At 37.2% G+C, this 72089-nt stretch overlaps 2 protein-coding genes across 2 annotated transcripts; both read right to left on the bottom strand.

The window, feature by feature from the left end:
- Positions 1 to 2166: 2166 nt before the first annotated feature.
- REELD1 (reeler domain containing 1) lies at positions 2167 to 14544 on the bottom strand. The gene is made up of 7 exons (XM_016422805.2): positions 14331 to 14544; positions 11269 to 11491; positions 10180 to 10428; positions 7340 to 7428; positions 5599 to 5944; positions 3955 to 4018; positions 2167 to 3081 (listed from the first exon to the last, which is right to left on the bottom strand). The coding sequence occupies exons 1-7, from the start codon at positions 14536 to 14538 to the stop codon at positions 2449 to 2451; spliced, it is 1812 nt and encodes a 603-aa protein (XP_016278291.2). The 5' UTR covers positions 14539 to 14544; the 3' UTR covers positions 2167 to 2448.
- Positions 14545 to 42250: 27706 nt separating this feature from the next.
- LSM6 (LSM6 homolog, U6 small nuclear RNA and mRNA degradation associated) lies at positions 42251 to 65744 on the bottom strand. Its single transcript, XM_001376885.5, has 4 exons — positions 65492 to 65744; positions 56818 to 56921; positions 53958 to 54071; positions 42251 to 43001 (listed from the first exon to the last, which is right to left on the bottom strand). Exons 2-4 carry the CDS (start codon positions 56909 to 56911, stop codon positions 42967 to 42969), a joined length of 243 nt encoding a protein of 80 aa, XP_001376922.3. The 5' UTR covers positions 56912 to 56921; positions 65492 to 65744; the 3' UTR covers positions 42251 to 42966.
- Between the last annotated feature and the right edge of the window lie 6345 nt (positions 65745 to 72089).

The following is a 72089-nucleotide window of genomic DNA, read 5'->3' as shown; positions in this document are numbered from 1 at the left end:
TCACATAGCTAGGAAGAGTCTGAGGCTGTATTTGAACTCAGGAAGATGAGTCTTCCTGATTTTAAGCCCAGTACTCTATCTATTGTCAGAAGGAGAAAACAAAGCTCAGAGAGATCAAAGGAGTGGCATCACCCCAAATGCATATCTTTATAGTTCTCTGAGTACCACCCAAAGACAGTCGGTGGGCATAGTCAGTGTTCAAATCTAGACTCTGACACTTGCTTGTAGTATGACCTTGGGTAAGTCACTTGGCCTCCATTTGTTTACCTCCATTTCCTCAACTGGAAAATGAAGCTAATAGTTACTACTTCTCAAGGTTGTTGTGAGACTCAAATGAGATCATATTTGTATAGCCTTTAGCACAGTGCCTGGCATACAGTGTTTCCTTTCCTTTCCTTCCTAAATCTTTTTTTTTCTCTCTTGATCCCTCTTATGCCCTCCCAACTTGAATACTAAGTATTCTTTCCCCACTGACACTGAATTTGGCTCAATGAATGATGCCTTTGAAGGATACAGGCAAGTAATAATCTCAGTATCCTATGGCTGGCATTCAAAGCTCTCCACAATCTGCTGCCAGCCTACCTTTCCAAATTTATGTCACCTCATTCCCTTTTCCATAAGCTGTCCCCTGGCCATCTTGGACAGCTCTGATCCTTATGTATATACTCCCTTCTAGTGCCTTCATTCACAGTGATCTCTCTGGCTTATAGAATTTCTTCTGTGTATTCTTACTCATTGAATTTTTTCTCTAAAACAGAGCTTCCTAATTCTCTATGTGTGTCTGTGTGTTCTGTGTGTATTTGTATATATGCACAAACACATTTGTGATGAACCCCTTTGGCAACCTGGAGAAGTCTCTGGACTGATTCTCAGAATATTTTTTTAATGTGTAGAACAAAATATATGGAATTACAAAGGATACCAATTATGTCAAGATGCTTGGCAAAATGTATTTAAATAAACTAGGTTCTAAACCTTAAATTTAGAATTCTTGCTGTCAAACCAACTCAGATTCTAGATCCTCTAGCAAACTTCCATTGATTGTCCCTGGCAGAGATGAACTTCCCCTCCTAGAACTTACATCTCTTTGTCCCTCTCCAATGTCACTTTTATGTAATATTGGGTGTGCTTTATGACCAACTGGGGTTGGATCTTCTGATCTTCTCTCCTACTGAACTATAATTTTCATGAGGCCAGGAATCACAATTTATCTAAATATTGAATTCCCCTCACCCTTTTCCATCACAGCATTATGAAAATAATAGGTTCTTAATAAATATTTCATGGTAGTAGAGGGGTATTTCTTTCCATCTTGAACATGAGGAAAGCTTATTGATAGGGTCCCGTTCTGCAACCCCATTAAGTTTTTACTTTGGACGAGCCATATATTGCCCAGTGTGCCCTCTTTCTCAAACCTTCAAGTGGTTCTCATTGGATGGACCTTTGTTGAATAACAAAAGGACTGTCAGTTATTAAGAATCAACATGTATATATCTCTTATAGCGATTTTCTGAATATTCACATATGTATATATTATTTCTCCTGATAAACACCTCGTGGGCAAGAACCATTTCACTTCTGTGAAACAAATGAAAAAATTGGCCAACTGTCTTTAGTCATGCAAAGAGAGAAAGAAGCTCACAATCTGATGAGACTGACAATGTGTGCATAATAGCAAGGCTTAGCCTTCTGTAGACCTCTGAATTTGCCTCTTTTGAAGGGTTGATGCCAGGGATGGGGAGATTCTGTTCACACTGGAAGAGTATCTCTAATGGCCATGGCCACCGCCATGTTGTTTTTCCACATCCTAGCTATCCCTCTTCTAGTTGGCAGAAAAAGGACTATCTGCTTTCACCTATCAAACAGAATCTGAATGGTAGCCATTTAAAAAAGAAAACTTCCCTTTGGGTATTTGCAGTCCGGTGGGGTGGAGTACCAGGAAAGGGGTTTTATCCAAGCTGAGGCTGCAGGTCAGAGGTCAGCTGCTCTTTTTCCTGAGAGAGACAAACAGCCCCAGAAACTTTTTCTTCTTCTCTAAGAGCAATAGGAGATGACTCTGACACGAGGAGAAGGGACAACATTTCTATTGCTGCTGTGTCCTTAAGGCAACAGAGGAAGCTCAGCGGCCACAGGAGTCTAGTTAATGAGCAGGTTATACAATATTCATTGTGTTAGGTTTAATTCTTCAAACAGAGCCATCTAATTGCAAAAAGGGGGTGGGGAAAGAGCTAAATTACAGATGTTAAGAAAACAAGTGTCTGAAAGAACTCCCTCTGTTGATAAAGCTAATGCCACTTATTCCACTCGGCAACCATTTCTCTGTACGGAATCCTTTGCTCAATAACCTTCCCTGTGATTCCCAGGGCTGATCAGCCAGCATTCTTAGGAGCAGGGCTCTAGCTAATAAACACTATGGAGCAGAGAGAAAGCCTCGGCAGGCTTGTGTTTTCAGACTACAGTTCTCTTAGTTCCACTATTGGGGGCGATCCAGTTGTATTGGGCTTGAACCAACAAGACACTGTTCTCGCGTGTCTTTCGGAAGTGCATTCTTTCTCCGCTGTCTCTCACTGCAATAATGTCACTGTGGGGCTCACGCTCCCCAAAAGACACCTCGGACCGCTGGCGGCAGTACTGGGCATGGAGGCAACGCAGGCCAGCAGCCAAAGCCATCCCCAGAGCAGCCGAAAGGCAAAGGAGGATGCCCAGCTGGGTGGTCACAATGCCAGCCCTGGGAGGAGCGCCTTCTTCCTTTCTCCCAGGACCTGCAGCCTCAAACTCTGGGTGGGTGAGAGGAGGGTGTCCAGTGCTCTCTTCGCCATCACCTTCTTCTCTAGGATTCATGTTCTCCGACTGAGTCAAAAAGCTGGCAGAAGATTTGGGGAGCACAGATATTCTTAGGGCCAACCGCCTCAAGGCAGCGGAAGCTTTGAAGCCAATGCGGGAGTTGGTGGCCCCGTCATCATCCACAGTCTTTGTTCTAGCCGCCATGATGGCAGGGGGATAGGAGAGATGAACGGTGAAAGGAGTTCCCATGGAGGAGGGAGGTCTGCTCAGAGTCAGGTTGTAAGCCTCAGGCCTCACCTTGGAAAAAAGAGCAAGCCAGGAAGAAATAGAAAGGAAAAGGCAAATGGAACCAGTCAGCTCCTGATCCTGGCCTGGAAGCTTTCACTGCCATTTTCAACAAACTCACATTATGTTGCTCTTCCATCCCAAGCTCATACTGTTCTGAGCACTCCCCACTGAAAGACAGCCACTGAGAAGCCCAGTCTCCCACTCAGCTCTGCAAGAGCTCCTAGCAAAGTGCATGGGGAGACAGATGCACACTTGTTATTGATAGCGATGCTGTGGCTAATGGTAGCCCCACTGAGGCTTTGGAGGTCAGAATGAGGTCTAAAGTTGGGGGTTCTTTAAGAGCCTTCCAAACAAACATGGCCTGCTCAAAGCCGTTTGAAAGCTTTTAGCATGCCTTTCCATGCCAGGACCCCATGCAAAAGGGACCATTTAATCTTACTGTAGTTTCTGATAAATTTGAGTGAGAATATTATATCATGCTTTATTTTATGCTACTTCAAAGACTTCAAAGGAATAGTAAATCAGTGGGCATGTATATTTTATATTGTCCATTGATCTAACCTCTGGGACCGTATGTGGTTTTTTGAGGCCAGTGTTATGAAGAGTGGCTGAGTGGAGAAATTACTAACTGAGGCTAAGTGGGAAAACAAATCACTAAACCCATCAATTTCCACAATTGCCGATAACTTCAGAGACACTCCATGTAATGGAGAGGCTGGTATTGATTGGGAGAAATACTGTATGGGTTCATTGTCCTCCCCCCCTTCTCTCTGACTTTGGTTGCCAGTCTGATGACTACCCTTCCCCTTTCCTTCATCACCTCCCCCAACTGAGCATCCCTTACCCTGTGGTACCCAGAATATGAGAAGCCCCACCTCTTACCTGCTCATCTTCATCACAGAGAAAACAGGGTTCTCCAGTGCCTGAATTTGAGCCGACATGCGTCCTAAACAGGAGATGAAAAGAGTTGGAAGGTCTCTGGAACAATAGGCCTACCATTCCTACCATGGCCTGGCGCCTTTTTAAAAACTGATTTCTCAGGATTGGTCCTCATAACATTCTGTGATTAAGGCAATAGAGAGAGAAGGAGATAGAGGATTGACCCTAGGAAGGAAAGACCTGGGGCAGCTAAGTGGTACAGCAGTTAGGGCACCGGGCTTGGAATCAGTAATAGATTCATGGAATCAGTTGGAATTGATGAATCTTGGAATCTTAGAATCTTCATGAGTCCAAATCTGGCCTCAGACATTTACTAGCTATGTGATCTCAGCCAAGTCACTTGACTCTGCTTGCTTGAGTTTCCTCATTTGTAAAATGAGCTGGAGAAGGAAATGGACAGCTACTCCAGTACCTTTGCCAAGAAAACCCCAAATGGGGTCGTGAGGAATTTTGACATGACTGAAAATGAGTCAACAGCATTGAGAAAGGGAAGACTTGGGTTCAAGCCTTGACCTGGGCAGATTAACTATGGGACTGTGGACATACTTCTCCAGAAAATGGCTCAGGGAACAAGTTGCAGAAATGCATGGGTAAAGAGAAATTCTTCAGTGGGAGATCTCTAAATTGAAGAAACCAAACACCAAACCAAAGCAATGGTTATTGAAATCAGCTAAATACCACCTCTCTATCTGGGAAATAGATTCAGTGTGCAGCAGTACATAGTTCCCCACAGTGGTTGCTATGCTGGTCAGCTCTCCATCATATTTCTTCACTTGAAAAATGAAAGACTTTGATTGGGGGTTATGATCTAATCATATCATCATACATCTCAAAGCTGGAAGAGAGAGACCTTAGAGATGATCTAATCCAACCCTCTCACTTTAGAGACAAGGAAACCAAAGCACAGGGAAATTGAGGAACCTGACCAAGGTTAGAGAGGCAATAGTGAATCAATGAGACTGAATTTGAACTCAGACCTTCTAATTCCAAAGGTACCTTCTACTCCAAATACCATATACCCTGGATCTTAATGCTTTGTGTGTTTATGTGTATGCTTGTGTCTTGATCCCCATTGCTGATTTGGTAAAGCCTACTGATCCCCTCTCTAGAATAATGTTTTTTAAATAATTGAAGAGAATGCAAAATTTCAGTTAGAGTCTAGTGAAAATAAAGATATACTTTTTTGCCCTATCCAAGTTCACACCTGAGCTAGATCCTGTTTGGCACTTTTGAACAATATACTAGTGGGGGTTGGGGGAGCAGTGCATTAAATGTGGAATAGGAAGTTCTTGGTTTGAATATTGCTTGTCTCCTTATTACTTTGGAGGCCTTGAGTAAATCATGTAAATGGTTTGAGCCTCATTTTCCTTATCTGTACAATGAGGGGCTTGGATTAGATCATTTTTATGATCCTTTCCAGTTTCATATCCTATGGTAATCCATTTTATACTCAGGCAGTATATTAATGAAGGAACAGAACAACTGGAGTTCTTTTTGCTTCCATTCTGAGGAAACTTCCTCAGCTTCATGACCTCTGGGATTGCCCTGATCTCTACTCTGAGGTCCCACTCCCTGATACCCCGATACCTATTATGTGTGTTGCGACCGGAGGCATAATCCTCGAATTTCAAGCTTCCCAATGTCAAAGCTCTCTCCAGTCCTCGGACATCAAGTGATGGCTCTAAAGTTTGGTCACTGCCTGTGCCTCCACTGTCCCAGTCTGGCTGCCCTCTTTGGTCACCGCTGAAGGCCACTGCTGAAGTGTCATGGAGAGGAGAAGGTTTCAAAAGATGCACTTCATCTCCAAGAACCTCTGTAGTGGGGCCACCCAGAACAGGGTCCAAGCTGTCCGTTACTGATGTTCCAATTGGGCTGACAATAGCAAACTCTGCCTTTTGTGTTTGCTGAGGGAAAGAGCTTTGGGACCTGGATGCTAAGGAAATAGAGACCCAAAAACACAACAAAGAAAAAGCAAGGGGTTTTTTGTCATCCTGAGCAGCACCAAACAGCTTACAATTAACAAGCATGGTTCAGAGTTTTAAATAAAAGTTCTGGAATTAGCAGATCTGAATTCAAATCTTAGCTTTAACTCTTTTGTCATTGTGCTTGTTGTTGAACTTTACCTTCTTATTTTTAGACCTGACTATCCATCTGAGCCACTAGCTGCTCCTAACTCTTTTATTTATTTATTCAGCCCCTCCTTGACCTGCTCACACCATAGAAGGCATCACCCAGAAAATATATTATGTCTATCCTGCTTCCATATTCTCTGGAAGTGAACATTCACAAGCTCTTCTTCAAATATCAAATCTGTAGCTGTATGTTATGTTTTCTTAGTTCTACTCATTGCATTCTTCATTATCCCATGTAGTTCTTTCCAAGTAAAAAAAATCAATGTGTTCATCACTTCTTATGGCACATGACCCCAGCTCTTAAGAGTCATTGCAACTACACCAAGTCAGGCACAGCACAGGGGAAATTCCTGGGAGAACTTGAAATAATTATCTAGTTCATTCCTAACAAAAACCACAATCTGTTCAATGATCTCTGTCAGGTGGAAATGCCCCCTCCCCCTAGTATTATTGCTCAGTTTTGTACTTCATGCTGCTAGAGGAATAATGAGAGCTAGCATTCACTGAGGGCTTTATGATTTGCTCTTTTACAAATGTTTTCTCACTTGATCCTCCTACCAGTCCAGTGGTGTGGACACTAAAGCTTATTATAATCTTCATATCTTTTCACAGAGAAGGAACCTGAGGTTCAGAGAGTTTAAGAAGCTTGCCCCAGGTATGCAGCTAGCAAATAAGAGAGGTGGGATTCAAAATTAAGTTCAACAATTTCTTCACTCTACTTGGCACAAACCAGAGCCATGTTCAAAGACGCCATCTATGTTGGGAGGAGAGTGATTTGCAAACCATAAGGCACTAGAAAAATATAATTTTGCTATTATTATTCTAATTGGTTGTTACTGAAACCAAGGATAAATATTGGGTCTTCCTAATAAGCCTAAAGGAAAAGCCATTACTTGTAGGCTACTCCAATTTGTCCGCATCAAAAACTGATCTATCCATTAATACGAGGTCCAATGCAAGCAATGAAGAGATTGGTTTCTTATGTTTCTTTAAGGCTGAATGCCTGGCATCATTCAGATTGTGTTACTCCTCATGAGTGCAAATCAGTGCAAACAGAAACCAAAGTGGTCACCTAGCTCTCTCTGTCCCTCTCAGGACTGGAAACTACATTGATTCTGATTTGGAAAAACAAAACAAAGACCCAAAGATCCCAGATGAAGATGGAGTTTCTGTTGCCATATAATTTGCAGTTACACCAGCCATAGCAAGAATAGTGAACTGGACATATGTTCCAGCCAAGTACTTGTTTGCTACCCAAATGGGCTCTAACCAGAATTTCTTCAATCTGGTTAACAGGACCAAGCAGTGCATAGAGAAAATGGGAATTATGAGTTTGTGTTAAGTAGTATGTGTTTGGCTGAAATCTGATTGCCTGTATCTCCATGTTCTTTAATTTAAAAAATAAGCTATGATAATGGAGAGAAATAGGTCATTAGAATAAATGTAGCCCAAAGAAGCAAGATAAACACATGGAATACCATTGAAAGGGTACCTACTGGATAAGGCTGCTCTGGACTCTGGCCAGTCAAATATGACTTGCTCTGCCTAAGCAAATAAATGAATAAGGTTATCTCTATGCTATGATTTGCTGAATTGACCAACTAGACTACGTTGGGCAATGAACCAAAACGTGGCCTCATGAAATATATTGGTGACTTTTTGCAGATTCATGTCAAAGTAAGAATGAGAGGAAATAGTTTTCAAAATATTAATAGTGGGGGCAGCTGGGTGGCTCAGTGGATTGAGAGCCAGGCCTAGAGACGGGAGGTCCAAATCTGGCCTCAGACACTTCCCAGCTGTGTGACCCTGGGCAAGTCACTCAACCCCCATTGCCTTGCCCTTACCACTCTTCTGCCTTGGAGCCAATACACAGTATTGGTTCCAAGAGGGAAAGTAAAGGTTTAAAAAAATATTAATAGTGTCACTTTTTGTAGTAACAAAAATTTAAGTAGTATGGGAAACTTGTAATATGTCAGTGGAATGGAAAGAAAAGATGAATATGAAGAACACAGAGAAGAATGAGAAGACTTATATAAACTGATGCAAAATGAAGTAAACAGAGTCAGGTAGGAAAATGTACCTAATGATTGAAATAATGCAAATGGAAAGAACAAAAGAAAAAATCAGAACCAAGCTCTGGATAATTATAATGATCAAGCTTGATCACAAAGAAGAGAGAGGAAAATTTATCCTTTAGAGAAGTAAGGAAATACAAGTATAAAATACTGCAAATAAGACATGATTTGGTATTTATGTGGCTTAGTTTTGTTAGGGTAGTTTCATTTAAAAAAAGAGAAAGTAAATGGTGTTGAATGTATTACATCAAATGTAATTATGAGGTTAAGAGTCAAATTTATCTGTGTAAAAAAATAATAACAGCAAGTGTTGATAATGTGCTTTCCAGTATGTTGAAAAGAGCTTGAGACTTGGAAGCAGAGGACTTGGGTCCAAATCTTGACTTTTACTTATTACCTGTGTAACTTCTATGGGTCTCAGTTTCCTCATCTATAGATAAGACTAGAAGACCTCTAAATTTCCTTCTTTCTGGCTCTACAAGCCCGTGAAGATATAACCCGAGGGATTTTGTTTTCACATGCAACCACAGCAAAGAATAATTTGGCAAAATCCATTTGCAATTTATGGCAAGTAGCTTTGAACTAGAAAATTTGGGGGTGAAGGTGGCAATGTTGAATAGAAGACAAGCTAGTGTAGAGAAGAAACCCTAGTGCTAAAGTCAGAAGACCTAGGATCTAGAACTGGCTCTTCCATTTACCACCTCTATGATCTTGGGCAAATCGCTAAAACTCTGAGCCTCGGTTTCCTCATTTGCAAAATGAGGGGTCTAGTCCAACTAGAGTATGTCTATGTCAATATCTATATATACATATCTATATACATACAAATACAGTAAACATACACATACACACAAAGTTTTTCTAACTCCAAATCTGTGGTCTATGTTATCAGTGTTTTTTAGGGGGAGGATTTTAAAAATAACTTTTAAAAAATTAACAAAATCTAACAAATTCTTAAAAATCTATTTTATTTCCCTCTTATCTCATGCGCTGAAGAAGAGGTAAGGGAAAAAAAAGAAAACCTTTGCACCAAATATGCATAGTCAAGCAAAACAAATTCTCATATTGGCCATATCCAAAAATACATCTCAGTTTTCATCCTGAAGTTTTTACCTCTTGGTCAGGAGGTGGATTATATAATTTATCTTTAATCCTCTGGAACTATGGTTGGTCGTCATGTTGATGAGAATCCTTAAGCCTTACAAATTTCTTTGATCTTTCGATGTTGCCAGTATTTTATAAACTGTTCTGCTGTTACCTGTGATTTTTTAGCAAGTCATGTTTCCTCTATTTTTTTCCAGAGGCTCTAAAAAGGCTTAAAGCCACCCAATGAACTTTAATACCAGCTTGCTTTGGTTCAACCCAATAAAAATCTATTATGAATTATCTGACCCTAGCTGGATGTTGTATCTCCAGCTCTCCCCCATTGTTGGTAGACTGTACACTTCTCCAGTGCATGGATTGTTTGTTTGTTTGTTTGTTTTCTAAATTGATTTTTATTTTATTTTATTTTAAAAATTTATTTTGAAATTAAATTTTTAATTAAAATTAAAAATTTTAAATTAATTTAATTTAATTAATCCCAGCATCTAGAAAAGTTTCTTCTTCTTTACATATAGTCAATGATCAGTTGCCTATATGGAAAAAATAAAAAGCAAATCTATTGGATGAGGGAGAAGAGCTCTTTCCTTTATTTTTACTCCCTGTGAAGCTTCAGGGACCTAAGAGAACTGACCGATGTCTTTCGTACATGGTTTAGAGGTAGAAGCTTTTTTTACAAGGCTGCTCTGACGCTCTAGTCTAGATCCTGACTGGAAATTTGTTTGGCAGAACCAGACAAATCATGTTTGCAGTGACACAGGCCAATCAGGGAATTGTCTTTGTTCTCTTCTCAGTTTGCAGGCTATAACTTTCCTAAGCCAGTGGGCTATAAACTCAGCTTCTCCCTGTCCTATGCTTGCTCTGCCAATGTAGGATACTGGTGGCAGTAACTTAAGTGAAAATAAGACGAAAGATGAGGATGACAATGGATAAATACATAGAGGGGATTAGCTGTACCTGTGGTTGTGACTTCTGGGTCATTTGGTTTCTGCAGACTTGTAGTTGGCTCCACATTGCCATCAGAAAGGATTCTGTTTTGTATCTGCTGAGATACGATGGTTGATTCAATCCTCTCCCAGTAAATGAAATATGACTGGACTACTGATAAACTGTTTGGGAAGAGGAAATCACTCTATAATTCTCATGAATAAAGCTAGAAACCATTCTAATAGAAAGGGAGAGTAGCGATGGGGAAGGGAAGAAAATTAGAAGATTAAATAAAATACAAGAACTCAAAGGATACTATTTTATTATACTTTGAAATCCTTAAAATGAAAAACTAAAAGAAAACAGGCAAATCCCATGCTGTATGGCAGAAAGCTCACTTGCTCTGAAGTCAGAGGTCCTGAATTCGAAACTGGCCCCTGTCATTGATGAAATGTGGGTGTTGTATTAGATGTTTTTGTAAGGTCCCTGACAACTCTAAATCTGTGAATCTTTGGCCAAGAACGTAAGGTAGCAATAATTGTTCAGTTTAAATTGATTCCACAGACATTCATTGAGTACCTGCTATAGCCCCAGCAAAATGCTAGATGCTGAGGGTAAATACAATGACCAAGAAATCCCTAAACAATTCCTTTTTAACCTTAAGGGTCTTATATTCTTTTAGGGGGAGATGTAGTCATGAAATTGAGTACAATTTGATCTTCCCAGGTGTGATCTGGGGCACTATTATGGGAAGAAGAAAAGAAGTAAACTCTAGGGATGGGATAGCCCAAAGCTGTCTGCAGCCCATTCCTGTGATTGCTCCTGGATCTCTAAATCTGGAAAACACACACAGACGACCATCACTCTAAACCAAAGCTTTAAGGCCAAGGTGGCCACCCCAAAGGGAAATATGGGGCATCATTGGCTACTTAGTACAAGAGACAATAGGGACAGCCATTCTATTTGTGCCTGATGTAGAAAGCCCATGCAGCAAGACAAACATCTCTATTTTTCCAGCTTACAAGAATTTGATGTCCCCGATGGGTTGAGGTGGTGCCTTCCACACAAAAGATAGATTTCTCTTCAGGGATTTGTCTGAGTGGGTGACTGAATTGGCCTCTTCAAAACAAGTCATCAGTTTGGAACCAGAAGGGATGAAAATGAAGGTGCCAGCAATTTGGTCATTAGAAACTCTTCGAGCCTGAAGCAAGAATCCCATGAAATCTCTCCGGCTCCTCACAGTCACTGTAACATGAAACAGTGAGTCATTTATCCACACCAGCTTGCGTGATTTACAGTACTACTTGCAAAACCATTGCTGGATTGGTTTCTCTTAGTCAACACCATATCTCCCCCACTTTTCTCAAGTCAGAAAAAAAGACGTAGGTTTTCAATACTGGAAATACCGAGTTCTTCATCACAGGAAGCCTTTGAACAATGTGGATTTCCACTTTTAAAGGATATTGTACAGGGGGAGGGAATCCCTATTCAGGCTGGACCACAGATCTTCGGAGGTCATTTCCAACTCTCAGTTTCCATATTTTCAATGTATTTTGCAATTTTGGAGGTTGTGAATGTCTTTGGGCAGCCAAAGTCATTACCGACAAAGAATAGCACAAGAAAAATAGCAAGAAGAATATTATCAGAGATGAATGACCAGAAAAAAAGGGAGTCTGGTAATGAAATGAGAGAAAATGTTAAAGAGATGGATAGTTCACATATTCTATTAGTATCGGCACAAGCAAGAGGAGATTCCCAGCATGTTGAGTGGACTCCTGATACACAGGACTTTTTTTTTGCTCTAAAGCAAAATATGGACATGAGTTCCACTGGGTGTCAGTGAAATCCCCATCAAAGTATTGACATTGAATGGTCTTCAGTGGTTCTCTAAACTTGGGGAAGGCTCATTCCAGACTGGAGAGCACTTAGGTGAATAGTTAGTCGACCTCAATTCAAATCCTACCTCAGACATTTAACCATATGCATGAAATTAGGTAACTCCTTTAACCTTTATCTGTTCAGCTTCTTGTAAAACAGGGATACAGACACTATTTTATTGTACTTCTTTGTTATGCTTCACAAACATTGCAATTTTTTTCTTACAAGTTGAAGATTTATGGTAATCCTGAGTCAAACATCTCTATCAGTGTCATTTTCCCAACAGCATGTTCTCACATTGTGTTTCTATGTCATATTTTGATAGTTCTCACAATATTTCAGACTTTTTCATTATTGTTATATCTGTTATGATGATCTGTGATCAAAGATCTTTGATGTTACTATTGTAAAAGTTTTGGGGTGCCACAAATCACACTCATAGAAGACAGCAAACTTAATAAATCTCCACTGTCCAACCATTCCTCTACCTTTATCTCTCTCTCTCTTTTGGCCTCTCTATTCCCTGAGATAAAGCAATATTGAAGAATAGTACATAAACTTCGGTGATAAAGCAGCATGAGGGTTTGAGAGTATTGACTCAAAATTTTAAATTCTAATGTTGATAAAATGCTATCAAATTGTATTATGTTCAATAGAGAAATCTTTCATGAAAGGAGGAGCCAATTGATGTGGCAAACTTTTGTTGTCCTATTTTAAGAAATTGTCCCAGCCACCCCAACCTTCAGCAACAACCACCCTGATCACTAAAAAGCCATCAACCTCAAGTCAAGAGACTCTCTACCAGCAGAAAAAATTATGACTTACTGAAAGCAATGATGTTTAGGCTTTTTAAAAAATTGTACTTTTAAATTAAGTAATGTGCATTGCAAACATTAAACTATTGTATACTTAGTTGACTACAGTATAGCATAAACCTAACTTTTATGTGCATTGGGAAACTAAAAAAATCATGTGGCTTACTTTTACTGAAATACTCACTTTATTGGGGTGGTCTGGAACCAAACGCCCAGTGTTTCCAGTGTATGCCTATATAATCCCACCCTCCCAAAGTTATAAGGATAAAATGAGATAATATTTGTAAAACACTTTGCAAATCTTAAAGGTTTCTGTTATTATGCTAGTTATTATTATTCCCCAAGTGATATACTCCCAGCCAGAAAGATGTGTTCATTTCTTCATATATAATATGACAAATGTAAAAGAAAAGCATTAACTTTAGCATATAAAATATTAATAAGCATATTATGAATAATAACATTTCTATGTGCATTATTTCTGACACAAACATTTCTCACTCCTCTTAATGCTAATACATTCCCTCTGTAGAAAATCTCTAATTTATCTTGTCCACAGATTGCATAGTTTCTCCTCTTAGACTATGAGCTCCTTGAGAGAAGACATTGGGTGTGATTTTTTTTCTCTTTGTGTCTTTGTATCCCCAGCATTTAGCACAGTGCCTGGCACATAGCCAATATTTAATAAATGTTGACAACTACAAAGAAGAAAACAAACTATCCTCTCTGTAAATTCTGAGGAAGAAAACAGTTCATGAAAATGAAATTTAAGCCAAGCCATATAGCTTTTAAATCTGAATAAGGACAAGGTGTGGAGTTAGCCATGACTGACCATCCCTAGAATGTGGCCACAATGAGACAATGTTTCAAGAGCTCCTTATCACTATACTATGTTACCCATGCTGACCTCTTCATAGGTCATTTACTTAAGGAACCACAAATAATGTGATCATGCCCTTTAAACTTCATATAATACCCCAAATCATCTCTTGACTCCAAATGGGAAAAAAGGAAAAACTCTACACTTTATATATGTTAACAGTAATGAAGTTTTCTTGTACCATAATGGCATCATCATTCATTGACAGAAGTGCTACTTGGGAATTAACCTACTGGCTGTTTATAAAAGAAAATGTCAGAGATTACATATTATCTATTATTATTGTATAATATTATATATAAACGTGTGTTTATTTTACACATACAGATGTTCCCTCTGAAAGATCTGTTGTTAAAACATTGTTGCTTAGGACTAATCCATGATGCAGTCCAGAAAATGTTTCCATTAGACACATACATAAATACATATATACACATATATTCAGATACCAGGTCATAAATTCCATGATCTGAAATTCTTGGGAGGGTCTCACGTTCTCTGGCATGCTTACCTGGGATTTTGTCCCCAGGGGAATAAGAGGAGGCATTGGTATATATTGTAATATAATTGTTCCTGGGATTCTGAAGTTGAGCCCTGATGTGTCTGGGTTTCATATCAACACAAGCCACAAGGCTTGCACCATGAGAAAAAGCATCAGTATAGGTAGCCAGGTAGAAGGTGGCATATGTCCATCCTATGATGATTCCTTGGATTTTCATTTTGTTCTTTGCCTGTGACATGAAAAATAATTAATGACTCTTTCAGACACCACACAAGAAAAATAAATTATAAAACCACACAGGTATCATGACCCAAGTTCGAGAGATACTTTTAACAATATATTAATAGTTTTCACGTGCTCCATAACTAGATGTAAAAGGTTAATGTTAATGTAGAGATTATTACATATTTTATATGCAAAAATGGCCCCCTCTTAAATCATTAAGGTGCTGATGTTGCAAAATAGTTATTTCTTAGCACTAAACCAAGATGCAGTCCAGAAAATGTTCCCATTGGACATGAATATATCAGATATAGACCAGCATCACTAATGGAACTTGAGATTTAAAAAATACACACATGTATTAGTAAAATATGAGTTTTATCTGCCTGACTCAGGCAAGGCTGGCTGCAAAGTTTTCAGTAGTCTTTGAGCAAACAATGCAGAATTCTATTAATTTTTTCCATATTTATTGGACTCTGCTTGATCTACTGGTTGAATTCTTTCTTGGCTCATCCTATCCACTTCCTCTCCTTCCCCAAAGTTTTGCAAACTAGCTCCCCATGAAAGGTCATGTCTTGTATTCAGCTAAGACAGACCTGTCCATTCCTCTTGTGGTTCTTCTTGCCCATTCATCTCTCCCTTCCTATGGGAGGAGGATTACCTAGCCAAAGCTTGAGATACTTAGTGTCCTCACCACCACTACCACCACCACCACCACCCTCAAAATTATGAATGAGATTGAAATATGATAGAAGAAAGTATAGTTAGATGAATTCAGACCTAGTTGAAGGTTATGAGAAAAATAGAGAAAACCTAAACCAGAGAATGGTAAAGGAAAGAAAAAGAGCCACCAACCTATATCAGAAATTAATATTATTAATTCAAAAGTTTTTTATCAAAATGCTAGCAAAAAGACTATAATGATATATCCCACGGATGATTCACTATGACAAGTTAATGCCAAAAATCATTCATCCTTAGAGAAAATTAACATAACTAACTATATTAAAAACCAAACACCCAGAACTAGTTGAATGATCTATGGTAATGATTGTGTCCATTTCAATACAAAGAGAGATCTCTGTTGGAGTATCCCAAGGATTTATTCTTGGCAATATTCTTTGGAACACTGATACTTATTAATGACTAAGTTAAAGGCATAGAAAGAAGTAATTCTTATCAAATCTACCAAGGGTAGGAGTAATAGCTATTAAGTGAGGGCGATCTTTTCTCAAGGTGCACATCCTTTTTTTTTTTTTTTAAACTTTAGCTTCTGTCTTAGAATTGATACTGAATATTGGTTCTAAGGCAATAAGGGCTGGGCAATTTGGGTTAAGTGACTTGCCCAGGGTCACACAGCCAGGATGGGATCTGAGGTTAGATTAGAACCCAAGACCTCCTGTCTCCAGGTCTGGCTCTCTAACTACTGAGTCTCTTAGATGCCTTAATCTTCAACTTTCTTGACCTCTCTGCTGCATTTCACACTACTGACCATCCTCTCCTCCTAGATGCTCTATACTTTCTGAGTTTTCATAGCAGTTCTGCCTCCTGATTACTCTTTCTTAATCTCTTTTACTGACAACATTCATCTCACAACTGTAATAATAATAATGATAAAAAATAACTAGCTTTTATATAAGCGCTTTAATATTGGCAAAGTGATTTAGGTATGTACTTTACTTCATCTTCACAACAATCCTGTGAAATAGGTGCTTTTATTATCCCAGTCTTACAGAATCGGAAACATGTTAAGTGACTTGAACTCAGGTCTTCCTGACTTGAAGTCCAATACACCATGCGATCTGGCTAGTTTTCAGCAACTGCCTCTAATGCTCCTCTAACTGTGGGTGATTCCCAAGGGTCTGTGCTAGACCCTTTTCTTCTCTCTCTACATTGTCTCTCTCTATAAACCCATCAGCTTGCATGAATTAAATTACCATCTCAATGCAGTTAAATCACAGATCTCTATATCTAGCCCTACTTTCTCCTTTCTCTCTCCCCAAGTCTCCCATAACCAAATACCTAGTAGCCATTTCTAATTGGACATTCCAGAGAGATCTGAAGCTCATTGTGACCAAGGCAGAACTTCTGTTTCTCCTCAAACCATTCCCCTTCCCTGATGTCCCTTTTCCTGTAGAAGACACAACTGCCCTTCCTATCTCTTGGTTTTGTCACCTGTCAAGGGATTTTCCTTAAGCATATATTGAACTTTTTCCATTCTCTTACTCAACAAACTTCGTAGATGCCTACGATCTGTAGGATAAATATCAATGTCTGTTTTCAGCTTAGAACAACCTTCACAATTGGCCCAATCCATCTTTCCAGCCTCATTGCAAATTCTTCTTTTTCCTCTACTTTGTGATTCAGCCAAACTGGGCTTCCTGCTGTCCCTCAGACACAGCCCTTGGTTTTTCCAAGCCTTTGTAGTGGGCTGTTCCCCATGCCTAGAATACATCTCATTCTCATTTTTGCCTCAGACAATATCTCTCTTTCTTTGATACACAACTCAAGTATCACCTTATACATGAAGTCTTTCCTTATCCCTCCCCAAAGGCTTGTGCCTTCCATTCCTAACTACCTGGTATTTATTCTATATATATATATATATATATATATATACATATATATATATATATATATATATATATGTGTGTGTGTGTGTGTGTGTGTGTGTGTGTGTGTGTGTATGTGTGTGTGTGTGTGTATGTGTGTGTGTGTGTGTGTAGTATATATTTATCACCATATCTATCTATACATACTGTGTAATTGGAAATCTTATGCCTTTGAACTACATTTCCCAGGAGTCCACTGACTTTCTGTAGTCACGTGCTGACATAGACAGGAGATAAACAGGGTGGTCTTTTGTGGCTAGCGTTCTTTTCTTCCTGGGTCAGGACACTGGTGGAGTGGGCTGTTTGAGCAGGTATATTAGCCATGGGCAAATGGTTTTATTTTTATTACCTTTTATTCCTTTATTTATAGTTATTATTAATAAATCTTATAAAATATAATATTTGAAATGATTATATATTAATTTAAATGTTTACAGTACATACACATACTTATATTATTTTGTTCTTTCTACCTATATAGCACCACAGCATCTGGCACATAGTATATATCTGTGGATTGACTGAGTGATCCAAACATATTTGAAAAGACCAAAAACATTAGACTGAATTTAATAAAATGAAAGTTAATAGGGATAAATGCCAAGACTTGGGCTGGCAAAAGCAACATCAGTAGTATAAAATGGTGGAGCTACGATCAGAGAATTTGAGATAGATTTCGAGGTTGTAGAAAACTCTAAGCACAAAATGAGACAACAGTACATCATGGAAGCCAAAAAAAAAAATGCAGAAGGGATCTTAGGTCATACCAAGAGGGAATGATCTTTCTGTACACTCCTCTGGCCAGCCTCATTTGGGACCACACCTTGTTCAGGCCTGGGTGCCAGAGAAAGGACATGAGCAAAATTTAGGACATCCAGAAGAGGATGATCAGGATGCGAAGGATTCTTCTGGGGCTTGCCATCCGTCAATTGAATTACTAGAAATGCTTACCATGAAGAAGTTTTTGTTTATTTTATAAAGACTCTTTCTACCTAGTTTGTTGAGGCTGGAAGTGCTTAATAGCCAACTTTAAAAATGTGAAGGGTTGTTCCATGGATGAGGGATTAGATGCATTTTGCTCAGCCCCAGAGAGCAGAAACAGGAACAGCTGACATAAGTTGCACAGAGGCAGATAGAGGATGAATGTGGGGGGAACCTTTCTAACAATTAAATTATCTAGAAGTGAACTGTATTGCTTTGGCAAGTCCTGAAGTTAAGTCTAGGTGACTATTGAGTACATAGTTGAGGGGATTCTTGGTCATGTCTGTGTCGAGCTAAATGAACTCTGAGCTTCCTCTTAATTCTGAGATTCTATGATTCTGTAATGCTGGGACTGGCGTCACATTCTTCATTTAGGTATTTTTTATCCTTTTTTTTAAACCCTTACCTTCTGTCTTGGAATCAATACCGTGTATTGGTTCCAAGGCAGAAGAGTGGTAAGGGCTAGGCAATGGGGGTTAAGTGACTTGCCCAGGGCCACACAGCTAGGAAGTATGTGAGGTCATATTTGAACGTAGGCTCTCCCATCTCTGGGCCCAGCTCTCAATTCACTGAGCCACTCAGCTGATCCTTATCCTATTTTTTTTTTATAATTGTAATAAATGGTCATTTTGAGATAGTATAGGTAGGTGGTTCGGTGAATAGAGCACTGGGCTTGGAATCAAGAAGACTCATCTTTATGAGTTCACATTTAACCTCAGATACTTCCTAGCTGTGTGGCCCTGGGCAAGTCACTTAACCCTGGTTTGCCTCAGTTTCCTCAAATCTGTAAAATGAGCTAGAGAAGAAAATAGCAAATCACTTTAGAATCTCTAACAAGAAAACCCCAGATGAGGTCACAAAGAGTTGGACATGACTGAAGAACAACTGAACAACAACAATTTTTAAGATTAGACTGCCTTATTTTTAATAGTAAAATAAAGAGATCAGAATTAAATGTATATAATGCCAAATAAAATGACAAAACAGCATGATATCAAAGGCATTCTCTTGGAGGCAAAGTATTATTGTTTTTATGGATATTTGACATTCACATGTAGGTAGGTAACTTGGCAGATGATCACTTTGGCTGGATGTTAATTGCTAAGTAAAAATTGGAAGCCCAAATATTATAAAATTAAAGGAAACTTGATTATTCAGATTAAACAGGCAGTTTTGAAATGTTTTTATTTAGTTATTTTTAGTCATTTCACTGTTCTGTAGCAGTGGAAAAAAATCACATACATGATTTTTTTCCCCTGCTAGGTTTAACAAAAGTTTTATAGGGAAAGAGGCTGAAATGATTTTATTTTTAAATTAAAGTTAGGATATTTCCTGCAAATTTTACTCAGCAATGCCACCTCTAGAAAAGTAGCATGGATAGAGGGTCTACCATAAAGTCAGAAAGAGCTGAGTTCAAGTCCTCCCTCTGACATAGATAAGCTGTGTGGCAGGTCAGTGAACCTCTCAAGGCCCCCAGACAAATCTCTCCAATTAGAAACTGAAGGGAAGAAGAGATTTCCTGCACCAGGCATTCCTCCTATTCATAAAATCACTGATCTAGACTTTAAAAAAAAGTCTCTAACTTCCATGGCTTCAGAGGACAGGAAGATGATTAATATTTTTTAAATGTATACAGATTGGAAAATAGAGGTAGGCAAAAAAAAATGTGATAGAAAATGTCAAATAAATCAAACAAAAAATTCTCCCATGCAAATATGCAGAATAATGCAGACATGTTAAAAAATTGACCATTAACTTTGAAAGAGCCCCTCAAGGCAATAGCCTTCCTATCAGGAATCATAGCTTAAAGGAAGAAATTGCATCTGAAAGAAGATGACAAATTGGGCTGTAAAAATTAGATATTAAGGAAAGAATCTACCCCCAGAATTTTCTCCAACCTCACCCTCACCCCTTTCCTTTAATGTGGAATGATTACAGAAGGAGGGACAGCAGTCAGTTAAGGAAAAATGTCCTAGAATTCTTTTTCTGGGAAACTTGAAATACTGTGACCTACACTCCTTTTCTCCTGGGAACTTGGTTTCCAAAAGGGATGAACTGATATGGTTAATTACTGTCATCTCTGGGACTTCTTAAGATGTGGCTGAAGATGGGCAAGAAGAGGAACTCAGTTGGCCAAGTGAGCCAGCTCCGGTTCTCCTTCAGAGGGGAGCCGGGGAGAACCCTTCCTGAAGTTACTGGCAAAGGATGTGGTTCCTCTAAGTCACAAGGAATCTAAATGACTCTGGATCAAGGAGAAAAGTTTATGCCAAACACACAACCACACTCAGAATGCTCTCTCCTTCCGATTCTGTGCCTTCTCTAAATGCACTGACTCAATGGAAACATCCACTTACTTTGAGAAGATGTGCTTCTTCAGGCTGAATCCAATGGTTTCCCTCTTCAGCTTTCCACAGAAACATCCTTGAAACAAAGTTGTTTCTTCCTTCTTACCCTATCCTCTCTCTCACTTTCTCCACTAATGGGAAAGGCAACAGCTGTTACCACAAATACTGACAATCTACAGGAACTCAGTGTCCAAATCCAGTTTTAATCACATTAGTTTTCACACACACACACACACACACACACACACACACACACACACACACACACACATCCCTACTCTTCAAACCCTCATCAACATTCTTATTTTCAACTTCAAGATTGCCAGAAAAAACACTAAAGAATAGAAAAGGATTGGTTTTGCCCAGGTCCTTGGCCTTGGCATCCCTGAGCAAAGCTTGGTACACTGGGGGCTCTTGCTTCACTCTCTCTGCCAAGGCAAGGGTTTTAGAAACAAAGACATTTCAGCTGTCACTGAGATAGACTGAAGAAGTTCTCACTGTTGAAGTGGGAATTGTGCCATGCCAAGAGTAGGGGATGAAAAATACCAACTCAGCCCTAGTTAGTGCTAAAACCATAGCATCAGAGACAAGGGAAGGGAGTTTCAAAGTCTTCTAAATCTATCCCATCTGGGGTTTGATGGGCTTTTTCAAAGGATGACTGACCTTTACCAAGACTGAACTTTGATGGATGAAGCGGGTAACCTTACTCTGCAATGCCAAACAGCAATATTTCAACAGTTTATTAAAATGATTAATTTTATAATTAATTTAATATTAAAAATATGAAAACTCACAAAGTTATTGTTAGAAAAGCATTTTGTTAGAACATTATATAAATAGGAGCTATTAGTTTTGAAGGAGCACTGTACTTTTAACCAGATGACTTGGGGTCAAGTAAGTCCTGGTTCTGTCATTTACTGGCTATGTAATCTTCGACAAATAAACTTCAATTTGCTTATCGCTAAAAATGAGGACAAAAATTTCTGGTCTAGAAAATCCTAATTTAAAATCAACAGGCTCCTGGGAGCCCACAGAGAGATTTCAGAGTCCAAGAACTTATTATTATTTCCATAAATTTATTTCAATATAATTTTTAGTAATGCCACATATTTTATTTTATTCATTTAAATACATTATTCTCAGAAGGTCCAGCATTTCACCAGACTGCCAAAGGGGTCCATAACACATAAACCATTAAGAATCCTTGACCTAGCCTACTTGTTTCATGGAGTTATTGTGAAGAACAAATAGATGATATCTGTGAAAGTGCTTGTAAAGCAGAGAATGCCTTATATATGTTAAGGTGTTATTATTATCATGAAGAAAGTCTCAGGGGATAAGGTCAAAAAAAATGAAATTTATATCATGTTTTTAATGTTTGCAAATTACTTTAAAATATAATTTCATATGATTATTGCATAAGCCTACTTTCCTTTCTACATACATTTTTGATGAGGAATAATATATGTACTTTATTAGACTACATCTTTACCACCATATAATTGACCAAGATATAGAGAATACAACATCTCATTGTACTAGTTGTTCTGAAGCAAAATGGGTGCTTTAAAGTTCTCTGCCATCAAGGTGTCTTCCCTGAATATACCCAAATTAATCAAGATCCCTTGAAAGATATAACAACAAAAATAAATTTGCTTCCTTGTCCTCTGATCATTAATATCAGGTAAGACCCAAAAGGGAGAGGCCTATTAGCCAAGAATTCACTATTGTCATAAAGGATCCAGTGAAGACTTTAATATGGAAAGGGATTCCCTAGAAAAGGCGAAGTCCTCCAGATTTTCTTGTTTTACATAGGATACTGTGCTAATTATAACAAGCCTTACTAGAAAATTTCAGACTCCTAAAGAGATCCACAATATTTTATATATTTAATAAATATACAATATATTATACATATAATATATCTAATAAGAATATTAAAATCTGCATATATATTTAATATAGTATTGATTACATTTTATTATATTCTATATATTTAATAAACATATGTAATCTATTTAATAAGATTATATAAAAATCTGTATAAATATATTTAATATATTATTTGTTTAACATGTTATATATAGTATATTTAATAAATATATATTATATATGTTTAATAAGAATATATAAACTTCTGTATAAATATACATATATCTATAATCTAACCTTCTATCCCCACTCCCACATTGCTCTGAACCCAGGAGGTATTTAATAAATTGATGCTGAATTCAATGAATGAATGGTATTTTAGTACCCCAAAACTAGGCATCAAAAGTGGTATCTTTAGATATGGCTCTGATGGCACCAACATATATTATCTATTTGCAGTGTTATTATAGAATTATCCTATAAAATCTATCATTGGTATAGAGATATTTTGGACACACACTACAAGCGGCCAAGTTGGACTCAGAATCAGACAGGAAGAGAGTAGACTGGATTGATTTTGGGAAACTGAAAAGCTCGTTGAATGAATCAAAATCAAAACTAGTCCTTGAAACAAAGGTCCTCCTTTTTCATGTGCGTTTAAATGCTGAGCGTTCCTGTTGTGTCCGGGCTGAAAGTGCAGAGTCTACTCAGAAGTCCACTCCCCTTACCGATTAGCATGGGACCTTGGACCGGCTCCGTTTCCCCACCCGGGACAGTTTCTCTCTCCCTAGGCAACTCGGTGGCCCCTCTCCTAAAGGCTCGCCATAGGGATGCTTGACAACACAGACACGTGATTGTCCTAGCCCGCTGTAGCTCAGCACTTCCAAGCTCAAGCAGTCTGTGGGTCTTAGCCTCCCTGACAGTAGAGATGACAAGCATGTGCCACCATCTTGTAATCCATCTTTTTTTAATCTCAGTCGTTTCTAGGCAGTGCGATAAGGCTGGGGGTTATGGAACAATCGGTCTCCAAAGAATTAAAAATGCGAATTAGGGGGGAAGCTGGGTTGCTCAGTGGGTTGAGAGCCAGGCTTAGAGATAGGGGTCCTGGGTTCAAATTTGACCTCAGACACTTCCCAGCTGTGTGACCCTGGGCAAGTCACTTGACCCCCATTGCCTAGCCCTTACCACTCTTCTGCCTTAGAACCAATACACAGTATTGATTCCAAGTCGGAAGGTGAGGGTTTAAAAAAAAAATGCGCATTGGTCAGTTGTGGCTAAAAGGGCACTTGATCAACAGGCTATTAACATTTAATAAATATTCATTATATGCCAGGTACTGCACTAAGTGCTGGAAAGCCGAAGACAAATGGAAAGACAGTCCTTCCTCTCAAGGAGCTTACATTCTGTCGGGAGAATATAATAGATGAAAAGAATATGGAAAAGGGAGTAGCGGTGGAGGGGGGGGGAAGAGCAGAAGGTATCTGGTGCATTCATCTTTCCATCATGCTTGTGAGGTAGGTCCTATGTCTATGACTATTCCCATTTACAAAAGGGGAAACAAAGCTCAGAAATATTAAGTGATGCCCATGAAGTATTCGGGCTGGTTTCAAGGTCAGGTTTTTTCCTAACTCTAAATCTGGCTCCCTCTCCATTACACTCTACTGTAGCCTCAGTAAGGTGGGGGTCAGCAAGAGCTTTAAAAAAATGTCACACTAGAGGTTTTAGAGGTCTTCCTAAGTACAAGGAGGGGGTATTAGAGGTTTTGGTTCAGCTCAGTAGCAAGACTAAGGTGATTTTGTTGTTGTTCAGTCATCAATTCTTCAGTCTAACCCCATTTGGGATTTTCTTGGCAAGTTGGAATAGTTTACCATTTCCCTCTCTAGCTTATTTTACTGATGAGGAAACCGAGGCAATAGGGTTAAGTGACCTGCCGTCACATAGCTAGTAAATGTCTGAGTCTGAATTTGAACTGAGATCCTCCTGACCTCCAAGTCCAGTATTCTAACCTTTATGCCGCCTAGTTGCCCAAAGTGCTTTTATAAGAATATCAATCTAGTAATGGTATGTGAAGGAATCTGGAGACAGGAGGATGAGTCCATCCAAACAAGTGTGACAAAGGCCCAAACAGTGAAAATGGAAAGGAATAGGTTGATTTGAGGAACATGGTAGAGGTAAACCAGTAGGACTTGGTGATTCACTGAAAGAAGGAAACCAGGGAAAGTAAAAAATGCCTGAAATTTAGTCTAGGTGTCTGGAGAAATTATGATACCATTAAGACACTGGGAATTCACAAGAAGGTATAATTTTGAGTAGAAGGATGACAAAATCACCCTCCATCAAGACGAGTTTTAATTTTCATCTTAAAAATAACCATTAGATGTAGATTTTGAACAATGTTACATGTATAACCCAGTGGAATTGCCTGGGGTGGGGGGAGGGGGAGAAAAGAGGGAGAAAATCATGAATCATGGGAAAAATATGCAAAATAAATAAATAATTTAAAAAATAATCCTCAAACTATTCAGATTTGCCCTTTCAACTTCTCCCCACTTTCCAGTCGCCCAGTTAGTGATGCTCTCCCTGACTTGTCCAGACCCCTGAGCTCACAGAGCACTTTAATAGAATTCTTTATTATTGCTGTACATGTGTGATAGCTTCCTCCTAGACTGCCATAGCCATGAAGGCAGGGATCATCTCTTAGCTAACCTTTTATCTCCTCCATAGTGTTCTGCACACAGCAGGTATCTAATACATCAATGTTGAATTTAACGAATGGCATTTAGTACCCCAAAACTAGGCATCGGAAGTGATATCTTTAGATGTGACTCTGATGCCACCAATATGTATTACTAATATGTTGTGTCTCTTTTCAATTCCTCTTATTCTCATGTATTTCCTTTACCCACTCATTTTGGAGCTATTATCATCTCATATTGTTACTTCCCTATTTAATGTGACTTTATTGTCCCAACTAGACTATTCCTAAAGGACAAGAATCATGTGTCCTTTTTAGCACCAAATACAATGCTATATACACAAGGCATGCGCAATAAAAAAAAAAAGAACCTTAATGAATTAATCCAATACAAGAAAGAGAGGAAAATCAATTTATGTAGTAGATCTTTGCTGCATACGGGACAAAATCGATTCTCCTTAGCATCGTATTAAAAAACCACAATCTGAATTGAACCTTCTGTTCAGCCTAGTCTCCTACTACTTTCCTTCCTTCAAGTGAGATATATTTCTAAAGTGTTTTTGCAAATTTTGAAGTAATAGGTAACTAGCTATGAGTTATTATCGTCATTTATGGAGTATTATGAAGGGAGAAAGCATTGAGTGTCTTTACTGCCAACTGGACTTCTAGTATTTCCGGTCTCTATGTAGCCTATGGGGCCCTGATCCCAAAGCATCATGGAATTTACAGATTCAAAGGACATTAAAGATCTAAGCCAGTCTTTTATTTTACAGATTAAGAAGTTGAGGAAATTGCTCAAAGTCACACAAATTAAGCCTCAGGGACATGTGTCCTCTAACACTGGAATTCTATAGTAATCACCTTACATTTGTATGGAACTTCATTTTACAGACTCCTAACATTTCATTTAATTGTAGATTAAATTAAATTAAATTAAAATTTAATTGTGTTCAAGCCTTACCAATGAATTTCATTTTCATCTAATATGTGCTTATTGGTAAGGAAGTAATATTACTATTTCTACTATACACAAAAGGAAAATGAGGCACAGAGCATATATGACTTAGGTAGTGTCATAGAACAAATTAGGTTTTGTGCTCACCAGTTCAGTATTTGGTGTGCTATTTGGTGGATAAAGAGACTTCTCAAAACATTCTTCTCTTGGCCAACTCATCACACCCCTCACAGCAGCCCCCTAACAACTACTTCAATAAAGAGTCCAAATCCAAACATCCCAACCCAGATCTGAAGCCTTATTTCTAAATTATCTTTGTGAATCATTTCTTGGACAGTTTCTGTCTTTGAGATAAAGTTTTTGCTCTGTGACATGATCTCTCAATTCTCTAGCTCTAAACCACCTTTCCCCCGGCTGACCACAGTTCTTCTAGAGTCCAGGATCATTGCTTCAACTTTTCCTTAAAAAGACACCTAAACCCAACAGAACTCATTCACAAATCTGTCATTAAAGAGCAATAAAAGTCAGTGCCCACAGGGTCTGGGGCTCCGTAGAAAGCAGTCCAATAGCACTTAGCGATGGTATACTAATGAGAACAAGCCTTCTAGCCACATTACTGAACAGCATGAATCTTGGTGGCAGTCCCTGAGAGCATATATATGGGTGGCTAAAATATATATGTATTTGAGGAACCTTTGAGAAGTTGCATTTGCATACATTTACACCATTGCCAGGAGGGAAGATGGAAATAGATGTCATCTTTCCTAATTCTCAGTACAGGACTTCTCCTTTTTCTTCCACATAACATGGAAATTTACTAATAAAGGGAATAAAATTCACATTCCTAGAGCACCTTTAAAAGCATAATGAAAATTCCATTATGGGTTCAGTCAATAATACCGACCTCGGCAAAGTCTTCTACCCAAATTCCACAGATTGATTTCTTCATTTCACTAGGGAAGAGCGCTATTATTCCTTCCCTACCATACGAAGCACTTCTAAAGTTTAGGCCCCCTTTTATACATTTCCAGGGACTTTCTATTCAAGATGTTTTTGGTTAAGCATAAAATATTCACTATTTAAATGAAGTTTAAGCATGGCACTCCATCATGCCTTCAGAGATATTGTTTCTTTAAAATGCACATATATTACATTTCAGAGTATTTCTACTTAAGAGACACTATTTGAAATTGTGGGGAAATGAGTTTGACTCTTTAAACCAAGTTTAATCACACATGGTATGTAGACTACTCCCCCTTTCCCCACAAACCAGCTTTTTAGAAATTGGATTTAGTTTCCTCTCTAATTGAATTCTAGGCATAAATCATTGAATGCTCTTTTAATAAAATGGGCAGTTCCCAAATCTTCTAATATGACTTTCCCACTATAGAAAAATGTTTTTTTCATAGCTAAGGTCTATGTCATATTTCCCAATTTTCAGTACAGGACTTATCATTTTTCCTCTACATACATGAACATATGGTGGTCTTAGAGTATATAGCATCCCAGACTAGGAAAGCTATTTTACAGTACTTTATTTAGAGTTCGAAGGGACCTTACTTAGTGTACACAGGATCTTAGAAGATATGCTGCAACCTCCCACTCAATGCGCAATTCCCTAGACAGAATCTATGACAGATGGTCATCCAGCCTCTGGTTGAATACTATCAATGATAGGAAACTTGATACTGCGAGTCAGTCCATTCCATTTCTGGCTAGCTTTAATTGCTAGAAAGCTCTTCCTAATAGTCAAAATTTGCTTCTCAGTAATTTAATCTCATTCATTCAAGTTCTGTACTCTAGAGTTACAAGAATAAATCTCTTTCCTTTTTCACATGTCAGGGCTTCAAGTATTTGAAGGCAGCTTCCATGTCATGTTCATGCCTTCCCAAGACTAAACGGCCCCAGCAGATGGCCACATATTTGAACTGTTTAGTAACTTTCATATATTGCTTCTATGACAGTTTTAAAGGCCTAATTTTTAAAAATTAACAACAATCTATTCTCTTCTCACCTACCCTCCCCTTGGAAAAAATTAAAACAAAGCCTTTGTAATGAATATGCAGTCAAGCAAAACAAATTCCTACATTGATCATGTCTAAAAACTAATTCCACCACTTCCTGGTGAGGAAGTAATTAGCGTGCTTTATCATTGAGCCTTTGGAATTAGACATGAATTCACCAGAGTTCTTTATTCTGTCCAAATCTTTGTCTTTGTTTTGTTGTAGAAATTGTTCTGGTACTACTCACTCTGCATCAATTCAAACACATCTTCCTGGGTTTCTCTGAAATTGTCCTTTTCATCATTTCTCACAACTCAATATTCCATTACATTCATATACCTTGATTTGTTCAACTCTTCCCCAATGTATGGGCACTCCCTTAGTTTCTAGCTCTTTGCCACAAGAGTGCTGATAAGACATTTTTTTTTTGCGCATACGGGGTCTTTCCTCTTTTCTTTGATCTCTTTGGTGAATAGACATACTAGTGATATTGCTAAGCCAAAGAGTACTGAAGATTCAGTGACTTTGAAGGTCTCATTACAAATTTGCTTTCCAGAATGGCTGGACCAATGAAAAGTTCCAGCCCATTAATGTGCCTGTTTTCCTGTATCCCCTTTAACTTTTATCATTTCCCTTTTTGGTCAACTGCCAGCCTAATAGATGTGAAGATAGAGCCTCAAGTTTCTTAATTTGCATTTCTTTAATTATTAGGATTTGGAATTTTTTTCAATTTTTAAAAATTAACTTCCATCAGTTTCCTTATACATCTTGGAAATGAGACCTCTATTAGAGAAATTTGGTATGAAAATTCTTTTTTTCATTTACCCGTTTCTCTTCTCATTTTAGATGTGTTTGCTTGCACAAAAACAATTTTATTTACTCAGAATTATCCATCTTATCTTCTGTAATCAGCTGTATTCCTTATTCGGTCACAAACTGTTCCTCTATTCATAGATCTGAAAGATAATTTCTTCCATGCTCCTCTAATTTGTCTATAATGTCATTCTTTGGTTCTAAATCTCTAAACTATTTTCTGGTAGATTACTGTCCAGTTTTGCCAGTAGTTCTTGTCAAATTGTGAATTTCTACCCCCCCTACCTGTTGTCTTTAGTCTTGTTAAACATTAAAGTGTTTATTTGCTTCTTTATATTGTGTACCTAATGTGTTCTACCAATTGACCTTTTTTTTTTTTAAACTAGTACCAAACTGTTTTGATGATTACTACTTTGTAGTACTGGAATCTAGTACATCTAAACCCCCTCCCCCCTTTCTTCCCTTTTTTTTTCATTATTTCCCTTGAGATTCTTGACCTCAAGATGAGTGTTATTTTTTAAAATAGGCTTTTAAAGTAATGCCTTGGTAGTTTGTAATTATGTTTGTAAGTTTGATTGTAATTTAACTGAATTAATTAGTTTATAGTAATATCATTTTTATTGAACTGGCTCAACTCAACAGTGAATAATGAATATTTCTCCAATTATTTAGATCTATAGTAGTAGTAGTAGTCTCTCGGTAACTGAGGATGACCATTGTCTTTGTGCGCTTTCATCTGTGATGTAGATGAATGTGCACAAAAACACTTGTGCATGAAGGAGATTTAAGTGGAAAAGTCGATGCACAGAGGCAGTCCCACTCTCTCGGCGTTGGAAGCCTGGGTCCAGTGGCACGAAAAGTCGTTACACCTGGAGACTTCCTCAGCTGCATTGGATGATTTAGATCTATATTGAACCAGAAAGAATATGGATTCTGAAGACAGGGAGACCTGAGTTCAAATCCAGCCTCAGACACTTTCTGTGTTATGTGACCCTGGGCAAGCCATTCAACCCTGATTGCCTAAAATGCCTCTCCTAGATCACTGCCTTATTGTGGCAGAGGGGCTCACATAGCTCAATGAAACTATGAGCTAGGCTGTGCAGGGTTGCCGAAGAGAGACAGGTCATAGTAGAGAGCCTTGACAGACAAACAAACAAAAACATGATCCACTAGAGAAGGAAAGGGTCCTTGAATATAGAATATAGAAAATAGTCCATGAAGTCACAAAGAGTGGAACATGACTGAACAACAAAGTATTTCTATAGTATTTTGAACTTACACAGTTGCCGGATCTTGGCAGGTAGGTTCCCAAGTACCAACTACATTCTGTAGTTATTTTAAATATCTTATCTTTACCTATATCTTCCTGATTAGGTTTGTTAGTAACACAGAATTACTGCTGTCTTATGTGGATTTATTTTATATCTTGCAACTTTGCATAAGTTATTTTTCATTTAGCTATAGGGCTCTCTAAGCATATCACCATGTTAGCTTCCAAAAGCAATATTTTTTATTTAACTCTATGTATTCCCTCAAGTTTTATTTTTTGTACTGTTGCTATAGCTAGCATTTCTAGTACTATATAAAATCATTGCTGGCAATGGACACCCTTGCTTTACCTCTGGTTTTGTTGGGAAGGCATCTAATTTAGTTGCATTGCATATAATGCTGGTTCTTGGCTTTAGATAGATATTGCTTATTATTGGGCCAACTTTTTACAACTAGCTAAATAATAATAGTGGAGCTGATGTTAAAGTGATTTTGTTTGGAAGCCAAATACTTACCAAGGATGCAGATGAGTTCTCTAAGAGCATCATGAGGTTATCTACCTTCTTTTCTCCAAATATTTTGTACTATCAGTGTCAGTCAAATATGTTGACCATCTGTAGTAAATTTCTTACAGTATCAAATGCCTCATGTCAGTCAAAGCTGAATAAAATGTAGCCTAGATTTCTACTTTAGTCTTTAAAGGATGGTATGATACTTCATTTTTGTACAGTTCTCACAGGACTTAGCTCAATGTTATACTACTACTGAATGCTTAATGAAAACTATGGCAAAGATAGTTTCTCTAACAATGATTGATACCTTTTGCTTTTGCATTAGGTTCATTGCTACACTCATTTATTGATGAACATACCCCTCCTCTATTGATGGAGCGATCCTGTGTAACAAACTTTCAAAAATTGATTTATTTGTTACACTAAAGTTCTCAAGTATCTCTCCCTTCCCTCTCTACACTAGAGAAGACATCATTGGACTACACACATACTGTATATAATGTTCTCTTGGCTCTGCTTGCTTTACTCTTCACAATTTTCTAACATGTTTCTTTTAAATTAACCTGCTCATCATTTTTTACTGTTTAATATAAATTTAAAAGGAAAAATAGATCAGCAAAACTGAGATATTGATTATGTCTAACAACATTTTTTTAAATCCTTTACTTTCCATGGTTCCAAGGCAGAAGAGTGGTAAGGGCTAGGCAATGGGGGTCAAGTAACTTGTCCAGGGTCACACAGCTGGGAAGTGTCTGAGGCCAGATTTGAACCTAGGACCTCCCTCTCTAGGCCTGACTCTCAATTCACTGAGCCACCCAGCTGCCCCCTAAGAGCATTCTTAATTCATCTCTAGAAACTCATTTGTTCATTAGCAGTCTATTAAATTCTTCTAAATCTTCATATTTGAGCTTTGGAAAATATGTGGATTTTGGAATTTTGGAAAATGGTTAACTTCCCTCATTTTTAGAAACAAATACTGTTGAATGAATGCAACTAAGAAATAATGTCCTGCACTTTTCTTTTTTGGTGGGGTGTACAGGATAGGTGTGGGAGAGAATATGGGAGAATCAAAGTAGGAAATAAAGCAATGTGTATTTAGCCCTGAATAAATCTTTTGCAAGCTAGTTTTCTACCTAATTCTAGTTGCTTCCTCTCACAAGATGATGAAGATAGGAGAAGTAAAGAGGGAACATAGGATCGGAGATGGTAAGACCCTCAGAGATCATCTGGTTCAAGTCTGTAATTTTATAGATGAGGAAACTGAGGTCCAGAAGAGTGAAATGATTTTTCTAAGTAGTATGAGAGGATTTGAATCCAAACCCTCTGACATCAGTCAGTTCACTATCTACTATAAATTATATTTCTCAATTTCTCTTGCCTAAAGGGGAGGTAGAACAACAAAAGACTTCCATGAATTGTTATGTAAAAAAAAATATTTTTTATCATCCCTGAATAGGAATGTTCTTTCCTCTTTGCCAATATTTTTACTTTTCTTTTTTGTCTTATTGCCATCAATAGCATTTCTGTAACATGACTGTGAAGCAGTAGAGAGAGGGTTTATTTATTTCTGTATTACTGGGAAGGCTCCTGGTGTTTCTCAGTTGCTCATATTAGCAGTTCAAGGGTTTATATTTATAGATTTATCATTGGGCTTTGTCCAAGACTCTGCACCTAATGATAATCATGTGGTTTGGAGTGTTTTTAATGTTTACTAATCTTATTTCCTAACGTAGAACCATTCTTGTGTCCCCGATACAAATTCAACTTTGTCATAGTGACAAAATGTACTTGTGTGTGTGTGTAGTAGTATAGTAGTAGTCTCTCGGTATCCAAGGATGACAATTGTCTTTGTGCGTTTTCATCTGTGTATAGATGAGTGTGCACAAAGACGCTTGTGCGTGAAGGAGATTTAAGTGGAAAAGTCGATGCACAGAGACAGTCCCACTCTCTCGGCGTTGGAAGCCTGGGTCCAGTGGCACGAAAAGTCGTTACACCTGGAGACTCTCAGCTGCATTGGATGGCCATGTTGTCTTTTGTGCTCCAACACACCCTAAGCACTCCACAGTGCTTTGCTGCGTCGCCCTCTCAGCCGTTGAACCTTCTTGTTGGTTTCTTCCACCTGTTCTGCCGAAGCAGTCTTCACATGCTGGGTGAGCAAAGCCCTGGTTCACCAGGGGTCGAGGACCTGATGGCTACCCTCACAAGGTTTAGCCGGCCTGTCAAAGCCGTTGCCCGTGGTGTGGCCGCTGCCGCATGCTAGCAGCTACTGGGAGCCACAAGTGAGAGCTGGGTGTCAGGTGAGGGTCAGAGGTTGGAGTATCCCTAGGAGATACTCCTCCCTGTGCACCCCATACACTATAGTATTTTTTGCACCAATATTCATTAGTGATAGATATATAGTTCTTTTCCTTTATTTTAGCCTTCCTGGTTTGGGATTTTAAGAATATATTTGTCAAATAAAATGAGTATAGTGGTGTTTTATTTCTCAAGTTGAGCTAGTTTTGCATTGTAGTAGTAGATTTTTTTTAACCCTTCCCCTTCTGTCTTTAAATCAATATTGAGTATTGATTCCAAGGCAGAACAGTGGTAAGGCTTATTAGGCAAGTGGGTTTAAGTGACTTGTCCAGGATCACACAACTAGAAATGTCTGAGGCTAGATTTGAACCCAGGACCTCTAGATTTGGCTCTTTATCCACTGAGCCACCTAGCTGTCACAATAACTTTTCATAACTTTTGGTTTCCAACGAAGACGTCTTCAATATATTCCTTCTCATGACCAAATGGCTTTGTCTGTTTTCCCATAAATGAAAGAACTAAATTTTACCCAACTATTTCTCTGCCCCACACCTAGTTCCACCCCAAGCAGGCAGAACAGAATTTAAAAAAATATTTTTATGGAAAATCTTTTTATTACTCTCATTTTTCTCACAATTCATTTTAAAACTATTAAAATGTGCAGGCAACAGAATTTCCCCCCTCTTAGTCTGATCCCTGGCCTTCAAATATCTTGTGTTCATTTTCTTTATGCTTCTATATGTACATATCTTCCTCAATAAACTTCTTGGGAACAGGGACTGATTTGTTTTTGTTCTTCGTTTCCTTAGCACCAAGCAAAACGTCTAGCATGATGTAGGCACTTAATAAATGCTTACCAATTAATGGATTCTTTCCAGCAATACGCAGTACCACATTTTGATGTAAGGGCCTATTAAATAGTTTGAGTCTCTGTACCTTTCTTGCTTGGTTCTCAAAGTGCCTGGTCTTGATAGAAAGTAAAATATGATCATTAATTTCTCCTGATAACTATTGGAAACCCAAGGACATCAATTACTGGAGTAAAGAATCTCCCAACAATAACTCGGGAAAATTGTAAATTCGTTTGACAGAAATTAGCTGTAGGTCAACATTTTGTAATGCACAATAAAAAGCTCCAAATGAATACATGACCTAAATGTAAAAGGTCACATCATTAAAAAATTAATGAAAAACAGAATGAGGTACTGTACACAACCATGGCTAATGGGAGAATTTTAATTAAACAAGGGAAAGAAGTGATCAATTGCATAAAACTGAAAAGCTTTTATACAAACAAAATCAATGAAACTGGAATCTAAAAGAAAGCAGTTAACTGAGAAAAATCATTGTAGCAAATGTCCCTAATAAAGATCTAGTATCAAACATATTTAAAGAATTCATGTAAATATATAATAAGGGTCATTCCCCAAAAGGTAGACAGACTATATTTGAAACAAGTGATAGGAGAGATTAACAAGTAATTGGAAGGATACTCTGGGCCAGTTATGTGGTACCATGGATAGAGTGCCTGACCTGGAGTTAGGAAGACTTCTCTTCCTGAGTTTAAACTGACCTCAGACATTTACTAGCAATGTGACCCTGGGCAAGTTCTTAACCCTCTTTGCCTCAGTTTCCTCATCTGTAAAATGAGCTAGAGGAGGAAATGGCAAACAACTCCAGTGTCTTTGCCAAGAGAACCCCAAATGGGGTCAATGAAGAGTTGGACATGACTAAGCAAAAATACGATAAAAACAGCTCTGAGATTTTATTTCACATCCACCAGAATGGTAAAGATGATAAAAAAATTAATATGGTAGATATTGAAGGGGCCAACAGGAAGAGGCACACCAAAGAACAGTTGGTAAAGCTATAAACTGGTCAAACCATCTGGGAAAACAATGAGGAATTATACTTTGAAAAAGTCATCAAACATATGTAGCAACTAAACATACCCAGCAATTTTATTTTTAAGCATAATATTTTGAAGAAAAGGTACTTAAAAAAAATAATAATCAACAACAGAGCAGTCCTCTCCTTTCCTAGAGTAGTAAAGAATTAGAAGGACAGCAAATGCTCACTGATTGGGAAATGGCTGAACAAATTATGGGATAAGAAAGCAGTGGGATATGTCTTCCATAAGAAATGATAAACATGAGGGAAATGATGGAACATGGGAAGTCATGAACTGATGCTGAATGAAGCAAGCAGAACAAGAACAATTCATAGAACTGTAAGAACATAAATGACCAATTATGATTTCAGAGAACTGAAGGGAAGCATATGGCCTACTTCTCAAGCCAAGAGGCAAATAGACTGGAAGTAGGAAATGAGATGGGCAATTTCAGACATTGCCAGTATATATATTTATATTTATTTGTTTGTTTGTTTATATGCTTTTGTCACAAAGGAATGTTCTATTGGGAGAAGGGAGAGATATGATGACATTCATGCAAAGGAACTATTGAGAAACAAGGAGGATGAAAATAAAGCTTACGAATACATTCATCTGTTACATTCTAGTCCAATATAAGAATATATGGGAAATGCATTAGTAAAATTTTAAATCCATTGCATTGAGTTAAAAATAAAATCAGCATGGGGGCAGGTAGGTAGCTCAGAGCCAGGCCCAGAGATGGGAGGTCACTTAACCCCCATTGGCTAGCCCTTACTGCTCTTCTGACTTGGAACCATACCATAGTATTGATTCTAAGGTGGAAGATAAAGTTTAAAATAAAAAAAAATAATATATATATATATATGTATATATATATATATATATCAATATCAGTGATCAGGGTTTGAAGTATGAAGCAGAGAACAGAGTAATAGGTAGAAGTTAATTTTAGGGAATTGCTAGTCAAGGGACGTGAGAGTGACTCAAGATCAAGAATAGGAGATTAGGATTCCCAGTTGGCTTGGGTTTCTACCCATTTTATGGAAATATTGGTAAATGTTTGGCTAGAGCAATCAATCAGGATGAACAGTTGTTACTTAGTCATTTCTGACTCTTTATGACCCAACTGGAGGTTTTCTTGGCAAAGATACTAGAACAGTCTGTCATTTCCTTCTCCAGTCCATTTTGCAGAAGAGAAACAGACAAATAGGGTTCAGTGTCACACAACTAATAAGTGTCTGAGGCCAGATAAGAACTCAGGGAGATATCTTCTGACTCTAGGCCACTGGATGCCCAGGACAAGACTTTGATTTAAGTTGGGATTTGTAAGATCAGAACACATCCTCACCCTTGAGAATCTTAAAATTTCTCAGACTCTACCTTGGAACATTATCTTAAGGTTATGGTTAAGGTTATTCCCCATTTAAACAATGGAGATACTTTGTCAGGAATGTATTGGGAACTTTAAAATTATTCCACCCATACTTAGGCATACTTTAGGGGAAGATAAAGTTGTAAAACTCCTTACTGAACAATGAAAAAGTACTTAACTCATACTTATAGTGAAGCCAAAACCTTAAGCTAGGTCTGTTTTTAGATCTAATACAAAAGGGTGCTAAGTACCTATGAAGGTCAAATTAATCACTAAAAGGTTGGGCAACTTGCAAGGGGCAAGCTTAGCAAAGAGGTGTGAAGTACTCAGAAGATATAATCTACCCAGAGAAGTTGAGAACTAAAAACTAAGAATGGGCAGTCCTGGGAGAAGCATCTACCGTGATTGGTAGACGTGAAAATTTAGGGGAGGTGACACAAGAGAAAATTTTCTTTAAAAGGAAAGAGCTGGAGGGCTCTGGAGTTAATTCAGTTTTGGTAACTGAATTGGAGGTCAGGAGTCAGAGGAGGCTGCTGGGTCTTGTGAATTTTAAAAGTCTCCATCTTGGTCTAGCACCCAAAAATTGTGCACACCCACACTACACGGGAATGTGCTAGTCAATGACAAATCAGAAATAACCAACTGCCCACCTGGGCTGTCCTAAGCTAAGCTAGAGCCAACCATTAGCACTTGTGAGACACAGGAAGTGAGGTAAGGAACAGCCTCTGGATTTCGCTCACTTCCTGTGGAGAGAGCTAGAGAGGGTTGGTGTTAGGAGCTTGGAGAGAGAGGACGCCCGCAGACAGCTTTCCTTCAGATCACTCACGTGAGTTAAGGACTGATTCTTTCCACCTGGGCCCTTTGGGCCTAGAACTCACTCTGCCTTGGTCAGAGGTTGAGTAGCCCCTTTCCCTTTTCTCTTCTCTCCTTCTTTCCCTCTCCTTTCCCTACTCCCAGTGTGATTAAACCTCCATAAACTCCATTCTGACTTGAGTGTTTCATTTTAGGAATTTCATAAGTAAATTCCTTGGCGGCCATTGTTCAATATTATAACCTCTCCCAGAAGCTAAAAATTTCCACCATTACAGTCTCTGAACACCAGAGTTTTGCTTGGAAAGATCTTGTGGTGAGTGATTAAAAACTGACTTAGTTTCTCTCTTAAAGAGGCCTAGGCCAATCCCTAGCCTTTTTCTACTATTTCCTCTTACTCTGTCTCTTTCCCTTTCCTTAATTCCTTCATTTATATTAATTAAAATTTCCATAAAACCCAGCTGACTTGGGTATTTCATATTTGGGAATTTTTCCCATGGCGACCACTTATTTTTGATAGAAAATCAAGATGTTAAAAATTATCTTTACAGTTTGGGCAATTCACAGTCTTGAAACCCATATTTTCACGGTCACACCCTCAGGCATATAGCTTTAGTCCATTTCCCTTCCTCTTAGACAGGATCATACATGGAGAGTTAGAAAGTCCCTTCCATCTTGGGTCATGTTAAATATAGCTTCAAGGAACGAGATGTAGGAATAGGCTTAAGTGCACTAGTTTATGATGGAGCTATTGGCAATGGCAGGGCTCTGAGAACAGAATTTCTGAAAAAGAAACCCAGTTAAAACCAGGCTTTGTAAATCATGTTGGAAAAATAAGCGAGAGTTGCTTAAAAATCTTGGTGCAGTAAGCATATTTTAGCCACATAGCACATCTCTCTAACACACCTAATCAGATAACAATCACTGTCAGAAGTAGATTTGAATGGAAAAGCCAGAAGCCTCTACCAACATGTTGGGATTCCAGATTGCATTGGCTTATACCAACTGGGAAAATGAATGGATGACTGATTTACTAAATCCATACTAGCAGTCATGAGGTCCAACATTGAGCACATCAAGGGAACTGTGGAATTCCAATCTCACTGACTTTGCGAAGTGAAATACATGTCACTTAAACTTCAGTTTCCCCATCTATTAAAAAAAAAAGTAATCATATTGTTGTTCCTAGACCCTGGAGAATAATATGAGGATTAGCTCAGTTGGCTGGTGAAATTAAGGCCACAGGCTCGATTCCCCATATAGGTAGTAGCTTTGAACAGAACAGAAAAATAGTTATCCTCTACCTCAAGGCTGGCTCCAAAAAAGGCATGTCATTGTGGATCAATAGCTCTCTAGAATGGATAGAAGTGACATTTATACTGTGGCAATTATGAGAAATGTGTAAAAAATTTCATTTCTAAAAATAAAACTACTAGATGAAAAGTACCTTCTCTCTCCTACAAATAAATCAGAGCATTTAGATACAGCAATCTTCTACTAGGTCCTAAGTTCTAATGGATATAGATTGTACAAAGGCTATGAATTTTCTAACAAAAACATTGAAAATGTTTATCTACATGTAAAATAATTCTTAGATTTCTCCCATAAAATAGCACCAGCACCTGAAATTACAGAAGGAATAGTAAGTCACTATCATCCCTCAAGACTTAATAAAAACCATGATTTAACAGCAGATCCCTCAGTCTAATTTTTGGCAGAGAAGAGTCTCTCTTCGTTACAATAAAATTTTATTAGTTCTGATCCCTCTGAATTGGAATTGATGAAACCTTAGCCAAAGCAGAGTTCTCTATGCAAAGGTTAGTTAAGGAGTGCCAAGACTGTAGGGATGATGTTAATCCACTTAAAAGAACTATTTTACATCCTAACAGCATCCCTTTGGATACCAATAGGCCAAATGCAAATTAGTTTTATCCATTCTTCATTAGCACAACCCAGCAGGACCTCTAGTTTGGTAACCCTGTGTCAGAAATGATCTGGAATATTATATGTACATGAACTCAAGATCCTAGCAAAATAATCTAAAAGCACCCTACTTTAGATTTCAAAGAAGCAGACTACCCAATTACTGAAGTTCTGTTGTATTTTAAAGAATTCATTTTTAAGAGACAAAGTTCAGATTTTAGCTTTCTCTTGACTTTCTCCAAATTAAATTATATAAATGTATAATTAACTTGTCATATTTGCCAGAAAATATCAGCCAGTTATTTCTGCTCAACATTTCTCTGCCCTTCTTGTCTAAAACTTTTGGGGGCCTCCCCAAGTAGCTCCTAAATAAATTGTGGGGCCATGGCTGAGTGATATAGTCTAGAAACATCTGGGTCACTTGCCATTCTCCAATATTGTGCATCACATAGTCTATCCAATGTCTACATACCCATAATAACTTCTTTTTTTAGCCTCGTAAATTATGGGGCAGAATCCATTTGTCTCCTGAGTCAGCAACATGGTTGGCAATACTAGTGCAAACAAGCTGGGAATAGGGATGGAGGAGGTTGGAGGGAATATGACAAGAGCAGGAGCTATGGATGGTTGGTCAGGACTTTAATTCTTAGGCATGATTTAGTTCAATACTGAACAGGTAACATTCTTAGCAAAGACAGAGAAGATAAAGATAGCAATACTCAGCAAATGGATATAGATTTTGCAAAGCGAAGTATCTGGGAAAGCTGGCCAGCCTCCTTTTCCTTAGTTTGTCCCTTTTGGAGCCTGTTTCCACAACTGTAAAATAAAGATTAATGGCACCTAAATCCAGGTACAAATGAAAAATCCCTTTCCAAAACTTAAAACATATGTCAATTAATATTAAAATTCTTGTGAATAATATTTAATGCAGTTAAAAAAATAATGTAGGCACTAAACCTGGGCAGATCTGCTTGGAACAGCAGCAGAACCCTATTCAGAGATTCACCAATTGTCAGAGCCTTGGTTTTGAGAATAAAGGACAGTGTAAGACCTTCAGTAAGTTTAACTTGACATTGGGTTTGAAATCTATTGCAGAGGGAGGCATGATGGCGTCCAATCAGTTTTTTCTGGATCTAATAACCTAGGCCATTTTCTACTTGTATAGAATAACCATTACCTCCCAAGGCCCTCTGGGCCAATACTTAAGAGTAGAATGGGTTGTCTTGGGAAGTACTGATTTTTTCTCATGATGAAAGGTCTTTAAGTAGAAGCTGCACAACTAGTTTTTTTGATGTTACATAAGAGATTCTTGCTGAAGATGGATTAAATTAGGGGGGTCTTAACCTTGTGCCATGGACCTCTGGCAATGGGACCCTTCTTAGAATGTTTTTAAATACAGAATGTAAAGGAAACCAATTCTACTGACTTGTCAAAATTTATATATTTTAACCAAATTCATGAGATCCAGGTTAAGAATGCTCGGATAAGATGAACAGAGATCTCTGAAACCCTGAAGGTCTGTGGTTCTATTTTTAAGACTTAATGAAATGCCTTAGTCAATTTTTACTGTTTATCTGATTACTCATATGCATGTCCTATTGTCCTAAACGAGAACCCATGTTTATGCTTCCAATGTAAACTGTAACATTCCCTTACTGAACATATACCCCCCCAAAATTGCCATCACATGCATGGCAATCATTCCAGGTGCCTGAGTATTTGTACTCAGCAGCTGTTTGGGGGGTAAGCAACACTAAAATAAGACCAACTCAGTCTCCTGGATGACTAGCTAGGAGATGGCTCAAAAGACAAAATTGGAGCAATGAGGCAGACTAAAAATGAAGCATAATTTTCTGCGAGTTGCAAACTGTTTGCCATAGCCCAAGATTATGGGGGAGGCATGCAAATGAATTTAGGGCTCAAGGACAAGGAAAATGTATTTGCTTAGAACAAATGTCTTTGCTACAATGCAAATGAAAATCAGTCTTTGACCTCTAGGAGACTGAAGTTAAGAATAAAGTAATTTTATCACTTACACTTTGTTCTACTGTTCCATAATGTGCAGGTATACACAGGGGACAACTTGCTCCAGTACAATTGCATATTATAGTACTTTTATTACCGTAAAAATTGTAGCATTTCCCAAAGTAGATCTTGATTAAAAGTAGTTCCATGGCTGAAAACATCATTTTGCTATAGATCTATTAAAATCTAGATATGGCAAGGGGGAAATAAAGATATATACCAAGGAGGAGGTCAGGGAGGAAGTTAGCAAAAATAGGATGCTACAGATTTGTGAGAGATAAAAATGGAATTGCTTTTAGAAGCAGCTAATTTCAGTGAATGAAGGGACACAGTAACCTGGCTGCCTTGCACATTCTACAAAACAAATGAGAAAATGCATGCTCCACTTGGAGGAACATCCATTTTCTCCTTAAAAGAAGTCATTTATAAAAGAGCAAATTGGTGATTTGTACTTACAGATTGGACCCTTTTCAGCCCTTGTCAAGAAGTGATAAATTATTGAAGCATAGTATAAAGTGTTTTATTTTCTGCATGCACTCATCAAACCCTTCTGAAATGTTTCTATTCACTTTTCCCTCACTATTAATTAAAAAATAATTGTTTCAAATTATCCCCTGATCTAAAACAAAATAAAACAAGAATAAAAACCAACACATCTCTCACTGCTGCCTACCACCACCATCTTGCAAGGAGAGAATTGTTTAAAAATCACACCATTGGCGTCTGGAACCAAGAGCCTGTTTATATTAGAGGAGGGACAAAGGAAAAGGAAGGAGAGAGGAAGGCCAATATGACATTCACACCATTGTTTGGTGTTCATTCAACCACAGTGATTAAGATGTATTTGTTGTTCCTAAAGACACCGTAAAACCATTCAGAGAATAAAACAGGGTTTTGGAAAGCTCATTAATAAATTGTAAAAACTCTCTCGGCAGGAGACACATTATCCCAAATGACTACCTTGTGCCAAGCAATGTGAAAGCTGAGGTCTGAGGCAGTGCTATAGGGTAAAAACCATGGTCAAATTCAGTTCAAATTTTTGTTGCAAAGGCTTCCCTAAAATTAATTTCCAAACATAAGAAGATTGATATGGAATTATTTTCTAGTCAAAACTTAATATTTCAGACTTAAAAGGAGTTTAGAAACACTAAGCTTTGCTTTAATCAAGTGTTATTGGGGAACTATGTTGGGATGGCCTGTCCCCTACTGTTTATAAAATAAGATTACATTGATGTCATTTTTGCCCAAGAAAAATGATATGTATGAAAATGTAACTAGAAAAGTGTCAGAGAAGACCAGGGAGTGTAGGGAGATGCCAAGATAACTAATGATAAACTTAACAAATGAAAAATTTTTATTTAATTGGCACAGAATTAAAATACATACTGTAACTCTTCATACTTAATTCTTTTCCTTCACATCCCTTTTTTATGGAAATGCCACCATTACATCTGATTTGAAAGACTTAATTTGCTCTCTCCCTTCCCCTTATATCTACTTCCAGGCAATTTAACTGGTCAGCACTTAAACTTAAAAATTTATAGATATTTTAAAGTTTCTAACCAAAACTGGTTATCATTTTTGGAAAAATTTCCCTAATACATATGTGATTTGTGGGTGGCCAGGGAAGAAAAGCAATGAAACAAGGAGTAACACTTCTTGAAATTGCCTAAATTACTGACCCATCCAACTGTTTTATTTTCAGTCAAGGAAATGAGAAATAAAAAGACATCTTCCTATTAGACATTCATTACCACTTAAAATTGGGAGAAAAAAATATTTTGCAGCAGCAGTAGGTAACAGATCTATTACCTTTTATGATTATTTTTTAATTTTTATCACTGACACAGTCATAAGATCATTAGAACTTAAAGGTTAAAAGAACTCTGTACAACTGAATTAGGTATATTTAAAAAATCTCTCCTTCCTCCTCTCAAGTCAGTGTATGAAAACAATGAAAATAGGAAATTTTACATAACAAAAATAGGAAAGTTTTTTAAAATTAAAAAATACAAAAGTACAAAAAAATTATTCCTTGGTGGTGTCTTCACATTCTTCTCTTCTGTGTACTTATATATAACACTGAAAAAGAAAATAGAAATTGATTAAAAGGAATGTTCTTTAAAAACTACAATAATAAGTTTTATTAAAAATATATTTCGATTTCCTAGTTTTAAAAAACAAATTTCAAGAGAACACTTAATTTACAATATGAAGTGAATTTTAGGACATATTACTTTATAAAATACCTTGGGCTTAGGCTTAAAGTCCAAAGCAGTACATCCTGGTTTTGGCTCTGGGTCTTACTGATTTTGACATTTTCATAAAATTAAGAGGCACCTTAGAGTGATGCCAAGAAGATAAAATAAGTGAATCCATGTTAATATACTAGGCATATAAATTCCTACAAAACCTCAAAATATCATGTTCATGCTCCCCCCAAAATGAAAGTTTTCTGAATCCCTGAGATGATTACTATTTATCCTCCTTGAAGAATATCAGAATAAAGTCTAGAAAAGGACAGAATATAATATTGGAAAGAACACTAGCTTCAGAAAAAGAAAAGTGGGTTCTGAGTCCTGTGTCTGCTAGAGGTTATCTGGTCTGACCTTAAGCAAATGGTAATTTTGTAGCCTCCCAGGGCTGTTATTAATTTCATAACTTTTAAAGAAAGCATTACATAAATGAAATCAGCCAGGCAATAAGCATTTATTAAGTGCCTACTATGTGCCAGGCACTGTGCTAAGTGCTAGGGATACCTAAGAGAGACAAAAGATAGAGAATAGCTGATCTCATATTCCCAAGTCTATTATTTTTTCATTTTCTGAATTGCATTTTCTGACCTTTGTACTACTTGTAACTTTTTGTTCTAGCCCTCCCTACCACCCATCATAAATATCAAACTCACTGTTTCATTTATTAAACCAAATCCAACTGATGAGGAGAAGGAACAAATATAACTTTTATTAAGGGCTTATTATGTGCAAAGTACAGTGCTAAGTAATGGGGCTACAAAGAAAAATAGTCCCTAGTCAGATGGAAAGGTTCTGTTGTCCTTAAGGTGTAGCAGCAACAAAGGACATGTTTGCTACTGCCATTCCTTTCTTATTAGATGTGTGACCTGGGCAAGTCAATTTTCTCCACTGTAAAATAGGGACAATAGTAGCACTTACTTCCTAGGATTATTGGGAGTATTAAATGAGATAATTTTTTTAAAGCACTTAGCATTAGTGCTTGGCACAGAGCAGGTGCTATCAAAATGCCAGCTTTTATTATTGTTACTTTTTCCATTAGTGTCAGTTCCACTGATAAAATTCTATCAGTTTATGATTGCTGAACCATTTGAAAGTAGCAAGAACTTTACTGACAAGAATTTTCGTTTCTGAGTTACTCTTGAATTCAGAGTCTTAGATTATCTCTAGTAGGGCCCAAGGGAACATAGTGATTTGAGTTGCCTCCTTCTGGCTGCCCCCTGTGTGGCAGCTGATTGGTGGCTGGGAGGAATGACCAGGCCCTTCTCCACAGGAACTGCCTTCCCCAGATGACAACTGCAGGGCTGGGTGAGAAGCAGGATGAGTGGTCAGGGGTGCCTGTACTCCCAGAATTCTTATGCCTATTAGTGACAAGTCAGGTTACTATGGGTGGTAACAATGAAAAGTTTGACTTCCCCCTCCCCTACTTTCTTTCTTTCTTTCTTTCTTCAATAATGGCTGGCAGAACATGGCTGGAAGCAGGTCTGGTAGTTTAAATGCTGCTTTTTCCAAAGTTCTTTGGTTCAGTGTCTGTCGGGGTCTCAGGAAAGATGGTGGTGATGGTAAGCCTTGCTGGCACAAAATGCATCCCATCTCATCTTCAGTGTTTTAATCAAGAGAGTTTGATAGCCCCATGGGCGTCAGTTGGTGGGAATGGCTAACTCCTAGGGTTGAGCTGGGACCAGGCGTGCATAGGTGCTGTCACTCCCAAGGCTCCCTCTCAATAGGCAGATGCTTATTGGTAGAAGCTGATCAGAAGTTGGTGGTGGTGGTAAAGAGGAAGATGGGTCCTCTCTTCACAATGATTTTCTCCCCTAAGTGATGGTAGTGGCAGCTGAGCTGATAGGCTATTGAACAGGACCTCAAGAGTTCCACCTAAAGTTCTTAACCTGGGATCCAAGAACAAGGATCTGTGAATAGATTTGCAATGTCTATGAATTTGAATGGGAAAAAAATTACAACCTTGTTTTCACAAACCTTTAGTTTCCTTTGTAATCCTGTATATTTTGTTTCATGTATTCAAAACGTCATTCTGAGAAACGGTCTGTGGGCTCTTCTACTTACAGAGGGGTCCACTGACACAGAAAAGCCCAAGAACTCTGATCTAGTTGAATACCCATTTAATGAAGGTATCCTGGCACTAAACTCAGGTTAAAAGCTATGAAATCAATAGTGAATGAGACACATAATGGTTGTTTCTTGAATGTATCTATACACCTAATTTGCCCTTTTCAAAAAACCTGGCTTATGAGTATTGGTCAGATTCTGGTCAGATTCATGAGAGGTCCATAGTTATTCAAAGCACAGCTTAGAGGTGTTAAGTCTGTTGTTGACAGTAGACATTAAGGGATCATCAAATGATAAACCAGAAATCCCACTGAATTGGGTACAGGCTTTGGAAGAACTCAAAATTCAATTCAAAACACAATTAAGAGAGGCTGAAGACAATTGGGAAAAGAACTTAAAAACTAAGATAAGTCATCTGGAAACAGAAAATAGTGTCTGGAAAGCCAAAAATCAACCAGCTTGAAAATGAGGCAAAGGAGATGAAAGATGAGGCAAAGGAGATGAGAGATGAGGTAAAGAGGATGAAAGATGACCTCCAAAGAAAATCAGAGCAGAAGGAGAAGGATGATCAAAAAGCCAGGGATGAAATCCAGTCTTTAAGAACCAGAATACAACAACTAGAATCAAGTGACCTCACAAGGCAGCATTACACTATAAAACAAAACCAAAAGAATGAAAAAATTGAGGAAAATATGAAGCATCTCATTCACAAAACAGACGATTTAGAAAATTGTTCGAGGAGAGACAATTTAAGAATCATTGGTCTACCAGAAGACTATGACAAAAGAAAAAGCCTGGACATAATACTACAGGAAATTATTCAAGAATACTGCCCTGATATTCTAGAATAAGAGGGAAAAGTAGAGATTGAAAGAATCCACAGATCACTTCCTGTACTTAATCCCCAACTGACAACACCCAGGAATGTTATAGCCAAATTCAAGAACTATCAGACCAAAGAAAAAATATTACAACCTGCCAAGAAGAAGTCATTCCGATACCATGGAACCACAGTGAGGATAACACAGGATCTGGCTGCATCTACACTGAAGGACCAAAAGGCATGGAATATGATATTGCGGAAAGCAAAGGAACTAGGTCTATAACCAAGAATCAACTACCCAGCAAAACTGACTATATTCTTATAGGGGAAAGTATGGTCATGGAAAAAAAATAGAAGAATTCCAAGAATTTGTAAAGAAAAGACCAGACCAGAACAGAAATTTTGATGTCCAAGCACAGAACACAAGAGAATCATCAAAAGGTAATTAAAAAAGAGGGAAAAAAGAAAAACAAAACAAAACAACAACAACCAAAAAACCTCCCCCTTTTTTTAAGAGACTCAATAAGTTAAAATGATATGTAGCCGTATAAGAAAAGAGGTCATTGGTAACTCTTAAAAACTGTTGTTCTCACCTGGGCAGCTAGAAGAATTACACTTAGAGGGAACAGTGACAAACTGTATAAGATGAAATAACAAGAGATAAATAGGTATATAGATATATGTATGCATAAATACATATACATGTGTGTATATATATACATACATACATATATATATAATATATATAACTAGAGCTAAAAAAAGAGGTTAATACTAAAAGAAATGGGAAAAGAAACAAAAGAGGGTAAATTTATATGTCACAAAGAAGCTCATGGCGGGAGGGGGCAGAAAATCAATACACTAGAGATTAAAGAGGTTGGAGATAGGAAATATTCAAGCCTTACATGCACTGAAATTGGCCCAAAGAGGGAAGAACAATCCAATCCATTGGGGCAGAAAATAGATTCATGCCCTATAGGGGAATAGAAGGGTAACAAACGGATTGGTGGGGAGGGAAGCAGTAAAAGGGAGGGAGAGGGTGGGGGAGGTAGTTTTAAAAAGACTGCAAAGAAAATAAGGGGGGGAATAAGAAGGGAGGGGGGTAGAAAGGGAAGTAAAATAAGGGTGGGAATTAGGGGGACTGATTAAAAAAAAAACATTGGTATAAGAAGGAAATAGTGAAAGAAAAGGCAGGACCAGGAATAGAAATAAAAATGCTGGAAAATACAGTTAGTAATCATAACTCTGAATGTGAATTGAATGAATTCACCCATAAAAAGCAAGTGAATAGCAGAGTGGATTCGAATCCAAAACTCTACCATATGCTGTCTACAAGAAACACACATGAGGAAGGTAGATACACATAGGGTGAAAGTAAAGAGGATGGAGACAAATCTATTGGGCATCAACTGATAAAAAGAAGGCAGGAGTCACAATCATGATATATAACAAAGCCAAAGTAAAAATAAATCTAGTTAAAAGAGATAGGGAAGGTAATTACATCCTGATAAAAGGCAGTATAGATAATGAGGAAATATCAGTACTCAACATGTATGCACCAAATAGCATAGCATCCAAATTTCTAAAGGAGAAAGTAGTGGAGCTCAAGGATGAAATAGATAGGAAAACTATACTAGTGGGAGACCTGAACCTTCCTCTATCTGAACTAGATAAATCAAACCAAAAAATAAATAAGAAAGAAGAGAAGTGAATGAAATCTAAGAAAAATTAGATTTAGTAGATATGTGGAGAAAAATAAATAGGGACTAAAAGGAATATACCTTCTTTTCAGCAGCACATGGTACATTCACAAAAATTGACTATGTATTAGTGCATAAAAACATTGCAAACAAGTGCAAAAGAGCAGAAATAATAAATGCAACCTTCTCAGATCACAATGCAATGAAAATAATTAGTAAGGGTACATGGAGAGGAAAATCAAAAATTAATTGGAAATTAAACAATACTATTCTCCAAAACCAGTTAGTCAAAGAACAAATCATAGAAACAATAATTTCATTGAAGAAAATGACTTGATGAGACATCTTTTCAAAACCTATGGGATGCAGCCAAAGCAGTACTCAGGGGTAAATTTATATCCTTGAGTTCATATGTTAACAAATTAAGAGGGGCAGAAGTCAATGAATTGGGCATGCAAATTAAAAAACTAGAAATCAAACAAATTAAGAATCCTCAGATGAAGACTAAATTAGAGATCCTAAAAATCAAAGGAGAAATTAATGAAACTGAAAGTCAAAGAACTATTGATTTAATAAATAAGACTAAAACCTGGTACTTTAAAAAAACAAATAAAATAGACAAAGTACTGGTCAGTCTAATTTAAAAAAAGGAAAGAAGAAAACCAAATTGACAGTATCCAAGATGAAAAGGGAAACCTCACTTCTAATGAAGAGGAAATTAAGGCAATCATTGAAAACTATTATGCCCAATTATATGGCAACAAATATGACAATCTAGGTGATATGGATGAATACTTACAAAAATATAAATTGCCTAGACTAGCAGAGGAAGAAATAGACTACCTAAACAACCCCATATCAGAAAAAAAAATTGAACAAGACATCAAAGAACTCCCTAAGAAAAAATCCCCAGGTCCAGATGGATTCACAAATGAATTCTATCAAACATTCAAAGAACAACTAACCCCAATATTATACAAACTAATTGACAGAATAAGCCAAGAAGGAGTTCTACCAAATTCATTTTGCAACACAAACATGGTACTGATCCCAAAACTAGGCAGATCAAAAACAGAGAAAGAAAACTATAGACCAATCTCCCTAATGACTACAGATGCAAAAATCTTAAATAGGAATAGTAGCAAAAAGACTCCAGCAAGTCATCACAAGGGTTATTCACTATGACCAGGTAGGATTCATACCAGGAATGCAGGGATGGTTCAATATTAGGAAAACCATCCACATAATTGATCATATTAACAAGCAAACCAACAAAAATCACATGATTATCTCAATAGATGCAGAAAAAGCCTTTGATAAAAATACAACACCCATTCCTATTGAAAACACTAGAAAGTAGAGGAATAGAAGGGCCTTTCCTAAAAATAATAAACAGTATATATCTAAAATCATGAGCAAACATCATCTGAAATGGGGATAAACTCGAAGCCTTCCCAATTAGATCAGGAGTGAAACAAGGATGCCCATTATCACCTCTATTATTTAACATTGTACTAGAAACACTAGCAGTAGCAAGTAGAGAAGAAAAAGAAATTAAAGGTATTAAAATTGGCAATGAGGAGACCAAGCTATCACTCTTTGGGGATGATATGATGGTCTACTTAAAGAATCCTAGAGAATCAACCAAAAAGCTAGTCGAAATAATCAATTTTAGCAAAGTTGCAGGATACAAAATAAACCCACATAAGACATCAGCATTTCTTTTCTTTTTTTTTTAAACCCTTACCTTCCTTCTTGGAGTCAATACTGTGTATTGGCTCCAAGGCAGAAGAGTGGTAAGGGCTAGGCAATGGGGGTTAAGTGACTTGCCCAGGGTCACACAGCTGGGAAGTGTCTGAGGCCAGGTTTGAACCTAGGACCTCCCGTCTCTAGGCCTGGCTCTCAATCCACTGAGCCACCCAGCTGCCTCCTACATCAGCATTTCTATATTTCTCCAACCCATTTCAGTAGCAAGAATTAGAAAGAGAAATTCCATTTAAAATCACCCTAGACAATATAAAATACTTAGGAATCTACCTGCTGAGAAAAACACAGGAACTATATGAACACAACTACAAAACACTTTCCACACAATTAAAACTAGATCTAAACAATTAGAAAAACATTGATTGCTCATGGGTAGGACGAGCTAACATAATAAAAATGACAATCCTGCCCAAATTAATTTACTTATTTAGTGCCATATCCATTGAACTACCAAAAAACTTTTTTACTGAATTAGAAAAAATCATAACAAAATTCATTTGGAAGAACAAAAGATCAAGGATATCCAGGGAAATCATGAAAAAAATTGCAAAGGAAGGAGGACTTGCAGTCCCAGATCTCAAACTATACTATAAAGCAGTGGTCATCAAAACAATTTGGTACTAGCTAAGAGAGTTTTAGAAAGGAGGATCAGTGGAATAGGCTAGGGGTAAATGACCTCAGCAAGACCGTCTATGATAAGCCCAAAGATCCCAGTTTGGGGGACCAAAACCCACTATCTGATAAAAACTGCTGGGAAAATTGGACAACAGTATGGGAGAGATTAGGTTTGGATTAGCATCTCATAACCAACACCAAGATAAACTCAGAATGGGTGAATGACCTAAATATCAAGAAGGAAATTATAAGCAAATCAGGTGAACACAGAATAGTATACATGTCCGATTTTTGGGAAAGGAAAGACTTTAAAACCAAGCAAGAGCTAGAAAAAAACCACAAAATGTAAAATCAATAATTTTGATTACATCAAATTAAAAAGGTTTGTACAAACAAAATTAATGCATCCAAAATTAGAAGGGAAGCAACAAATTGGGAAACAATCTTCATTACAAAAACCTCTGTCAAAGGTCTAATTATTCAAATTTATAGAGCTAAACCAGTTGTACAAAAAAATCAAGCCATTCTCCAATTGATAAATGGGAAAAGGATATGAATAGGCAATTTTCAGTTAAAAAAATCAAAAGTATTAATAAGCACATGAAAAAGCGTTCTAAATCTCTTATAATCAGAGAAATGCAAATCAAAACAACTCTGAGGTATCGCTTCATACCTAGCAGATTGGCTAACATGACAGCAAAGGAAAGTAATGAATGCTGGAGGGGGTGTGGCAAAGTTGGGACATTAATGCATTGCTGGTGGAGTTCTGAATTGATTCAACCATTCTGGAGGGCAATTTGGAACTATGCCCAAAGGGCACTAAAAGACTGTCTGCCCTTTGATCCAGCCATAGCACTGGTGGGTTTGTACCCCAAAGAGATAATAAGGAATAAAACTTTTACAAAAATATTCATAGCTGCACTCTTTGTGGTGGCAAAAAATTGGAAAATGAGGGGATGCCCTTCAATTGGGGAATGGCTGAACAAATTGTGGTATATGTTGGTGATGGAATACTATTATGGTCAAAAGAATAATAAAGTAGAGGAATTCCATAGTAATTGGAACAACCTCCAGGAATTGATGCAGAATGAAAGGAGTAGAACCAGGAGAACACTGTACACAGAGACTGATATACTGTGGTACAATCTAATGTAATGGACTTCTCCATTCGTGGCAACGCAGTGTTCCTGAACAACTTGGAGGAATCTTGGAGAAAAACCACTATCCACATTCAGAGGAAACACTGGGAGTAGAAACACAAAAGAAAAACAACTGCTTGAATACATGGGTGGAAGGAATATGGTTGGGGATGTAGACTCTAAATGAACATCCTAGTGCAAACAACAACATGGAAATAGGTTCTGATCAAGGACACAAGTAATACCCAATGAAATTGCGTGTCGGCTGCGGAAAGGGTGGGAGGAGGTGTGGGAGGGAAATAAAGTGATTATTGTAACAAAAAAAAATAAAATTATTGAAAAATTAATTAATTATTTTTTTAAAAAAGAAAGAAACTTCTAGGTAAAAATGTCCTACATATTAACCAAGTGAACCTTGGCTTTTTTCCAAGACCTATGGAAAAGTGTTCTGAAGCACCTGGGTTATGAGTTAGTAAGAATTTCCATTCTTACTAATCCCAAATAAATTCAGCAGAGAATATACCTATTTCCAAAGGGGAGGGAGTGGAAAGAAAGAGAAGATCGTTCATCAGACAGTAGGCATTAATATAGTCTTTAATACTCAAAAGTACTAGTATCTTCTGACTATAACTGAGAGTTTAGAACATTAGGATCATCACTAGTCATTAAATAATCTGGTCTAAATACCTGGATCAAAGGACCACAAAAGGATAGAAATACTGCGTTGTTTAAAAGAGGAATCTTTGAAGGCAGATAACCACTGCTTAATAGTATAGTTTGAGATCTGGGACTGCAAGTCCTCCTTCCTTTGCATTTTTTTTTCATGATTTCCCTGGATATCCTTGATCTTGTGTTCTTCCAAATGAACTTTGTTATGGTTTTTTCTAATTCGGTAAAAAAGTTTTTTGGTATTTCAATGGGTATAGCACTAAATAAGTAAATTAATTTGGGCAGGATTGTCATTTTTATTATGTTAGCTCATCTTACCCATGAGCAATCAATGTTTTTCCCAATTGTTTAGATCTAGTTTTAATTGTGTGGAGAGTATTTTGGCTAATGATGAACCATTCCACACTTAGCCACCCTCCACTACTGCCAGGACTGTATTCACTGCAGTTTGTAGATTTGCCAGAACTTAGCTAAAATACCTTTCAGAACTCAAGAGTCATCACTATGCCAGGATGAGGCATCAGAGAAAGACTTTAGCATTATAAATGAGCAAGCTAAAGACATGGGAATAAGTGAGAGATCATTTTATGAGACATAAAATGTTTTAAAATAAATTTAAAAAATAAGATGCAAAACTTTGGAAATTCTAAATTTGGTATCCAAATGGGAAGACTGCATACACAGAAATCCTTTCTGTGGTACTTTTAAAATAAGAAAACGACAAAAGCTCTGATACAAAGAAATATGGTAGTATAGGAATAGGAAGGAGGTATGTATTTCAAGTCAGCTTGGGTGAAATCATAGCAAAAAAGTTTGTGAATCAATAGGTTAATAAATAAGTTGTCCAAGACCACATAGTATGAAGTTTTTGAAAAGTAATCAGTTAGAACTCTAGTTCCCATTGGTGAAGCACATTAAAAAAAAAAAAAGGATAGAGAATAAGTTACTAGACTTGGATTTCATTGAGATAGGTAATTCCCAAAGGAAGAAATTTCTTTTACTAATCAAGGTTAGTATCTTCTCTATAATTCATAATCTTAAAGGTCAACCTAAAAAACATGTGAGAGGATATACAACTGACGTGGCCAGTACTAATAACCAGACTGGATTTGATCTCAGGACATTCTGGCCTCAAGGCAATCTCTTTAACCAATCTGCCACACTGTCTCTTCATATAAGAAATAGCTACCATTAATTTAGACACCAACTTTATATTAAGTTTTAAATTTCAAATTCTGACCAATTATTCTTTAAACTAATAGAATGCTATGAATGTCATTCTTACATTATTATCATCTCTCACTGACTTTAAAGCATTTCCTAATCATATATTCTTAAAAGTACAACTCAAGAAGCATCTGATGTGACCAATGGTGAAAGATTAGTTTAAGACAAATTACTGGTAATATTATTCAAATGATAAATCAAGGAAATTCTCATTCAAAACTCAATTTTCTTAAGTCATTTAAAGGCTAAGATATAAAACATATAGAAAAAATTGGAAATGTAAAGATCTGGGTTCTGATCTCAGTCAGCTTTAACTTGCTATGTGATCTCTTTGGACTCAGTTTTCATATCTCTAAGATGAGGTAGTTCTCTATTATAAAGGAGTTCCCAATATTTTTTAGCTCTGGTATCCCCTGATTTTCATCACAACCTCTCTAAGTCTCCTATATAATGAATATGAAAATTTTAGAGTTTGCCATGTAGGTTTAAATAAAAACAAAGAGATAATTTCAATAGGATATGTTTATTAAGTATTTCCATAGCCCTCAAAAAATTGTGCATACCCTATGCTGGAAATTGTACCATAAGACAATGTCTAGGATCCTTTAGCTCTAAAATTTCAGTACCTATGAAAGCACAAATTTAAACATCTTATTGCCATGCCTCACAATAAATAGATATAGAGAAACTGAATTATGATTTAAAACATACAGAAATACTGAATGCAATTATGAAAAATAATTTCAGAAGCACTGTTGTAGTAAAAAAAAGGACATTACCATTGTTTCCTCGAATAAAGGCATCCCCATATTTATTCTTTAGTTGTCCATTTACATATTCTTCTGTTTGCTCCAGAGCTATATTCATGTAGCCATCCAGGCAAGCCAGGACACCTAGAGACACATTATGATAAAGATGAAGTACAAAGTAAATCAAGCTTGAAAATCACAGGGTAAATCATATACATGACAACTCTTTTGTTCCACTGTATACTGCAGGCATACTATAAATTCAAACTCAAGTGACAAAGCAAAATTTTTAAGTTTTTAAAATTTAAAAATTTCTATGTGCCAAATAAAAATAAAATCTGAAAAGAATAAAATATGAGTAGTGTATCTGCATTCACAACCACCAGGTTGTGTGATCTTTCATTCATCTTTTAAAAACCCTGCAGAGAATGTAACAGAATATTTTTAATCACTGTAAATTTCCTATTTTGAAAGCTAAAAATTTGAAAAGTACTACAGTTACACAGCAATAAATGGCCATTCTCTAATACAGCTCTATTCCAATGGTACTATCTTTCACATTAAACACTAAATCAAAAAGCCTGATCTGGCTAATTTAATTCATCCTTTCACAATGTCTATAGCAGCAGATGAACTTATCACAGTGTTAAGTGGAAGGCTCCCCAATCTGTTGAAATAATAGAATGGGAGACAGCAGGTGCTAGTGAAAGAATATCTCAAAGTGGTGACTCACAGTGAGGAGCAGCTTGAGAATACAGAACAACATATTGCACTGTGACACATTCCATTTTGTTTTGTTACAGTTACAATATATTTTCAAATCAAAGCTACTATAGAAAAGTAGCTAAATGCATTCCAAAATAGCTTTCCAGGAAACCACTCTAGTACATTCTTTTAATCATACTGAGGTGACATAAATTTTGTAGAACTTTCACCTGCCAACTTTCTACTTTAAGTTTGTCATTTCAGGATAGAATTTTGTAAGCTTCTTACTCAAAGTCTCTAAATTGAAGTGATACTTTCCAGGAAAATCTGCAAAGTGAAATAAGAACTATAAAATTCAATTCTCTTAAGCAAAGGAAAATAATCAATACTTAATAGATTCTTTTAAAATCATGACTTCATTAATATGCTCCACATTCTCTGACTGTGCACCCATTATCCACCAAACAATAGCAAAAAAGAATCTCTTTCAAAATGATATATGTATAACAAGAGCTGGCTAAGGATAAGGAGATAGATTAATTCATCAGAATCCTACTTTTTTGGGAAAACTTTGTAAAAAAATACATAACATTAAAATCAGATACTGTTAAATACAATTTAGGTATAGTTTTAGGAAAGGAACTAGTTTTTAGCCTATTTGATATCTTTATAAATATGAAAGGACCTTTTTTTGAGGCATGGTTTACATGCTTTTAATGGCTTCTACCTCCAGTTATGCAAATTTGTTTGAAAAGGAAAAGTGTTTTATAGTTAAACTTCTATCTTCTGATTAAAAGATATTTTCCCCATAGCAACAACTAGTAGATCTTCCAAATGAAGACATCAGTTAAACTGGATATGGAGAGGCTTGAATTGGAATTTTTTCTAATTCCTCTTAACTAGCTCTATAAGCAGACTATTATATTGAGAGCATTTTGAATAACCACAAAAGAAGAACGATTTTTGCTATAACATCTTCTAACAGTTTCATAGTATTTGGCTTAAGCACTTGCAAAGGCAAAAACTACTCAACTACAATTTCCGCAACATCCAAAGTACGCTTAGCATTGTCAGAACATACAGAACACACTGTCCTTTCCCTAATCAATTAGCTCATATATTCAAGTCCCAGGAAAACCATTACTTTCTCTGGGCTTGTTGAAGGTTTATGGCTAAGAAGCAATGCATGGATGTTTCATATTGCCTCTCTACACAGTATAAGTCCATTAACCCAACCATAAAATGTGTATATTATTCACCTTGGCAAGTGTCAAAATATGCTAAATAAAAAACTGGGTCAGTTATAACAAGAAAATTTAGGCCAAAAGAAGTCTACAAAACCTTAATATGCAATAAAGACAGAATTGTCAGTCTGAATTATCTATAATGTACATATCAAATTTCCTAGATAATTTAATCTTCATTTTGTCTAAGAAGGCAACTACTGTTAATATAAAAGAAATCTGCCCTGCCCCCAGCAGATCTAGCAATTTTGGCAGCATTCATGACTAAATTGATTCATTTAGTCATGAAAGTGATACCACAAATCTGAACATTTTAAATTAAAACAAATCAGAGTTAATAAAATGTTTTCTTCATACCAACCCTGTCTGCAAGTATTCTTAATATACATTTTGATGGCAAAATAACTGAAGCTTAGAGTGGGTAAGTGATAGTGTTCACTCCATTCCTTCATGTTAAAAAAAAAAAGCCTTTAGAGACTAAAGTTCTGAACTAAAAAAATTCTGTTTCTCTCTTAAGAATAAAGACAACTTTAGAGTCATATCTTTTGTTCAGAAAAAGTTACTAGAAAACTTGATGGTCCATTGATTTTAAAATAGATTACTAAAAGACAAGAGCTATTGTGACAATCCCAGGACATAGTATCAATATCCAAAGTCCTTAACTCCATAGTTGATCCTCACTCTGTAGTTGGTGCCATTAAAGATACTGATACTCAAATTGTTTAAGAAAAGTAAGCTTGAATCTAAGACAGCCCAGGATAAAAGAATATAAAATATCATACCAAATGCCACATGGCTACAGCAGAATAAATGATAATAGAATCTGCTAATAACTAACAAGTCTTTTATCTACTAGACGTTCTAAAAATGGTTCCCAAAAAGTGAAACCATACCATTTAGTTATAAAGGTATATAAAATGTGTGAGGCAAGAAAGCATTACCTCGGTAATCCACTCCAGAATTTAACTTTACTACAACTGGTCTTCCTATGATCTGCTTTAGGAAGTCACTTGGAGTTTGCTTTCGTAGACTCATTTTAGCAATTCTGTTTAGAGAACAAAAAAGAAACAATAAGAAAACAGTAAGAGTTAATTATCCACCTGAGAGAGAAAAAAAAACCAGAAAAATTCTTTACAGAAAATAAACTGCCAAAGTACTGGATAAAAACAAAATTTCAGAATGCAAACTGAAAACTTTAACAAATTAAAAAGTTCTTAGGATATTCAAAGGCATAAAAAATAAAATACAAACTTAAAATGCAAACAAAATACAAATTAAAATTCAAAATGCAAACTAAATAATGTTCTTTAAATTGTAACTTTTATAAAAAATAGAGGGGAAGAAAAACACTATATGTAAAACCATCATATTAAATTGCCAAGTAAAATGTAGCTCAACATTTTTTCTATAGCTCATTTTGTTTTACAGTAGGGACTTAGAAAGATTAGGGAAGCAAAACAAATAAACTAGTCATACTGATTACTGCAGAATTTGGGGATGAAACTTGATTTTGAATCTAATTTCTTTTGTTCTAGTCAAATTCAGCAGCTACCTAACTTCTAGACTGCAAGGTAGCAGACGTTTAAAAAAAACATTCTTCCCTCAAGAATGATTTCAAAGATTTTTTACTATCTGAAAAAGAATAAAATGGAGTGAAGTGTTTTTCAAATTACTCCCTAATAAATTCTTTGTACAAAATCACAGAGGCCTAACATGTAGGTAGACTGCAACATGCAGTCTATCCTTTTAATAATTTGAGCTTTGCTTAGTGTCAGGGTAGTTATTTGAAGATTTGATCAAGTGAATTACAGGGGATTCAACTATTTGAACAAGCTGCACATTTTTTTTCAATTTGTATCCTATCCTATTAAGAAAAGCTATCCACAAGAAAACAAGAGCCTACTTCACCAAGGCATCTTGATATCTATCTCATTCCTGTCCTCTTTCTTCTTACTTCCAGAGTACCCTCCCTCCTTCCCCAAAACCCTAACAAAAAAACCCTAACAGAAGTTAATCCCCTCAGCTTTGACCCTCTTGCTAGGGCCCAATCCACCCTAGTGTGGGTAAGTGAAACTTAGCAACCTACTGTATTTATCTGATACAGGGGCATTTCCCAACCAGTAATCTATCTGGAAATGGGGACCTAACCAGAATAAGTAGTTTGGTATCTACTGTGCCAGTGAACTCTTCCCTTTATCAATATGTTACCACTGATAATGACTTTTTTAGAATTGGCTTAACATGAGACTGCTATATGGTTCCAGTCACAATCTCTGACTCAATACCAAAATTCCCTTCCTGGACCTCTGCTCTCCTATATGTGTTGTCCCCTCCATTAGAATCTAAGTTCCCTGAGAGTCTTACTTGTATATTTATATCCTCAGAGCTAGCCCACGGTAAGCATTTATTAAATGCTAGATTTTAAAAAATCAAATATTTACTGATGGCCCATTATATGTAAAACACCATAGACTACAAATATAAATAAAATCTATTCTTGTAAATTTCAGCCTTTATAGAAGGCAAGAATGACAATCATCTTAGTAAAATTTTTGTAAGTGAGAGACATATAAATCAGCTTGATTTTGTAAGAGGAAAAAACTTCAAGTCATTCTTTAATTTTAGTTTCTGTTAACCAGACACTGAGAAACAAAAGGGAGAAGTGAGATCTATAAAGAAAAATGAAATAGCAAATCAACTATTTTGTCCATATTTCATAATTAGTTTACTCAATTCTGTTTATTCCTAAACTGCCTAGTTGTTCTGGTATCATAAAGGAAGTCTCATCTGAGAATTCAAAATACATTATAAGAATAATTGGAAACTAAACCTTGTAGGGTCACGATGTATGAAAGTTACACTGAAGCTACACTAAGTATAGGGAAGAAATTAAAAAAAACAAAAACTAATAGAAAACTTAGGACCAATGATGACTATAAGTGTTCATTTTAGTGAAAAAGCCTCAAAAAACCCTATTTATGTATAAACTGCTGTATTTTAAGCATTAAATAAATGATATTTCATAGTTAAACAAACTGGATCCCAACCTTCTCTAAAAGAGAGGGATAAAGGCTAGCACTTTAGAATAGGTTTGGCTTTAAATTTTGGGATGCTACCAAGATGAAATAGACAACGATTAAAAACCTCACTGAAGTTCAGTTTCCCTAAATACAATTGATGACACACTCTGTAATCTGAGTGAGAACACTAAAATCCATGATTGAGTCAAATGTATGATATTATTAAGAATCTTAACTAAAGTTTCATGTAAGCAGAAAATCAGAAAATCTTAATTTCTATCACTCAGCCAATTGCTAACATTAGTCAATAAACATTTGTTAAGCACCTACTTTTGCCAAGTATAGTGCTAAACTCTGGGGACACAAGGAAAGGCAAAAGACAATCCTTGACCACTAGGAGCTCACAATCTAATGGGGAAAGATCAACACATAAAAAGAAGCTGAAGAGGGGAGAGATGAGGGAAGGTTACCCATCCTAGGGGAATAATGAAATCCTGCAGTCTAGTGGGAAATGATGAAGTGTTTTCCCTGGGCTACTCTGACCATCTTCTATGCTCTCCAATCAAAGAGAGAAAGGGGACCAAGAGGCAAGGGAGAAATTTAGGAAAGTCTGAGTTTCAAAATGATTTGATCTGTAGGAAGATACATTTTTGGAAACAATGATGAAATCCAGTAGAATAATAAAGTTTCCACAAGGTGTCTGTCCTGGGCCCCTTCCTTAAAAAAAGAAGATCCAGGAGGAGCTCTTCATGCCTATACTCCACCCTCTTCAGTGGGAGGATGGGTCCCATCAGTCAATGGGATGCTAAGGAGGATTTAAATTCAAAGTTTATCTGATCTTACATGAAAATTAATTTCTGTAGCAATACTAAATTGATTTAGAAAAAGTTCTAGCAATTCTTAATAAGCCTCACAAATAATAATCCAAAATAGGCTGCCCCCCCTTTTTGTGCCTGTAACTACCACATCTTATACATGATAACAATATACAAATATAAATATCCAAATCACAAGAGTTAGGGGATATGGTGCCCCTGAGATCTAGAAAGTCCATGTAAAATTTTTTGTTCCTCCCTTTATACCAGAGAAGAAATCTGAGATCTTTTCTTTTTCTTTTATGGGGTATTTACAGTACCTTCTTGTAAAATTTGGATTAAGTTATTGGTCGTAGGCTTTATTTTATGGATTAAACTTTTTTCTATCATCTGTGGTTTCTGCAAAACTCTTCATTTAATTTATTACACCAACCCATGATATAAGTAGCGATGTGGTAGGGATATCCATATAAGATGATGTGTTTATCTATCTCCCTAGAGAATACAAGTTTCATAAAGACGGAGACTTTTTCTCTCTTTTGTCCTCAGTGCTGCCTGAACACAGTAGAGGCTTAAGAATGCCTACTGTTTGTCTCAAGTACCATTTTTTTTATCTTCACTTTTAACTCTGGCTGAGATCTCCTTTTATGACTACCATAAACAACACATTTTGGAATTTTGTTATGTTCAAGTTTTTCATTTCATTGTATGATGTCTTGCATTGTTTCCATTTTTTCATGTGTATGTCTAGTATTCCTCCAGGTCTATTAAGCTCCATGAAGGCAGGGACAACAATAAAGTCTCTTTTATCATTTAAAGCACTCAGCATACTAGACATGTTAATAGGCAAATGCTTAATTAACTGAATAGTAAAGCAAAAACAAAAACATAAAAACCGAACCTTACAAGTAGGCTGGTATCTTCAAATACACTGTTCTTTCATTTTAAGTGACCAACATATTTTTACATTGTTCTTTTGTAATTTTTTAAACAGTTATTACTGCTACTTACTAGTTTTCTGATGATCACTTTATATTGGTAGATTTAAAATGACAATTTCTTCCTTTTGTAAATGTATTTTTAAATTACCTTCAAAAATGAAGTTTTTACAGGAGTTACAGCCAGTTAAATACCAATAACATGATCTCACCAATGTGGAGATGCAGGAGAGATTATAGGGAATTTGGGGAAATACTAAGGACTTCTGGGGAACCAAGTCAGAGGTTCAAAAAATCTCCATTTATACAGGATACAATAGAAAGTCAGATGGCAGTTCTAGAGGGCATAGCAGCAGAGGTTAGGATATAATGGCATAGCAGATGGTTACGGTCTGGAGGTCTTACTTTATTCTGTACTCTCATTGAAAAGGGGTAGAGTGAACATGTGTACCTTTATAATCTTAATCAAAATACATAACCCCTTAGGCCTCAGTTTCCCTACTGACAAAATAAAGGGCTGGAACCAGATTATCTGAGATTCAGATCTAAATCTTTTCAACTAGTTTGTAAATTTCAGGAAATTCCTATTATGCACAAAGCACTTTAATAGTTAGTATGTCCAGAGCTAGTTCCTATGAAGTTCTCTCTAGATTACAGGCATGGCCATCATCTCACTTGGCCCCCACCTAGTGTTTAAAATGAACTGCTTTATTTAATCAAAGCCAGCACATTTCATTTAGGTTGGCATGATATCCAGCACCACATCATTCACCAAACTGCATTGCACCACTGCCCTGCAGAGATTTTTAAAAAGGAAATGAAGGGGCAGGCTAGAAAACAGGTTTATTTGTTATTTCACAGAGGATACCAAAAGCCTATTTCTAAATATTTAGGAAGCACAATTTGAAAGTCAGTAGGAGAGGTGGTTGGAAAAAGCTGAGAAAGGACTAAAATGAGAGAGAACTGTAAATTAGGAAACAGTTAGAACAGAGATATAGTGGCCAAAACAGAAAAAAAAAATCACATGTTATTTAGAGCAACATTCTCAGGGGAAGTCTCAAGCAGGAAAAGTGACCATCCTTTTTCTCCTAGGAGGTATTAAATCTGAAAATTTTCACTTGGAACAATTCATACAGTTCTAGGTCAAACATTTTCAATATCACCAAGCTGGAGGCAAAAAGTAGAGTGCAATTCAATGAATATAGGGGTTCTAAGAGAGTGTTTAAAGGCAGCATCAAGAATTGAAGAGATCTCCAGTTCTTTTAATGACTTTAGCTCTAGTCCCTTATTCTGATGAGGTAAAAAGTGGATCAGACGGAAGTATAATGAAATAACTGATATTTACATAGCACATTAAAGTTTATAAATTTTGTTACATATGAGTGGAGGGAGAGAATATGAATCACAAAAAAGCATAAAATAATTAAAAATTGTATTGAAATGTGAAAAAATGTTTTTAAAATAGGATAAATAGTGGAGACGTTAAAAAAAAGGGAATTTTGAATCAGAGGCTCTAACTAAGAGACCTTGAATTCAGATTCTGCTATTGAATCCTGCTGAAACTCAGTTTCCTTGTAAGATTTTATTTTTAATCAGGCCTGCACATTATCTGTATAAGGAGCTCCAGACAAGGAACTTCCTCTACAAATGTAGTTCAGCACATTCTCTGTAATTTGTGATTTTAGAAAGTTGTCTATAGGCACTGAGAGGTTAAATGACTTGCCTGTATATCTCAAAAGCTCATTTGAACCCAAGGTTTTCAGACTTGAGGTCAATTTTCTATTCACTATGCCTTGCTGCCTCAATGTATGAAATTAGGGCACTAAAACAGATGAAACAGCTCTAGTTAACAAAGAGTGTTAGATTTATGAGTTGAAAAGAGATGGGCTTGAATCCCACCTGTGAAACTTAATTGCTGTGAGATCATGAAGGAGTGAGAATTACTTTTAGCGTCAGTTTCCTCAGCTGTAAAATGAGAATAACTAAGATGTACTTTGAGAAATGGAAAGCGAAACTACTAACAAAATCCAAGTCTTGGAAGCTTCCAAACTATATTTCCATACAGATCATTCAAAACTTCTCTGCCTGAAGAGTTAATTATAGACAAGAGAATACTTAATAAATGTTGAATGATGACAAGAAATAAATCAAAAGAAGCTTTTGCTTTTAAAGACTGTGATTGAGGATAGCTGGGTGGCTCAGTAGATTAAGAACCAGGCCTAGGGACAGGAGGTCCTAGGTTCAAATCTGGCCTCAGATACTCCCTAGCTGGGTGACCCTGGGGAAGTCACTTAACCTCCACTGCCTGGCCCTTACCACTCTTCTGCCTTGGAACCCATACACAGTATTGATTTTAAGAGGAAAGGTAAGAGTTTAAAAAAAAAAAGCTTGTGGCTAGGAAAGTAACTTTGAAAGCACACTTAAGGAAACTCAGCTGTGAAATTCTAGCTAAATAACCTTAGAAACTCAAAGTGTTGAAGTTGTTTTTTAAATGGTTCTATCTAATGGAATAAAAGATATAAAGTGCCTGAACATTAAACTGTCAAAATCTTGAAAAGGGATTCCATACCAAACCAGTTTCTCTAGATTTCTCATTCAATCCAAGAAAATTTATCAAACTTTTCAATATGTGAGGTCCTTTGAATGGCTAAACATAGTGGAAAGAGGGCTGAATCTGGAGTCAAAATAATAACAATATACAACATAACAGTTATAATGTACTCTATTCCAATAGTTTAAAATTTTATTAATGCATTTTAACCATTTCCCAGTTTTATGTAAAAACCTTAATGTATGATACATTATTATTATTATTATTCCCATTCTCCCTCTTGACTCCAAAAGCTCTATCTTTCACTAATAGTTAAAAAATAAAAAAAAATTAAAGGCAAAACTGTTTACAATCTGTATCTGTGATGGTGAACCTTTTAGAGACCAAGTGCCCAAACTGCACCCTCACACTGCATGAGAGTCATGCCCTTACCCTAGACAGAGGGAGGAAGTGCTCCCATTTGGCTGCTAGGCAGAGGGGCAAGTGATATCCTCAGGAGCAGTGCAGAGGTGGAAAGGAGTAGCCCCCTCCACCATGTATTCCATAGGTTTGCCAACACAAATACACAATATTCTGCTCTTCTGGTTCTTCTCAACTCTTATCAAGAGGAGGGAAATAAACTTCATCTTGATAATGCCCTTTTGAAATTTCAAATGGTTCTATAACAAAGTTCAGGCAAACTGAATAACCTATAAAACAGTAATTTGGATATCTCCAAAGTATAATCCCACAAAACATTTCTAAAAAAATAACCTCAACTTGGACCAGTATAGAAAACTCAATGGTTAAGGTTTAACTCCATCTTTCAGGTTCCCACCCAGCAATTCTTAACATCTTTTTTTCCTAATAAAGTGGGGTCTAATTAAGGAAAGAGAGAATTTGGAGGAGCCAGCAGATTTAGCCAAGTCTTCAGGGCTTCTGACAATGCTATAGGCTTTTGTATTTTTTAGATCTAGTCCTGACTGGTGATTTTATTGATAGAAGTGTCTCCAAAGATACAGATGTACAACTCATCTATAACTTTAAATAAAGTCTTGGAAGGCTACTGAGGATCATCAGTTTAAAGTGACATGGTGACCAACTTAGTATGCAACAGAGACAGAAACTGAAGTCTGGTTTTCCTGAGTCCAAACCTGGCTCGCTATTCTAATACTTCATGCTCCCTCTGCCCAGAGTTAACAAATGCTTTCTCTTTGGTGTTAATAAGAGACTTAGTTTAGGAAAAAATTGCCTCACCAGTGCAGCTTACATTGTCCTAAAGAGTTGCTTAGTGATCTTGAAAAGTTAAGGGGTTTGCCTTTTTAGTATAGGGTCGGACATGCGAAAAGCAAGACTGGAATCCTGGAGTCTTAGTGACTCCAAGATCAGTTACCCATTTCCTATGCCCTTCTATGGGAGAAAAAGTTTGCTAAATTAACTTGAATCCGAATCCTCCATTTTACAGGGGAAAAAAAGTAGCACATCAAAGGAAAAGGGGTCTTTCAAAGGTCTGTTGGTCCAGGTTTTCTGACTCTACTCCAAACATAACTTCAACTCCTAGATAAACTATGATTTCTCCTGTATGGACCTATATAGTTTGCCAAGCAGACCTAGCCTGTGCAGGACCGTCACATTTGAGAGGCTGAAGTTGGTGGTCTTAGCCCCAAGCAGGTAACCTGGGGGAGGGTGAACAGCTGGTCTTCAGCTGCCTACAGCGTTTCCTGCTCCATAAAAGGTGGGGGGTGAGCTGTAGGAGTTCTTAACTTTGGGTCCTGGGGCCCTTTGATAGAAGAGGAAAACTCTTCTTGAAATGACGCTTATAAAGGCATAAAATAAAATGCCCGGGATTTCAAAGAAAATTAGGCGTATTGAAATAGGAAAAAAAATTTTTTTTTTTAATGGGCCAAGAGGCCCCTCGGAGAGGAGCTCCTGAAGATCCATCTTCATGCTCCCTCTAGGCTCCGAATCAGAGTCCCCCGGGTCCAGTGGGCCGGTCCCGCCAGGTTTCAGCTCCCACGGGAATCCCAGATGCACCCTTCTTTCCCTTGCGACAGGTCTATTTTGCTTGTACCGAGCTGGTCCGATCTCCACGCGCCCCAGAAGGCCGCCTTTCACAGATTATTGGATTGGGCGCAGCACCCCTTGGGAGAACCCCAGGAGCGCCCCGCGCCCAGCTAGAGGCCTCCAGAGAGGAGGCTTGGCACCCGGAAACACTCGGGTCACCCAGAGCAGCTCTCTCAGGAGGACGCCACAACCCCCTCCACCAAGGGTCTCTCAGGCCCCAGCATTCTTCCCGCCCCGTAGTTGCTCACCTCTAATATCTTTGGGCCAACCCAGGCCACGGTCTCGCCTCCACCTCCCGCCAAGAGCTCGCGCGCCCCCGCCCAGGCAAATACCAGTGCGGCCTAGAGCATCTCGCCCAACCAATCGCGGCTCTCCGCGGCTACGGTCACCCCGCAGGGACAAAAAGGCTGCACTCTGAAAGCGCCCTGACTCCCTCAGTAGAATGTGGTTCCTACCCACTCCCTCGGGGCTGCTGTAACTGAGGTGGAGCTGCGAAGGGCGGGGTAAATGCTTGAGCGGGCGTGGCCAATAACAGCCCGGGGTTGTGTGTGGGGGTGGGGGCTTGGTTTAAGAGGGGGCGGAGGAAATGGTTAGAAAGCAAAAGTGCATATCTATGGGACTCGAGGGTAGAAGGCACTTCGAGCACTAGTGCCAGTCCTGACCCGGGGTGTGTGTGTGTGTGCATGAGTGTGTGTGTGCAAAATCTTAAATTTGCACTTGGTCCGAATAGTGGGTGTATGTATATAGTGTGTATGTTTGTGCAAAATCTTAGATTTACAGTTGCTCTGAGTAGCGTGTGTGATAATCAAAGATTTAGTTAGGATTGTATGTGTGTAGGTGTGATAATCACAGATTTAGAGTTGGTCAGGATACTGGATACTGTAGGTGGATATGTATGATCCTAGATTTGGTTAGGAGAGTAAACTATGGCACAGAAAGTCTGAAGGGCCCAAAGTACTGAAGCTGTCAACTCCAGGAGGGGGGAAAGAAGTGGGGAGGGAAACAAGAATCATGTAACCATGGAAAGAATTAAAATTTTAAAAAGCAGGCATTCAAGCTCTGAAACTATTAAGTCACTTAAGATGCCCAGGAGAAAATAGAGAGAGAGAAAGGGTGTGAGAGAGAAAGAAGAGAGGAGAGGCAGAAAAAGGAGAGACAAAAGATGGGGCAGAAGTAGAGTGTAGAGTCAAAGAGGTGGAGGGAAAAAGATGAAAGGGAGAGGAACAAGGAAGATAAGAGGAGGGAGAATGCAAAGGAGAAGGATAAGCAGTGTGGTAAGAAGAAAAGGAAGGAGATAGGGAAGAAGGAGAAGAAAGAAAGGAGAAAAGTAGGGAGAAAAGCAAAAGAGAGGGGGAAATAAGGAAGGGAGGCAAGAAGAAGAGACATGAAGGGAAGGGGAGAGAGGGAGAGGGAAGAGGAGAGGAAATGTCAGAATCCATTCACCAACCTGAGTTACATTCTTCCACCAATAAACTCAATATCTTTTAGGGAAAACAGACCAGAACTCGAGTGAAGAAAGCCTCAGAAGGAAAGATTCACAATTATAGAAGGGTAAACACTGGTGCCCTCTTTTTGTCACAGGAGTTGTTCATAAAAATTTCTTAATGAACCTAAAATCTGTGTTGAGCAAATGCTTCCACTGCTAAGTTGATTCTTGCTATGCTTGATTCCTATCTCCCTGGGAATGATGTCTTAAAAAACTGATGGAGCTGAGAGTGACTTCACTGTTTTGGTAAAGCTCTCAGGCTGTTCCTCTTCTCAGTTGGACTTACTCCTCAAGTGCAAGTGGATCCAGCATTTCCAGTTTCAAACCTAGCTGATGCTTAGATGATGAAATCAATCCTTTCTTATATATATATCTAGGATCTATGTCTTTCACTTATGGTTAGTAACCAAATTTAGGAAATATATGTTGGTCTCATATAATAGAATGGTTTTGGTGTCTATATTTATTTAATCATTAACCTGAACAATTATTCAATTCTTCATGTACATATTCTTGAAACATGCTTTATTCTCCATTTACCCCATGTTTAATAACTAGTCACATTAAAAACGAGTAAATTGCTATTTTGAGACTCTCCTAGTAACTTTTTCTTAGATCTTTGAGCAGATCTAAGCCTTATACAAATGAACTATAACTCAGTAACTGTTTTTCCCCAAAATGACCTCATGCCTCCAAAAGTGTAAACTGTTACTTCCTTAAAGGGAGACTCTCTTAAAAGAAAGAGGGAGAAAAAGAGGGGGGAAAGTGAGAGACAATAGGGAAAGAAATTGAGAGTAAAGAGAAAAGATAAGGTCAAATTTTTAACTCACCCCTGAGGTATTTAAATGTGAGTAGAACAAATCATTATCAGATCATTGTTTCCATTGCAATAGTAGTGGGTAAAATAAATTATTTTAGGAGGTTTCTGTATTTTTTAAAGTGGGGGCACTAACACCAACTTCAAGAATCCTGTTGTTACTATGAGGCTTCAGAAGAGGTCTTAATTACTGATGATTTATCTGTAGACTCAATAGTAAGAAATGGTACACAGACAATGTGCAACTATGGGAACCTAATTTATTGTATGAATTCTTATATTTACTCTAGTAATATGGGAAATAAGCCAGCAGTTGAGTGGAAACTACTACATTACCGCCTACACAAATTTGATTCCTTTTTTTCTATGCACTTAGCTTAATCAATTGAACAAAACAAATGCTAGGTTTTGTTTAGGGCTTCCAGCAGAGAGAAATAAGAAAGTTTCCTTATATACCCAGCCCTAGACTGGATTAATTTTTTCCCCAATTACATGTAAAAGCAATTTTTGGTATTCATTTTCTAACATTTTGAGTTCCAAATTGTCTCCTTTCCTCCCTTTCCCCCTCCCTGAGACAGTAAGCAATTTGAAATTGTTTATTTATGTGTTATATAAAACATTTCCATATTGTTATGTTGTGGAAGAAGACAGTTTTAAAAAATGAAGAAAAGTGAAAATGATCTGTATTGAGATTCTATCAGTTCTTTGGAGGTGGATAACATTTTCATTATGAGTCCTTTAGGATTACGTTGGATCATCGTGTTGCTGAGAATAGCTAAATAATTCATCATCTTACTGTATTGCTGTTACTGTATACAATGATCTCCTGGTTCTGCTCATTTCACTTTGTACTGTAAAAGTTAAAATAGTCCATTTTACAGTATCAGTTCATATCTTTCCAGGTTTTTAAGAGGCAGGGTGGTATAGTAAAAAAAAAAGAGCATTGAATTTAGAGTCATAAGATTTGAGTTTGAATTCTGCCACTGACAGAATCTTGGGCAGCCACTTGGGCAAACTGTCTAAAAGTAGAATGGGTTACCATGAGAGGTCGAGGTCTTCTACTTGAGGTCTTCAGGCTACTTGTCTTTTATACAGTGCAATTTTTCAAATGTAAAGCTTCTCATGTCCCTTCCAATTCTGACATTCAATGATTATGTAATACAATCTCTTTTAGTCACCTTTCTTCTCTCTTAGATGAGAATGTTGAAGCACCTGATCCCTCCAGCTTCTTCCAGTTCTAAATCCTATAATCTTGTGCTTCTAAATCATCACCATCTAATCAATACAATACTTATTTTTGTGCACTTATGCCTAGGTCAGAAAAATAGCAAAATTAGTCTTTAGTTACTAGGCAAAAAATAATGGTAACTTTACAAAGATTTGGAGTTTTTTCTATTTGTTTTTTTGGAGAGGAGGAAAATTATTTTCCAAAATCTATCAAACTTTACTTTGGGATACGAAAACTAGAATCACAGCCAAATGGTTATTCTTGAATTCAGACATCTTTATTTGAAGGTCTTTTGTAATAAAGGCTGCAAATCTCCAGAGCTACAACTAGGGTCAAGTGATTAGAGTTTTGTTTTAGAGCATCAAAATTTAGTAGGAATTGATAGCACTTGTCTGCCTTTAACAGCATAGAAATAATTAAGGTTGGCTCCCAGTTAGCAAAACTAAATAGTTAAAATAGGAAACTACCAGATGTCTTCCTTTACATACCTTCTCCTCTTCCAGAAGTGGTTTGACATTTTTTCCAGATTCTTTACTCACAGGGAACTCTATCCTTGGGCTTCTCTTCCTTTCCTTGAGACAGTGATGTTCTTTCAGTCACCTCACATATGGAAGTTCTTTTAAAAAGGTTTTTGGAGATTATATTTTGTGCTGCTTGCTCTAAGTATTGAAATGGTTATGAGCAATTCTGACAATCTTCTCCCTTAGGCCAAATGCCTATTTGAAGAGCTATTGGTTTTGCTCCTTTCCCCACCTTTTTTTGAGATCTTTCAGAAAATTTCCCTGGAATAATTTAAAGATGCGAGAAAGACAAATGTGGCATGAGCAGGAAGTCTCCAAATTCCCCTACTCAACTGAAGGTGCCAATGTAAACATAAAGCACAATACCTGTACCCTTGAGGAAACAGGAGGAAAACATACCCCCCCCCCCCCCCCCCCCGCCCCCATAGCCAGCAGAGAGGGGAAAACAGAGACCTTTTTGAGTCTTGAAAGAATAAAATGTTTCCATAGCACACTGAGAGATCCTTGGTCCTTGAGGTAGGCAGACAGGGGATTATGGTACCCCCATGAATAAAAGCAGAAGGTTTTAAAAGAACTTAGTTGCAGTTTGGGTCAAATGATATATATAAAGCTCTTTGCAATCCTTGAAGTATCATATAAATGTGATCTATTATTAACTGAACTTCTCTGGCCTGGAGGTGTGTTTCTGAGTTGTGGCATATTTGGCCAAGGCTCCATAGTAATCTCTTCATGGGCCTGCTGCCAGACAGCTGGGTCCTTGGGAAAGTGATGAATACTATCTGCGAGGGGATGGCAGAACTATAAGCCAGTAAAGGAGCTGGGCTACAGGATGCAGAACTGAGGTACAGGACAGAAATGACAAATGTGTTGGAAACTTTTACAGGAGGCAGATCTACAGAGAATAAAAACCAGAATCTTCAGGACCTGTCAGGATGGAATATTATCATACTGTAGACATTGGGGAGCATTTATGAGATGTCAACTCCAGAGTCCTCCCTTTGTGCTGCTGCTCCAGCCTCTACTGGTAAATCATGGAGACTAGGTCTCTGGGTGAGTACTGGAGAGGGGGATTCTTAATGATTTGTGGACTCAGATGTGAGTTCTCCCTATATCCTCCAATTTGTAAATAAAACTGTTCTTTGTTTTGAACCTTGTGAGTCCAAGTGCTTGTAAGGAATGCTGGTGTCTACCCTAGGAATATGCCAAAATATGACATTCTCTAGTTCCATTTTGATGGGGGCAAAAAGTCATAGGAGTGAATCAAAGATCTCAAAGCTTACCCAGGCCTTTTTGTGTTAGAGACAAACCTTGAAAATGAAGGTTATACTTTAATATGAAAGTGATATTATAAATAAAAAGTGAAGGAAAAGCTTCCTTGACCAGTTATTTTAATTAATTAGCTACAAAAGTAAGCATGGTAAGATATAAAAATGTATCCCTAAAAATCAGTCTTTGTAGAGGACATAAAATTTCATTAAATTACTCAAAATTAGTAATGATATTTTCATTACTTGACTCATCATTACAAATTAATTTCATAGTATGTGTTATGCTTATTTTAAATAAAATATATTTTGTTATTTGGTATGACTTTACCAGTACTGTAGGAGGAATATTATTGTTATCTAAAAGCTAAATCTTATCTATCATGTATGATAAACTGACTCTATTTCTAGTCAGTCAGATAACATTGGGGGAGGGGACCTGGAAACTCTTACAGCTTCACTACAACATCCAAATTGAGCCTAGACTATGCATTTGGAAATTTGGAGAGGCTAGGATAGAAGTTAAAGCTGAAAAAGGTCTTAGAAATAACCTGGTCCAATCTCCCCCTTTTTGGTAGATAAGGATACTGAGACCTGGGGAAGGAAAGTGATATTTGCACATGGGAAGCAAGAGCAAAACCAAGATTTAGACCCAAGTCTTCTGGCTGCAAATCTAATGCTCAAGTTCTTTTTGCCAGCCATATTCACCAGGTGAGTGTCTCAAATCAGATGTGCTAAGCACCACATATTACTTTATAAATTTATTATTGCTGAAAATAATGCTTTAAATTCCTTGTAAATGTGTTGTCATTTTAAAATATTTTCCAGTACTTGAATAGTGAAACAGAGCCACTCACTAATCCTATTATTATTGACTCAAAGTATGAAATAATAATGAAATATTTTTCCCCATTCTCTTCCATACCCATTTAATTCCATGCTGAAATGGACCTGTGATCTCATCAATATACTCCATCCAGCCCACCCATGTCTCCTTATTCTGTGTGACTTTTACCAATGTTGTCCAATAAATATTTCATAGAGGGGCATCCCAGGAAGCTAAGGGTCTCTCTCTGTCTCTTTCCACATTGCATAGATACCAATGGGACATGTTGGCTGTCCATCAGTCCATCAATCCCCTGACTAGTCCTTTTTTTTAGAAACACATTTCTCTAGTGATATCCTCTAAAAGCATCTGCACCAATAATGTGTTACAGTGGACTCACTCCCACTTTGTGCTTTTATATTGCACTTTTAATAAATCTCAATATTAATTCTTTAGAGATTGTGGTATGTCATGACTCAGATATGTAATATCATTGGAAGAATATTGTCACTTATAATATGGCCTGTGTATCATCAAAAAACTTAGAGTAATTTAATAGGAATACACAATTTTCCAAGGGCACTCTTTTCCCTCCTGTTCAATTCTGGTCTCAACCAATGTTCTATATCAAGTGTGTATCCAAAACATATGTATTAATGGAGAGGCTTGGAGGATATTCTATCCAAACTTTATACCATAGTCT

Source organism: Monodelphis domestica, chromosome 6 (genome assembly GCF_027887165.1).
Source record: "Monodelphis domestica isolate mMonDom1 chromosome 6, mMonDom1.pri, whole genome shotgun sequence".
Classification (NCBI taxonomy): domain Eukaryota; kingdom Metazoa; phylum Chordata; class Mammalia; order Didelphimorphia; family Didelphidae; genus Monodelphis; species Monodelphis domestica.
Note: the sequence above shows the minus strand (reverse complement) of the source record. Positions and strands in the feature narration are given on the sequence as shown.

Coding starts and splice junctions, on each gene's coding strand:
- REELD1 (XM_016422805.2), bottom strand. CDS start 14,538: ATGAAAATCCAAGGAATCATCATAGGATGGACATATGCCACCTTCTAC. Junction 11,492..14,330: donor CCCTGGGGACAAAATCCCAG/GTAAGCATGCCA, acceptor TTCATGTTACAG/TGACTGTGAGGAGCCGGAGA. Junction 3,082..3,954: donor TCTGTGATGAAGATGAGCAG/GTAAGAGGTGGG, acceptor CTTTTTTCCAAG/GTGAGGCCTGAGGCTTACAA.
- LSM6 (XM_001376885.5), bottom strand. CDS start 56,911: ATGAGTCTACGAAAGCAAACTCCAAGTGACTTCCTAAAGCAGATCATA. Junction 54,072..56,817: donor TTCTGGAGTGGATTACCGAG/GTAATGCTTTCT, acceptor ATGTGTCTCTAG/GTGTCCTGGCTTGCCTGGAT. Junction 43,002..53,957: donor CTTTATTCGAGGAAACAATG/GTAATGTCCTTT, acceptor TTTCTTTTTCAG/TGTTATATATAAGTACACAG.